Raw genomic sequence first — 72,089 nt, 5'->3', positions numbered from 1 at the left:
TGCTGTGTTAACCCTTTACATGCCACGGTCTATGCGACTGCAGCATGTAGAGGGCTGTCACTATTGGACCCCCGGAATGTGATCAGAGGGTCCTGATGGGTCTCTGTTGAGGGACAAATTTTTTTTTAAAAGTTAAAAAAAAATAAAATAAAAAAAAAAATAACAACAATTTTCTCTCTTTACTTTGTAAGAAATTAAAAACAAAGTTACATATGTGGTATCCCGACGTCGTAATGACCCAGAGAAGGAAGTTAGTACATTATTTATCCCCTTAATGACGCGCCCGCCCCCTTTTTTCCCTTTCTCTTTTTTCCCTATCCTGTTTAAAAAACTCATACCTCCTTTATTTACCCATTAACTTCGCTGCATGGGGCTTGGTTTTTGCGGAATGAGTTGTACTTTTTTAATGCTGCTATTTAAAGTACCATATAATGTACTGAAAAACCTTCTAAGTAAGGAAAATAAAAAAATAAAAAATGACATTCCACCATCTTTCAGCGCATTTTGTTTCTACGGCGCACAAGTTGCAACAAAAATGACATGATAGCATTTTTCTATGGGTCAGTACTAGAGATGAGCGAACGTACTCGTCCGAGCTTGATGCTCGGGCGAATATTAGGGTGTTCGGGATGCTCGTTACTCTTAACGAGCACCACGCGATGTTCGGGTTACTTTCACTTTCATCTCTGAGACGTTAGCGCGCTTTTCTGGCCAATAGAAAGACAGGGAAGGCATTACAACTTTCCCCTGTGACGTTCCAGCCCTATACCACCCCCCTGCTGTGAGTGGCTGGCGAGATCAGATGTCACCCAAGTATAAAAATCGGCCCCTCCCGCGGCTCGCCTCAGATGCGTTGTGACTTAGCTGAGGGAAAGTGCTATCGTGCTGGAGCTGCTGTAGGGAGAGTGTTAGGAGTGAGTGTAGGCTTCAAGAACCCCAACGGTCCTTCTTAGGGCCACATTATCCGTGTGCAGTACTGTGGAGGCTGCTGTTAGCAGTGTTGCACATTTTTTTTTTTTTCAAAATTGGCCGTGCAGAGCATTGCGCCCTGCAGTAATACTACAGGGACAGAAGTGGTGGTTAGGCAGGGAGAGTGTTAGGAGTGAGTGTAGGCTTCAAGAACCCCAACGTTCCTTCTTAGGGCCACATTTAACCGTGTGCAGTACTGTGCAGGCTGCTGTTAGCAGTGTTGCAGATTTTTTTTTTTTCCAAATCGGCCGTGCAGAGCATTGCGCCCTGCAGTAATACTACAGGGACAGAATTGTGTAGGCAGGGCCAGAAAACATATATTATTGATTGAATATAGTCAGTGGGCCTTTCCTTAAAAACAAAAGGGAAAAATTCTATTTGGCCTGCCTCTGACAGTCCTCAGCGTTCTGGGTACGTGTGTGGTGGGTGGAGAACGTAAAAAAATCATACGCAGACAGCTAAGTTTAACAGCAGGCTTGCGCCAATTTATTTCCTGGCTGGGAAATCACCGCTCTGCTGCAGTTAATATCACTGCACTTCTGTGACACACAGCAGAGCCACAACACATTTGTTATTGATTGAATATAGTCAGTGGGCCTTTCCTTAAAAACAAAAGGGAAAAATTCTATTTGGCCTGCCTCTGACAGTCCTCAGCGTTCTGGGTACGTGTGTGGTGGGTGGAGAACGTAAAAAAATCATACGCAGACAGCTAAGTTTAACAGCAGGCTTGCGCCAATTTATTTCCTGGCTGGGAAATCACCGCTCTGCTGCAGTTAATATCACTGCACTTCTGTGACACACAGCAGAGCCACAACACATTTGTTATTGATTGAATATAGTCAGTGGGCCTTTCCTTTAAAAAAAAAGGGAAAAATTCTATTTGGCCTGCCTCTGACAGTCCTCAGCGTTCTGGGTACGTGTGTGGTGGGTGGAGAACGTAAAAAAATCATACGCAGACAGCTAAGTTTAACAGCAGGCTTGCGCCAATTTATTTCCTGGCTGGGAAATCACTGCTCTGCTGCTGTTAATATAACACTGCACTTCTGTGACACACAGCAGGGCCACAACACATTTGTTATTGATTGAATATAGTCAGTGGGCCTTTCCTTTAAAAAAAAGGGAAAAATTCTATTTGGCCTGCAGGCTTGCGCCAATTTATTTCCTGGCTGGGAAATCACTGCTCTGCTGCAGTTAATAACACTGCACTTCTGTGACACACAGCAGGGCCACAGAACACATTTATTATTGATTGAATATAGTCAGTGTGCCTTTCCTTTAAAAAAAAGGGCAAAAATTCTATTTGGCCTGCAGGCTTGCGCCAATTTATTTCCTGGCTGGGAAATCACTGGTAATACAGCATGCTGAGGGGTAGGGGTAGGCCTAGAGGACGTGGACGCGGCCGAGGACGCTTAGGCCCAAGTGAGAGTGTGGGCACAGGCCGAGCTCCTGATCCAGGTGTATCGCAGCCGACTGCTGCGCGATTAGGAGAGAGGCACGTTTCTGGCGTCCCCACATTCATCGCACAATTAATGGGTCCACGCCGGAGACCTTTATTAGAAAATGAGCAGTGTGAGCAGGTCCTGTCGTGGATGGCAGAAAGTGCTTCGAGCAAGCTATCATCCACCCACAGTTCTGCAAATCCGAATCCTCTGGCTGCTGCTCCTCCTTCCTTCCAGCCTCCTCACTCCACTACAATGACACATGCTCAGGAGCGGGAAGACTCCCAGGAACTGTTCTCGGGCCCCTGCTCAGATTGGGCAGCAGTGGTTCCTCTCCCACCAGAGGAGTTTATCGTCACTGATGCCCAACCATTGGAAAGTTCCCGGGGTCCGGGGGATGAGGCTGGGGACTTCCGGCAACTGTCTCAAGACCTTTCAGTGGGTGAGGAGGACGATGACGATGAGACACAGTTCTCTATCGGTGAGGTAGTAGTAAGGGCAGTAAGTCCAAGGGAGGAGCGCACAGAGGATTCGGAGGAAGAGCAGCAGGACGATGAGGTGACTGACCCCACCTGGTGTGCAACGCCTACTCAGGACAGGTCTTCAGAGGGGGAGGCAAGGGCAGCAGCAGGGCAGGTTGCAAGAGGCAGTGCGGTGTCCAGGGGTAGAGGCAGGGCCAGACCGAATAATCCACCAACTGTTTCCCAAAGCGCACCCTCGCGCCATGCCACCCTGCAGAGGCCGAGGTGCTCTAAGGTCTGGCAGTTTTTCACAGAGACGCCTGACGACCGACGAACAGTGGTGTGCAACCTTTGTCGCGCAAAGATCAGCCGGGGAGCCACCACAAACAGCCTCACCACCACCAGCATGCGCAGACATATGATGGCCAAGCACCCCACAAGGTGGGACGAAGGCCGTTCACCGCCTCCGGTTTGCACCGCTGCCTCTCCCCCTGTGCCCCAACCTGCCACTGAGATCCAACCCCCCTCTCAGGACACTGGCACTACCGTCTCCTGGCCTGCACCCACACCCTCACCTCCGCTGTCCTCGGCCCCATCCACCAATGTCTCGCACCGCACCGTCCAGCCATCGCTAGCGCAAGTGTTGGGCCGCAAGTACGCCGCCACGCACCCGCACGCTCAAGCGTTAACCGTCCACATAGCCAAATTTATCAGCCTGGAGATGCTGCCGTATAGAGTTGTGGAAACAGAGTCCTTCAAAAGTATGATGGCGGCGGCCGCCCCGCGCTACTCAGTTCCCAGTCGCCACTACTTTTCCCGATGTGCCATCCCAGCCCTGCACGACCACGTCTCCCGCAACATTGTACGCGCCCTCACCAACGCGGTTACTCCCAAGGTCCACTTAACAACGGACACGTGGACAAGCACAGGCGGGCAGGGCCACCACATCTCCATGACGGCACATTGGGTGAATTTAGTGGAGACTGGCACAGAGTCAGAGCCTGGGACCGCTCACGTCCTACCCACCCCCAGAATTGCAGGCCCCAGCTCGGTGGTGTTATGTTCGGCGGTGTATGCTTCGTCCACTAAAGCACCCTCCTCCTCCTCCTCCTCCTCAACCTCTGCTTCGCAATCTAGATGTGTCAGCAGCAGCAGGACGTCGCCAGCAGTCGGTGTTGCGCGGCGTGGCAGCACAGCGGTGGGCAAGCGTCAGCAGGCCATGCTGAAACTACTCAGCTTAGGAGATAAGAGGCACATGGCCCACGAACTGCTGCGGGGTCTAACAGAGCAGACCGACCGCTGGCTTGCGCCGCTGAGCCTCCAACCGGGCATGGTGACAACGGGCGTAACCTGGTGGCGGCTCTGCAGCTCGGCAGCCTCACGCACGTGCCATGCCTGGCCCACGTCTTTAATTTGGTGGTTCAGCGCTTTCTGAAAAGCTACCCACGCTTGTCAGACCTGCTCGTAAAGGTGCGCCGGCTCTGCGCACATTTCCGCAAGTCCCACACGGACGCTGCCACCCTGCGCACCCTGCAACATCGGTTTAATCTGCCAGTGCACCGACTACTGTGCGACGTGCCCACACGGTGGAACTCTACGCTCCACATGTTGGCCAGGCTCTAGGAGCAGCGTAGAGCTATAGTGGAATACCAACTCCAACATGGGCGGCGCAGTGGGAGTCAGCCTCCTCAATTATTTTCAGAAGAGTGGGCCTGGTTGGCAGACATCTGCCAGGTCCTTGGAAAGTTTGAGGAGTCTACCCAGGTGGTGAGCGGCGATGCTGCAATCATTATTGTCACCATGCCTCTGCTATGCCTCTTGAGAAGTTCCCTGCAAAGCATAAAGGCAGATGCTTTGCGCTCGGAAACGGAGGCGGGGGAAGACAGTATGTCGCTGGATAGTCAGAGCACCCTCCTGTCTATATCTCAGCGCGTTCAGGAGGAGGAGCATGAGGAGGATGAGGTGGAGGGGGAAGAGACAGCTTGGCCCACTGCTGACGGTACCCATGCTGCTTGCCTGTCATCGTTTCAGCGTGTATGGCCTGAGGAGGAGGAGGCGGAGGAGGAGGAGGAGGAGGAGGAGGAGGAGGATCCTGAAAGTGATCTTCCTAGTAAAGACAGCCATGTGTTGCGTACAGGTACCCTGGCACACATGGCTGACTTCATGTTAGGATGCCTTTCTCGTGACCCTCGCGTTGCACGCATTCTGGCCACTACGGATTACTTGATGTACACACTGCTCGACCCACGGTATAAGGAGAACCTTTCCACTCTTATTCCCGAAGAGGAAAGGGGTTCGAGAGTGTTGCTATACCACAGGACCCTGGCGGACAAGCTGATGGTAAAATTCCCATCCGACAGCGCTAGTGGCAGAAGGCGCAGTTCTGAGGGCCAGGTAGCAGGGGAGGTGCGGAGATCGAGCAGCATGTTCAGCACAGGCAGTGCAACACTCTTTAACGCCCTGGACAGCTTTATGGCTCCCCACCAAGACTGTGTCACCGCTTCCCAGTCAAGGCTGAGTCGGCGGGAGCACTGTAAAAGGATGGTGAGGGAGTACGTAGCCGATCGCACGACCGTCCTCCGTGACGCCTCTGCCACCTACATCTACTGGGTGTCGAAGCTGGACACGTGGCCTGAACTCGCGCTGTATGCCCTGGAGGTGCTTGCTTGTCCTGCGGCTAGCGTCTTGTCAGAGAGGGTGTTTAGTGCGGCTGGGGGAATCATCACAGATAAGCGTACACGCCTGTCAACCGACAGTGCCGACAGGCTTACACTCATCAAGATAAACAAAGCCTGGATTTCGCCAGACTTCTTTTCTCCACCAGCGGACAGCAGCGATACCTAAGCAATACGTAGGCTGCACCCGCGGATGGAAGCATCGTTCTCTATCACCATCCAAAACGGGGACATTTTTGCTTCATCAATCTGTGTATAATCTTCCTCCTCCTCCTCCTGCTCCTCCTCCTGAAACCTCACGTAATCACGCCGAACGGGCAATTTTTCTTTGGGCCACAAGGCTCACTCATATAATTTTTCCAAACAATTTTTATGCGTTTCAATGCTCTTACAAGCGATGAAACTTTAACTTGAACCAATTTTTCGTTAAACTGGGCTGCCTCCAGGCCTAGTTACCACTTAAGCCACATTAACCAAAGCGATTAATGGGTTTCACCTGCCATCTTGGTTGGGCATGGCCAATTTTTACTGAGGTACATTAGTACTGTTGCTACACCAATTTTTTTAGGCCCTCACCTACAGTGTAATCATTGTAATTTCTATGTTCTTGGCCTGCACTCATGGTACAGAAAGGTGTGTGGGGTTGGCCTACACTTTTGCTACATAAATGTAACTGGGGCCTTGTCTATACTGCAGCTACTGAAATGTGAAAGAGACTGTTATCTCCCTAAACTGCTGCAATGGGAATTGTTACTGGGGCTTGTCTTGAGTGCTACTATTACTGAAATGGAACTAAGACTGCGCTCCTCCTATACTGCTGCTTCGGAATTGTTACTGGGGCCTGTCTTGAGTGCTACTATTACTGAAATGGAACTAAGACTGCGCTCCCCCTATACTGCTGCTAGTGATATGTTAGTGGGGCCTGTCCTAATGCTACTGCTGAAATGTTAATAATTCTGGGCTCTGCCTATACCGCAGCTAATGGTATGTCACTGGGGTGTGGAAACAGAGGCTTCACAAAGACATGATGGCAGCGAGGCCATTTCCCACCAACGCTGTTACTGTTAAGGTGCATATAACCACGGACACGTGGAGAGGACACATAGTGCCTCCAAAACATCCCCCTCCTCCTCCAACAATGAAAACATTCTTGGCAAATACCTTTGCATTGGTCCGTCTGGTGGCAGTCCAAGAATTTCACCTTTAACGACACAACAAGAGAGCACCACCACCATCCCCCCACCACGGCCCACTTAATCATGGCCACATTCCGAAAACCAACTACATAAAACCGCGCTACTAGGTCCGCAGTCACCACCACATTACCACCAACGAGGTTACTGTTAAGGTACATATTACCAGTCTGACTGGGGCATGCAGTGTGGGCCGAAGCCCACCTGTATTGTATCTGACGTTAGCTCTGCTGAGTAGGGCACTGCAATAGGATATATTTATGTACCGCCGGTGGCTTCCTGGCACCCACCCATGCTGTGGGTCCACAGGGAGTTGTTACTACATCTGTCCACTTGTAAAGAACCCCAGTCTGACTGGGGCATGCAGTGTGGGCCGTAGCCCACCTGCATTAACCACGACATTACCTCAGCTGTGTTGGGCAATGCAATGGGATATATTTATGTACCGCCGGAGGGTTCCAGGGAGCCACCCATGCTGTAGGTGCACACGGAGTTTAACCTACATCTGTCCACTTGTAAAGAACCCCAGTCAGACTGGGGCATGCAGTGTGGGCTGAAGCCCACCTGCATTAAGCACGACATTACCTCAGCTGTGTTGGGCAATGCAATGGGATATATTTATGTACCGCCGGTGGCTTCCTGGCACCCACCCATGCTGTGGGTCCACAGGGAGTTGTTACTACATCTGTCCACTTGTAAAGAACCCCAGTCTGACTGGGGCATGCAGTGTGGGCCGAAGCCCACCTGCATTAACCACGACATTACCTCAGCTGTGATGGGCAATGCAATGGGATATATTTATGTACCGCCGGTGGGTTCCAGGGAGCCACCCATGCTGTAGGTGCACACGGAGTTTAACCTACATCTGTCCACTTGTAAAGAACCCCGGTCTGACTGGGGCATGCAGTGTGGGCCGAAGCCCACCTGCATTAAGCACGACATTACCTCTGCTGAGTAGGGCACTGCAATGGGATATATTTATGTACCGCCGGTGGCTTCCTGGCACCCACCCATGCTGTGGGTCCACAGGGAGTTGTTACTACATCTGTCCACTTGTAAAGAACCCCAGTCTGACTGGGGCATGCAGTGTGGGCCGAAGCCCACCTGCATTAACCACGACATTACCTCAGCTGTGATGGTCAATGCAATGGGATTTATTTATGTACCACCGGTGGGTTCCAGGGAGCCACCCATGCTGTGGGTGCACACGGAATTCCCATTGCGGAGTTGTTCCTGCCTGTGACTATTTATAAAAAACCGCGGTCTGACTGGGGCATGCAGACACCTTGACAGAATGAATAGTGTGTGGCACATACGTTCCCCATTGCTATGCCCACGTGTGCAACTCCAGATGGAGGTGGCACAGGATTGCATTTCTCATTGCTTCTGTACAGCATTGTGGACTATCGCCCCGCCCCTTTTAAAGAGGGTCGCTGCCTAGCCGTGCCAACCCTCTGCAGTGTGTGCCTGCTTTTTCTGTGGCAGACGCACTTATAAATAGACATGAGGGTGGCGTGGCATGAGGGCAGCTGAAGGCTGGGCAGGGACAGTTTGGTGTGCGCTGTGGACACTGGGTCGTGCAGGGGGGAGGGGGGTTGGGCAGCATGTAACCCAGGAGAAGTGGCAGCGGAGTGTCATGCAGGCAGTGATTGTGCTTTGTTGGAGGTAGTGTGGTGCTTAGCTAAGGTGTGCCATGCTAATGAGGGCTTTTCAGAAGTAAACGTTGTTGGGAGGGGGGGGGGGGCCCACTCTTGCCGCTATTGTGGCTTAATAGTGGGACCTGTGAACTTAAGATGCAGCCCAACATGTAGCCCCTCGCCTGCCCTATCCGTTGCTGTGTCGTTCCTATCACTTTCTTGAATTGCCCAGATTTTCACACATGAAAACCTTAGCGAGCATCGGCGAAATACAAAAATGCTCGGGTCGCCCATTGACTTCAATGGGGTTCGTTACTCGAAATGAACCCTCGAGCATCGCGATAATTTCGTCCCGAGTAACGAGCACCCGAGCATTTTGGTGCTAGCTCATCTCTAGTCAGTACGATTACTAAGATACCAAACTTGTATAGCTTTTTGTACTTGTATTTTTTTCAAAGACATTTAATTTTTTTAAACTATTTTCTGCTGCAGAACTTTTTTATTTTTCCGTCGACGTAGTGGTGCGGGGGCTAATTTTTTGCAGGATGTCCTGTACTTTACATTAGTCCTAATTCGGAATACATACGACTTTTTGATCGCTTTTTTTTCCATTTTTTTCTGGGAGACAAGGTGACTGAAAAAGTTCATTACTGGTGTTCTTTATTTTTTTCCAGACTACATTCACCGTGCGGGGTAAATAATGCACTACTTTGATAGATTGGACTTTTACAGACGCGGTGATACCAAATATGTATTTTTCTTTTATAATTTAGATTTTGTTTATTATAGACATTGCAAAAGGAGGGGAATTTAAACTTTTATTACTTTTTTTAAACTATGAAAAGGTCGCGAAAAAGAAAAATAACTTTTACAATGTGGTATTGGCGTAATCGTACCGGCCTGGAGAATTACTGAAACATATTATTTATACTGCTCAGAGAATGCTGAGAAAAATAAAAAACAGCCAGAATTACAGATTTTGTTAATCTTGCCACTAGAAAAATGGAATAAAAAGCGAACAAAATTTAAATATTCCTAAAAATTAGATAAATGAAGACTGGAGTTCATCCTGCAATAAACACGGCCTTCTAGAGCGCTGGCAATGGAAAAAAATTAATACGGCTCTTGGAATGTGGAGGCACAAAAGCAAACCTTTAAGAAAAATAAATGTTTTAAATGTACAAAAATAGCAAAACATAAAAGAACTGCATAAACTTGGTATCACCGGAATCGTGTGACTCAGAGAATAACGTTATCACACTATTTATTCTGTACGCTGAATGCCGTAAAAATTTTTTTTACAAAAGTTATGCAATACATTATATCCACCCAAAAATGATGGCTTCAAAAAGTACAACTTGTCATGCAAAAAACAAGCCCTCCTATATCCGTGTCAATGGAAAAATGAAGAAGTTATGGCTCTTGGAATGCGACTGCAAAATTATTTGAAATTAAATGATTAGACCATTCAAAAAACCTGCCCTGGTGGATCTGACAGGGTGGTAAGCAACCCAGCATTCAAAGGGTTAATGGACCAGTGCATACATATTCATAGCCTTACCAGGATATAGGATATACCAGAGCACCCTGACATATTGGTGAGTCTGTTGCAACGGGCGAGTCCAGCCAATATTTTATATATATTTTTGTACTCCTAATTAGAGATGAGCGAGCACCAAAATGCTCGGGTGCTCGGTACTGCAGTCGAACTTTTCAGAATGCTCGAGAGCTCGCTTCAAGTATCGAACCCCATTGAAGTCAATAGGAGACTCGAGCATTTTTGTATGGGACTGATGCTCCACATAGGTGATGATTTGTGAAACACCTGAAAACATCAGAAAGTCATGGAAACACCATAGAAATGCACAGGGAAGGGTAAGGGCAGCATGCATGGCTGCATCTGATGCTCCCACGTCCCATTAATAAGCCAAAATGGGGGCAAGAGTCTGGCGTCACCCCCCTAACAATTTACTTCGGACAAACCCTAATAAGCAAGGCACACGCGCGGGCACATCTTAGCCAAGCACCACACTAGCTGCAACCAAGGACAATTACTGCCTGCGGGTAACACCGCTGCCTCTTCTCCTGGGTTACATGCTGGCATTGCTGTCCAACCCTTCTCACAACCTTGCATCCACAGCGCACACAAAATATTCCCTGCGCAGTGTTTAGCTGCCCTCATACCACACGCTCGCTTCATAGCCACACTACCCTCAGGTCTATCTATATGTGTTTAATGGATGAGGATGAACTAGAGGCACACACTACAGAGGATTGGCAGGGCCAGGCAGCAACCCTCTTTCAAAGTGGGGGCGATAGCCCTCAATGCTGTTGATAATTGATGATAAATTGACGTACGATCATAATTCCAATCCTGTGCCACCTCCGTCACAAAATTGTCATAAGCCGCAAACGTTACCCTAAAGGGGACTCAGGTGCGTGCACTTCTACACATCTCCGCAATGCAGCAGCGCATACTAACACCAAAGATTGGTTTGAAGCCAGAGGTGTCGTAAAAGTAGCCACCACAGGTATACAGTGACCCTGTGAAAGTCTAATGAAATCTGTTTTGCTTCCTGTGAATGCTTCAATCCAGTATTTTGGATAACTGTCGTAATTTGGGCGAAGGGTCAGGCTCGGTCCCAGCCTCCACCTTGTGTGACCCTAGGTGCCGTGAGTTACATAGCTATGGGAAATCCATGTGTAGGTGTCAGATAGCAGAACACCGCAATGGAGGAAGCCTTCTACACCCAACCCAAGTCATTCAGTGTATTTCTGCCAGACATTGGCGAGCCCATATAACTCAAAGACGGTATTACACAAAGAAATCAGAGTGCTTTAAACAAGGCAGAATTTCACCCCGCCAAGGACCTTGGCCCACACTTCTGCCCTAGTCATTCAGTGTATTTGTGCTATCTAGGTAAAACACCACAATGGGAAGTCTTTGTGCACCCACAGCATTGGCGAGCCCATGAAATTCAAAGACGGTATTACACATAAAGAAATCAGAGCGCCAAACATGGCAGAGTTTTACCCTGCCCAGGACCTCGGCCCACACTTCTGGCCTAGTCAGTCAGTGTATTTGTGCCAGAGAGGTGAAACACAGCAATGGGAAGTCTGTGTGCACCCATAGCATAGGTGACTCCATGGAACTCAAAAGCGGTATTACACATAAAAAAAAATCTGAGTGCCCAAACATGGCAGTGTTTCACCCTGCCAAGGATCTCGGCCTCGGCCCACACCCTCAGAAATCGTGGGCATAAAGCGGACTCGGATGCTAGTACAGCTGTGAACGTCTCATTAATTCAGTAACGCTCCTTTTGTTTGGCCCAAACCAGTGTCTCAGATAACTGTGGTAACACGAGAGCAAATACATATTGCCGAGCGCTGATCCCCAGACCCCAAGCAGGAGGAGAAGGTAGCATAATAAGGCCGAGAAACCACGACCGAGGTAGGAGCCGCAATACTCTGTGAGGGAAATACGTGAGCGGGCCCTGTGTCAGGCTCGGTTCCATCCTCCACCTTGTGTTGTGAGGGTATATGTGGGGAGGAGAGAGGGCTGGCACGTCACAGCAGGAAGTGGTAATGCCTTCCCTGCATGTCTATTGGCTAGAAAATGGTGCGGAACATGCAGGGAAGGAAATGCAATTAACGCGAGTACCGCGTGGTGTTCGTCTCGAATAACGAGCAACTCGAGTACCCTAATACTTGAACGAGTATCAAGCTCAGACGAGTGTGCTCGCTCATCTCTATCACCGAGTCATTCAGTCAGTGAGCCAGTCAGGTGTGTCAGTCAGGCAGTGAGTTAGTCAGTCAGCAAGTTAGTCAGTAAGTCACTTGGTCAGTTAGAGTTAGTCAGTCAGAGAGCCAGTCAGTCAGCAGTGAGTCAGTCAGTCAGTGAGTCAGTCAGCCAAGGAGTGAGACAGTGAGTCAGTCAGTGAGTCACTCAGGTAGTGAGTAAGACAGTGAGTCAGTCAGTGAGTCAGTCAGTCAAGGAGTGAGACAGTGAGTCAGTCAGTGAGTCACTCAGGTAGTGAGTGAGTCAGTCAGTCAAGGAGTGAGACAGTGAGTCAGTCAGTGAGTCACTCAGGTAGTGAGTGAGTGAGTGAGTGAGGGCTCCCACACACTTGCGTTTGCATTTTTTGTTAACGTGATTGTCAATGGGACTTTCTAATGTTAAAAATGCAACGCACCAAAAACGCAAGTTGCGCTGCGTTGCGTTTTTAACATTAGAAAGTCCCATTGACAATCGCCTTAACAAAAAACGCAAACGCAAGTGTGTGGGAGCCCTTAGTCAGTCAGTCAGCGAGTCAGTCAGTCAGTGAGGGAGTCAGTCAGCGAGTTAGTCAGTTAGTGAGTCAGTCAGTTATTAAGTTAGTCAGTCAGCGAGTGAGTCAGTCAGCAAGTCAGTTAGGCAGTAAGTAAGTTAGTCAGTGAGTGAGTCAGTTAGTCAGTGAGTCACTCAGCAAGCAGTCAGTCAGTGAGTCAGTCAGTGAGCCAGTCAGGCAGTGAGTCACTAGTGAGTCAGTCAGGCAGCAAATCATTCAGTCAGCGAGTTAGTTAGTCAGTCAGTCAGTTAGTGAGGGCTTTCACCTTCATATATATAGATATCTTCCGACATTGAGAAGCGATTCTTAAAGGGGTTGTCCCGCTGTGACAAATACATCTATACTTACCTGATCAAGTATCCCCCCCCCTATATTTACCTGTCCAATGTCCTTGGATACAGCAATTCCAGCAGTGTCTCATGCACGCGCATGCACAGTCCACTCACCCCATGGCTCTCACTGACGGTCCGGACCTTAAGATGAGGAAGATCAGCGGCTTCCCCCTGTGAACTATCCTCAGCTGTAGGGTAAATTTGGGATGGGGGGCTTATGTATGTTACTGTTTATGTGCTGGGGAGGGGGGCTGTCAGAGCAATTTGTCGGGCCGGGGGAAAGGGGCTGTCACAGTAATTTTTTTTGCGGGGCTGTCATAGTAATTTGTCAGGCAGGGAGACTGTCACAGTAATTTGTCGTGGGGGTGGGGGGAAGGGTTTCTTTCACAGTAATTTGTAGTGGGGGTAGTGGGGGGAGGGTTGCTGTCACAGTAATTTGTAGTGGAGGGAGGGTTGCTGTCACAGTAATTTGTCAGGGTGGGGGGCTATCACAGTAAATTGTAGTGTGAGGGAAGGGGTGCTGTCGCAGTAATTTGCTGCGGGGGTAGGGGGAAGGGTGCTGTCACAGCAATTTTTCATGGGGGTGGGGGCTGTCACAGTAATTTGTCATGGGGGAAGGGTGCTGTCACAGTAATTTGTTGTGGGGGGGTGGACTGATGCTGCTTGGGCTACTATTGTGGGGACACTATTACTGCTGTGACTATAATTGTGGGGGCACTGATGCTGTTAGGGCTACTATTGTGGGGGCACTGATGCTGCTGAGCTATGATTGGGGGTAACTAATGCTGTTGTTGCTACAATTGTGGGGGGTTGATGCTGCTGCGGCTACAATTGTGGGGGCACTATTACTGCTCTGGCTATAATTGTGGGGGCACTAATGCTGCTGTGGCTACAATTTTGGGGGCACTATTACTGGGGATACTATTGTGGGGGCACTGATGCTCCTGTGGCCACAATTGTGGGGGCACTATTACTGCTCTGGCTATAATTGTGGGGGCACTAATGCTGCTGTGGCTACAATTTTGGGGGCACTATTACTGGGGATACTATTGTGGGGGCACTGATGCTGCTGTGGCTATAATTGTGGGGAAACATATGCTGTTGTGGCTACAATTGTGGGGGGCTGATGCTGCTGTGGCTACAATTGTGGGGGCACTGATGCTCCCGTGGCCACTATTGTGGGGGCACTATTACTGTTGTGGCTATAATTGTGGGGGCACTAATGCTGCTGTGGCTACAATTTTGGGGGCACTATTACTGGGGATAGTATTGTAGGGGCACTGATGCTGCTGAGGCTATAATTGTGGGGAAACATATGCTGTCGTGGTTACAATTGTCGGGGGCTGATGCTGCTATGGCTACAATTGTGTGGGCACCGATGCTGCTGTGGGTATTTTTATTAGGCACTATTACTGCTGTGTCAATAATAATTTGGGCACTGATGCTGTTTGGGCTATATTGTGGGGCACTGATGCTGCTGAGGCTATAATTGTGGGGAAACCTATGCTGTCGTGGCTACAATTGTCGGGGGTCTGATGCTGCTGTGGCTACAATTGTGTGGGCACTGATGCTGCTGTGGGTATTTTTATGGGGCACTATTACTGCTGTGGTAATAATAATTTGGGCACTGATGCTGTGTGGGCTATATTGTGGGGGCACTGATGCTGCTGTGGCTACAATTGTGTGGGCACTATGTGGGAGTACCATGTGAGGGACTGTGGGAGCACCGTGTTATGTGGGAGCACTATGTTATGTGAGGTCGCTGGGGGGGGGGGGGCACCGTTAGGAGACACTGTGGGAGTACCATGTGGTGGCACTATGTGGGGGCAGTGTAGGAGCATCATGTTATGTGGGGGTGCACTGTGGGGGCACCATGTTATGCGGGGGCACTATGTGGGGGCAGTGTGTGGTGGTACTTTATTATGTGGGGGCACACTGTGGGGGAACTATGTAGGTAAAGCATGGGGGGGCACTGTGGGGGCACCATGTCATGTGGGGGCAATGTGTGGGGGGCACTATGTTATCTGGGGGCACACTGTGGGGGGGGGCAATGTCATGTGGGTGCACTATACTATGTGGGGGTGCACTGTGGGGACACAATGTCGTGTGGGGACACAATGATGTGACTGTGCTGTCCCAGTGGCCAGTGATGAGGGGACATGCCGGGGAGATGAAGGAACCTCCTGCTACATCTGTCACAGCTCTAGCAGGAGATGACGATGCTTTCTTTCAGCGTGCACCTCTCGTCGGTCTTCCAGTCATGTGACCACCATCATCGGGACCGCGCCCGCTAAGGAGGAGAGAGAGCAGTGCATCATGGGTACTACCCCAGCGGCGCCATCTTTGAAAGTTTGTATAGGTCAGCTGTACAAGGAGAAGATAATGAATAAAAGGTGAGCAGAATATGGTTTCTATGTGTAATGCTGGATTGTAGGATGCTTTCACTTCACAGGCAGTAATGCAGCCCCTTTTATTACTGGGTATATCTGAGCCTCTACAGCAGGGAGGCACAACATTCCATCGGCCATCAGATTCCAGCACTTCGATGTATAGAATGAACTTCTGGGACCAAGTACAGTAGGCTCCGATCTCCAGAGCTGTAGGCGCTCCATGTTCTGCCTCATAGCCTGAGCTCTATAGAGGGGTCATATGAGGACATAATGAGGCTTATTTCAGTTACATTATTTGTATTTGTGTTCAACTAATTTACATAAGATACAGTGAAGATAGCCAAAGGGGAACAACCTTATATTAACCCCTTAATGGCACGGACCCTTTTTATAATCCATTTTTGTTTTCACTGCCCCTCTTTTTAAAAATCCTAACTCATTTATTTATCCATTGACGTAGGAGGGCTTGTTTTTTGTGGGACGAGTTGTATTTGCTAATGGTACTAGAAAATGTACTGAAAAACTTTTAAAAAACTGTAAGTGGAGTAAAATGAAAAAAAAGAAGGCAAAACAACATTCCGCCATCTTTCAGTGCGTCTTGTTTCTACGGCGCACAAACTGCACCAAAATGACATCTTTATTCTATGGGTCACTATGATTACTACGATTCCAAAGTTATACAGTTTTTTTTGTAGTACTACTTTTTTTTCAGACATTTTGGAATACATACGACTTTTTGATCGCTTCTTATTGTATTTTTTTCTGGGAGACAGGGTGACTGAAAGTGCGTTTTTGAGGTTCTTTATTTTTTTCCGGACGATGTTCCCCATTTGGGGTAAATAAGCCACTACTTTGATAGATCGGACTTTTATGGACACATTAATTCCAAATACTTATTTTATGATTTAGATTCTTTTATTAAAAGTATTGGCATGCCACCTTTCTGCATGTACACTTTATTATAAGTGTCCTTATTTGAGAAGAATTATCTTGTAACCGATTCTGGTTCAGATAGAAGGATGACACTTCTGTCTCTACTAGGAACATTGTATGCTAGCATTTAAATATCAAATCGCTTTGGTGTAACTGACCATGTATTGGCCATATAGTAGGAGCATAATTATGATTCACAGTCCCTCAGAAATGTTTTCCTCCACAATTAATGTGTTCTGGTTGGCAAACATCTATTTTCTAAATCAACTGAGTTCATACCCTTTTTCAAGATGGCCGACAGGGATTCATCCATCTATCACGTCATCACACGGCCGGCCTGCCTCTGGCATATGCCAGGGTCTCCTATGACAACACGCTGGTCTTGTCATGTCATCAGTGGCGCTGAGCGTGGTGACATCATCACGTCACGCCGCCGATCATGTCACGTGGCCTCTCAGGATGCCCAGCACAGTGATGTCACCACAGCACACAGACGATCATATCACGTGACCCGTTAGGACGTCACGGCAATTCCCATTTTACAAATGGGTTGAACTGGGCCGGGCCTCCCACTGACGTCTGATAACCAGTCATCATGGCGATCATTATGCGTCGATTGACCGGACACTCAGGGACGTCTTATCTTCACCACAGTAATGGGTTTCTCTATACTGCAAACATTACTAATACCTATGAGAGGGGACATGGTGGTAGTGAGCAATGATCCTGGTATCGTTCATTGTTTACATCAGTAATGAGGGGGAGTGTCAATCATGTACCCCCTCCTATGGGTGGAGCACAAATGCCATATATTCCCTGCAACTCCTCTTTGGCGGTTGATACTCTAGTCCACCATCAGGGCTATGAGTACTTTTTTATTTTTTATCTCTGATAGAGGGGGTGATCTTTAAGAGGCGACTTTACTCGCAGCCCTAGTTAGCGTTAATCTGGGGCTTAGTAGCACCGAGGGTGGCATAGCACTATCTACTGGATTAGGGTGGATCACCAACTATTCCACCTTCTAACAAATTGGGTGCCACCATAGGAGCAGTTAATTGGAGACATAGAACATAGTAGCCTGCAATATTATGGCTCCTACAAGATCTTAATACTCCCTCTCAGACAGTGCATGCTATATTACGGGAGTTGTGATTTGGGTGCACCACTATTATCAGCCCCTAACACTCCCCCTCTCTTAGCACATTCTACACTACGGGAGCTGTGATTTGGGCGCCATATTATCAGCAGCCCATAACACTTAGGCCCGTGTGTGTATTAGTATCTTCCCCCTAGCACAAATGTGCTCTTCTGTGTGCCCCCATCGTGTTACAGCTCTCTGTAAATTACACTAGCTGGCAGATGGTCTGTCTTCATTAGTTTGGGCAGCTAATTGAGTTTTGGCTATGCCACTGACAATTACTTCCTGATGATCTATGAGATCCATGGGGAAACGCGTCGAAGTTTCGAGTCATAACACATATACATATACTTACACAGGGAGTAATGATCCTCTGAATTGCAATTTTGCAAAAAGACCCTGTGGGTTTTGAAAGGTGCAAAAATAATGATATGCGCAGAAAAAACATTGATGCAATAAATTCAAAATTATCCATGTTTGCCTTCCATATTTAGACCTGGATGCATTAGTAGAGGCGGGCAATCCATCATTAAGCCCCCCGCATGAGGCTGAATATACTATCCGAGCTGCATATTAGTTCCAAGTCGCAAGAAGCATTAATATATGCTATAGCTCCTTACATGGAGCAGTGATTCCATAAATTTGAATAATTAACACTGCCCTGGGTGCTCTTGGATTAGGCTGTATCAAGAGAGGTATTTCTTCTCACTTGAGCCTCCCACCTAGTATTATCTTGGAGAGAGTATCTCAGCAGCACACTTTAGGATAAGGAGTAGTGTTGGCATTAGTTTTTAAAACATATATTGTGAGTGCCAGCAGCTTCGGTTCATTGCCCAAATGGTTATTTGTTTTGTGTTCTTGTATGTTAGGTGTGCCCTATTGTGGTAAATGTTTTTAAGCAAATATCAATAAATTTATTTTTAGAATAAGGTATATACTGTGAAACACAGACACACAACATATGAAAGCAAAAAGGGAGAAAGTAATAGAAAATACCAGTCTATGAAGCTGTTTCACACAGTCTTGGGGCGCGGAGTGAGTAGAAAGGTGGACAGTTCTGCATTTAGATGCATCTCCTGAGTCTGTGAGTGTGGGAAGATCCCCCTTTTGTTTTAAAGTCTATGAGGGTCCCACCTCCACCATCCTCTTCATGACTTCACTGAGGGTTAGCTGAATATGTGCACAGATCTTCCAGATGGAAAACCAATGTAACATTTCTGCCATATTTCCCTAGCAGGCCCTCAAATAGGTGAGATATGGCCACCATGTTTTAACCTACAAGTGGATACTTTAGGGGGTCTTTCAAGGGAGACCACTGCGAATGTTGCCGGGTCCAAATCAATGCGTCTGATCAGCGAGTACTCGGAGAAGACATAAAATGACACCACATGCAGTGTGGTGAAATCAGAATGAATTATTCTTTATTGAAGCAAACACATCAGATTATATAGACCATAGACCATCGCACATGCAGGAGGCGGTTATCTTACAGCCAGCATATTATTGCATAAACATATTCTTTCTTAATGAGCTATTATTTCTAAAACTTAGAGACAGAACATCCTGTTAGTCTAGCACAGATGTCCGTGGTCCGCTGCGTCCAGTTACAGGAGATAAGCAAGACCTTGAGAAGCTCGGAGAAATCAGTTTTCAACCAGCTGGTTCCTATCTCCACTAACCAAAGCATACTTTGTTTTTCAACTATTTATTCTTATTTTGATAGCTTAGCAACATAATTAACCCCGTACATAATCCCCCATTTGGACATGGAGTCAAGGCAAGCACGACTCCTAGTCCATAAACACGTACTTCATATTGGTGCAGAGAAAGCTTTTTCAGTACATTTGGTGACACATGAGATTACAATTTTTATAGCTATATACATGCATAATAAAATCATCACAACTTGTAATATACTTTGTAGGATCCCCATAAACCAACCTCCTAACCCCGAGAACCAATTTGCAGGATTGAGGAAACTAAACCACCCCTGATCTTTATCTTGTTTTATGCTGGCGGCTATTTTCCCTAAGTTATTGATTCTTTGGTGTATGGATTCTGAGTGATCAGAAAGGTTAAAACAACACATCCCCTCAAATTCCTCACATCCGTGGTTTAGCGCAAGTAGCAAGTAATCTATGGTGGCCCTGTTCTGTAGGGCTGCTTTTCTAACTCCCTGTATATCTAATAGAAGAAGATCCAAAGCCTGAGATGTGGCATTCAGACCTTTTACCATATCACATGCTCGGCCATTAATTACTCTTGCCTTATATTGGGCCAGCCCGGGAACACCCACAATACTGACAGCAAGTGCCCTGTGTTCCGAAAAACTCAGTAAAGTGGGTGTTCCTTCACACTTGCTATCTAGCCCCTTCAACTCCCGTCTTTGTCTATTCATGGATCCCAGGCTGTTAGGTTTTTGGTACATTAGTATACTTAGCCTGGACAATGCACACAGTCCACCTGAAATATTACCAGGGATGTATGTATAGGTTTGATTACCACAGGATAAGACCCATCCCACCGGCAGTTTGACATGCCTAAAATGACTGGGGCTTCGGACCGTGTAGTTGCAGAGCATAGGGGTCTGTATTCTCTTGCATTGCTCCTTTGTACGGTTACAAAGTATCTGGGAATCATTAGTTACTGTGTGCCCTGGCGCACACCCTCCAATATACCTTTTATCACATGTGAAGTTATAACACACCTCAGCCGGAGCAACATTCCTTACCTGAAACCGAGTCATATTTGACCAAAGTGTGTGTTCGATGGCATCGCAATGGGGACAATATTCATATACATTTAGGAAGGTATTTTCTTGAACAACATTACCATCTCCCACATAGCTATCATTATGCACTATTGAATATATATCGCGAAATGTTTTTACAGGAGTGGGGACAGACAGTAGACAAGTCCGCAAAATATCTTCCCCACTCCGAAGGTTGGGCATACACATGTGGGAAATATTTAATACGTCTTTTGTGAGGTATTCCCACATATTGGGGTGTCCTTCTGCCCATCCAGTCCATCTTCTTTCAATATGGATCATTGGTGGGGGTGCATCCCGATAAAAGGACAGTCCAATAAGACAAACTGCAGATATCAGGGTCAAAATACCCAGTATTGTCCACCCTGGCATAAGTGCCGCATCCCACCCTGGTCTCCTGACCGCAACCCTCCCTTTCATTCTGTGACAGGCTCGGGCACTTTCTTGCAGTGGGAGGCGTGAATCCAAGTGGCTTTTCCTTCGAGTTTAACTGAAGTGGGAGTGGTCAGCAGCACTTGATATGGTCCGTCAAAGTGAGGTTCCAAAGCCTTTCTCATGTGTCTTTTTACGACCACCCAATCTCCAGGCTGCAAGGAGTGAGTTCCTTCTAGGTTATCAGGGTCTGGAATTGAAGAAAACACTAGATCGTGTGTTATTTTCAGCTTACGGCATAGTTCTTGTACATATTCAGTAACTTTATCACATCCTTGCTGAAGAGCCTGTGGATGGTACAGGCCTAATCTTGGCACTGAGCCAAACAGTACTTCATATGGAGAAAGTCCTGTCTTTCGATTGGGGGTGGTACGTACAGAGTAAAGGGCCATCGGGAGACACTCTGGCCATGGCTTCCCTGTCTCAGCCATGGCTTTTTGTAACTTCAATTTCAGGATACCATTTAGTCTCTCAACTTTCCCTGAACTTTGTGGGTGGTAGGGGGTGTGGAAAGCTTGCTCTACCCCCAAAGCAGCCATTACCTGCTGCATTATTTCACCAGTGAAGTGAGTTCCTCTGTCACTTTCAATTGTTTCTGGCACCCCAAATCTACACACCAATTCCATCACCAGTTTCTTGGGGGTGACTTGAGCGGTGGCACTCCCCATTGCGTAAGCCTCAGGCCACCCAGAGAAGAGGTCCATGCAGACGAGCACGTACTCATACCTTCCTGACCTGGGCAGTTGGATGTAGTCTATCTGTAGTCTCTGAAAGGGGTACAAGGGCCGAGGTGTACATTTCTTAGGAGTTTTGACAACCTGCCCTGGGTTGTGTAGTGCACACACTTCACATGCCCTGACATATGCCTTTGCCATCCTGTCAAACCCTGGAGCGTACCAAACCTTATCCACAAGAGCTACCATGGCATTGTGAGAGGCGTGGACCTTTCCATGGGCTAGTGACGCCAAACTAGGATAGGCAGCAGCCGGTAAACACGCTCTCTCTCTCATCATCCACACATCCTTCACTTTCCTCCCTCCTGCCATGGCCCATCTCTCCTCTTCCCTTCTGGTGGGCTTCAGTACCACCTCGGTAGAAGCGGCTACAGAAGAAATGCCGGCAGGTACCCCGGTGTCCTCAGGTGGGCAGGATCTTTGCCGGGTACTAACCCTGCGCACTCGGTCCTCTCTGTCCAGCAGGGCTGCAGCCTTGGCTGCTCTATCGGCCTTCTCGTTGCCCTTGCTCTCCATGGACTGACCCTGGGTGTGTGCTTTAACTTTTACTATAGCTACCTGTTCTGGCAACATGATAGCTTCCATCAGTAAACGTACAGCTTTTCCATTCTTGATCGGCTTGCCTTGAGCTGTGAGGAAGCTCCGTGCGCGCCAGATAGGCCCATAGTCGTGTGCCACACCAAACGCGTACCTGGAGTCAGTGTAGATGTTGGCAGTTACACCCTCGGCTAGTTTACAGGCTTCAGTCAAAGCGCACAGTTCCGCTTCTTGTGCTGACACATGTGGGGGCAGTGGTTGACTTACCAGTACCTCCTGCAGAGTTACTACAGCAAAACCTGTCACAAAACCGCCTTTCTCATTCAGGTATCTAGATCCATCCACAAACATTTCAAGGGGGGGGGGGGGGTTATGAGGGGTTTGTCAGTGACATGTGCGAACCCAGCTGTTTCCTGCTCCATGAGCGCTGCACAATCATGCTGGTGTTCTGTGTCAAAGGCCTCCTCCTCATCAGTCTGGGAATTTGCAAAAAGCTGGTCCCCTGTACTTACTTCCCCATTTGAATCAGTGTCACCTAATGGTAATAAGGTGGCCGGATTCAAGGTGGTGCAATGTTGAAATGAGACATTGGATGAAGAGTGTACCGCAAGTTCCATTTTAATCTGTCTAGCAAGAGACAGATGTCTACGGCTTACCTGGGTCAGAATTCCATGTACATCATGGGGTGTCAGAACCACCAGAGGGTAGTCTAGGACCATCTCAGAGGCTTTCTCAAGTAGTGTTTGTACTGCCAGAACTGCTCTTACACAGGAGGGTGAACACCTGGCTACTGTGTCAAGATTTGCACTGTAGTATGCTACAGGGCGCTTTTTATCACCATGCTCTTGTGTGAGGACGGCAGTAGCATGTCCCGCCATCTCAGTCACGAACATTTGAAAGGGTTTGTTATAGTCTGGCAGGCCCAGTGCCGGAGCACTGGTAATCTGTATTTTCAGCTGACGGAAAGCTGACTCGGTTTCCGGGGTCAAAGCAAATGGCTTGGAACCCAGGCAGTCATACAGAGGCTGCATGGTCATGGAGGCAGAGCGAATCCACGGCCGACAATATGAAACTAACTCCAGAAATGTCTGCAACTGAGCATGTGAGGTAGGGAGTGGCATGTCCTCCACCACCTTGGTACGTTCTGGCGTGAGGTGTTTTGTACCAGAACCTAGGCAGTGACCAAGAAACACAACATGAGATTTGCAAAACTGCAATTTGTCTTTACTGGCTTTACACCCGCTGTCTGCAAGGAAACAAAGAAGGCTTAGGGAAGCATCTATGCATATAGACCTGTCCGGTGCACAGAGCAGTAAGTCATCAACATACTGTAGGAGGACCACTCCAGGCGGGGCGGCCCAAGCATCAAGCACTAACATCATACATCTGATTGGGGCTATTTTGCGTCCCTTGCGGTAGGACGGTCCAACAATACTGTTTCCCTCGGAATGTAAATGCAAACAAATACTGACAGTCAGGGTGCAATAGAACTGAAAAGAAGGCGTTTACTAAATCCACCACTGTATACCAGCAAGTTCCAGAAGGTACGGTTGACAACAAAGTATGTGGGTTGGAAACCAACGGTGTTTCTAAAACAGTTACTTTGTTAATTTCTCTTAAATCGTGAACCATACAGTAGGTGTCGGGCTCGCCCTTCTTTCCTTTCTTTTTCACTGGGAAGAGTGGCGTGTTAGCGGAGGAGACACAAGATTTTAAAGCATTCAAGGCACATAACTCTGTGACGGTGGAGGCTATTGCGTCTTCTTGTGCCATGGCAAGAGGATACTGGCGAATCATGGGGGCTTTTTCCCCATCTTTGAGGTACACCATGACCGGGGGTACTTGGAGATGCCCCAAGTCCATCTTCCCCCTTGCCCATAGAGTCTCTGGAACTGCTGAAAGAACCTGTGCATCTTCTGGGGTTAACATATAGACAGCAAAAGAAGGAGGCGGAGTGACCAAGTCTGCTGCCATGAGACAGAATACCTGGTGGTCGGCCGTAGTGGTGCTGACATGAGCCTCACCCGAAGGGTGAAGCTGTATGCAGCACCCCAGGGGTCCCATCACATCGGTTCCTATGATGCAATCCCCAGCAGGTGACACCAGGAAGCGAGTGAGGACTCGTGACCCTTGAAAGCAGACTTCCACAGTCTCCGTCTCTCTCATCGGGGTGGGATCGCCAGAAATACCAAATGCCACATGTATAGTGTCAGATAATGGTAGCTGAAGGTCCTGAACTTTCTTTCTACTTATACAAGACTTAGTAGCCCCAGCGTCTATCAAAAAGAGCACCTCCTCCCCCGCTAAAGTTAGAGGTTGAAAAACCTGTATTCCACATTCAGCCGCTGCCATAAGGGCTATGGAGGCAGGATTGCCGGACCTTAATTGATAATTTACATAACCTCCTGGGGCTGGCGGAGGTGGTGGCATGTCTGGTGGCTGGCGTGTGGCGACGGGCGGCTGCTGATTTCGCGGGCGTTTAGGGACTCTACAGTTGCGTGCCAGGTGACCGGGTTTCCTGCAATTGAAGCATTTACGGGTCTCTCTCTGTTGGGGCTGGTCACTTATGCATACTCGGTCACCATCCATGGTATAATTTTTAACAGCCACACCACCGGATCGTTTATCATCCATGGCGAAGCCCACCGCTTTCTTGTAAAGCTTTGATTTTGTTGGCCAGGCTCTTTTTTATGCCTTGCATAAAAGCTTCCGTGAACAAGGTGTCATGTATGTTATCAGGACAATTTTGTAGATTCATGTCTCTGGTACACTGTTCTAGCCGCCCATAATAACAATCAATAGTCTCATTTTTCTCTTTCTTACAGGTGGTTAAGGCTACCTGTCTGTCTCTTGATTGTTTTTCTAGCCAGGGACTTAAGTGGTCTAAGAATACTCTGCCGCTGTCAAGGGTGCGTGTATCCCGTGGCGGCCCGTCCAGTTTACAATGGGTGGAAATGTTAGCATATAACCCATCGGGACATTTAGTCAGACAGTCCATGTCTGTCCATGCGGCATTGTAATTTTTCTGTATTACTTCTATTTTTCTACGGAAGGCTGCTGGTTCAGTCTCTGGGTCTGGTAACTGTTGGCATAAGGCCATTTGGTCCGTGACTGACCAGGGACGCCATGACGAGACAGTTTTAGTCTGTTCAGTCTGTGTAAAGGAAGGGGGGGCGCTCCCCCTGCAGCTCCTTCTTCGGCCGTAGTAACATCTACGTTAGCCGTGACCCCTTTTCCCGTGGTAGTGGTGGAGGTTACAGGGAACATTTGGTGGGTAACATTAGAAGGGGGCCTATTGCCGGGGACACATTGTCCATGGGGTCTGGGGCCCCCACAAGCAAGACAATCTTCCAGATAGCAGGGATTCTGCTGCCTGCATCTGGGACAATCCCAAGCTGGACCCCTGAAAGGATTATTGTCCGGTGCTGGGGGAGCCGTAGAAGATGCGGGAGTTGGGTAGGCAGGTGGAAGCTCTTCTGCAAGGTTTGGATAAAGACCCGTAGGAATTGACGGGGTTGGTGGAGGGGCCAGAGGACAATGAACAACTATGCCTTCCCTGGCCTCCGTGTCCCAGTGTTCGTCTTGGGCTTTCCTAGATAAGTCTATTATGGCCTCGATACCTTTTTCTAGCTTTAAGTCACGTAGCATTTTAATATTTTTATTTTTAAATTGGGACCAAAATTCATAATTGAAAGTTCCCGCCTTTTTAAGTCCTATTTGTCTGTATATTTTATAGGCTTGTGTACTGATATCCTCCCCCGCCCTCTCTCTTATTATCTCGATAGGGGTAAGATAAGTTTTAGACTGTTCTGCCCCCATCTTCATATGCTCACTATTCTTCACGAAGTATACAGGACACTATATCACACAGTACTTTATAGGAGGACACACAGTCTTCCTTGTCCTGGAACAGTTTTACAGCATCTTCCAGCAATCACACAGATTACTTCGGAGGGTTCAGGGGAGACCACACTTTGCCTCTCAGGGAACTTTTGGTGATGTTATAGCAAAGCCAACAAAAACAGATAATTGCCAACGTGATACAAACAATCAGTACAGAAACTTCAAGAATTCCCTCAGGCAACATGGCATAAAACAAAAGGGTATGAGTTCTTCCGTCTATTACAGTTTCATGAACATCATACGTTAAAACATGGCGGAGTATTCTTAAAAATACATGCAGCGACTAACCTTCTGCAACATTTCATCACACAGTGTATCTTTACACACCATAAAAACTACACAACCTTAGCCATCTGATTTCCTGAAAATCTAGAATCCATAGTTGTCATGAAGGTTTTTCCACAATAGAACATAAAAATATCAAAATGGTAAAAATATCAGTAGGGTTAATACTTACTGATCAGATGGTCGCCAACACGACCTCCATTCATCTCCTACCACTTTATCTCATCTCCATAGACCCGTGCCTCAGTACTACAGGTATCTTCTGACTTTCCGTTTCGCTATTGAGGAAATCAACCGAGATCAGACAATTCTACCCAACATCTCTCTGGGATATCATGTATATGACTCGTGCTCCGAAAGCAAGAAATCTGTGAGAAGTGTCCTACAGATTTTATCAGGACCCGGAAGGACCGTCCCCAATTATTGTTGTAGAGAGCAGAGGAATGTAGTCGGATTTATTGGAGACCTGGGTTCAGTATCTACGGTGTCCATGGCTCAAATACTGGCCATATACCGGTACTCACAGGTAGGTGGCATCCTCATGTCCTTAGCTCTGTCAGAAAAACATGTTTCTGGTTCTCATTGATCATTGAGACTCGGATCTTAGCTGCATAGGTCGGTATCACTGAAAGGATAATGATAAAATATGACTTTTAATACTTAGAATTAAAAATCAGGAACTGCTCATAGCTAACAGTGATGACATTAATATGAAGCAAAGCATAAACCCAAAAACACAAAACCAAAAACGACACAAAAGAAGGGAGGACGGGGGGAACGCACCATGAAATGGCTGGATCTCCTTTTGTAGTTGGTTATCCCCATAGGCGTATACAAAAATGGCCTCTAATGGGTTTCCAAGCACAAAATGTGATAATTTGTGTAATACACACCGCGATCCTTCATTTATTAAATCATGTGTGTTGCAGACACAGGCCCTTGGCATCATAATGATTGATCATGGAGGTGAAAGCACACTGTTTATTGGCAAATGCCACCATGCGAATGCGACCTCATCGGTGATGAACCATCAGATGCCGTATCAATAGTTTGTGTTAAATGTCCTAAAGTTTAAGCTTTGGTTGTATTGTTGTTCTTAGGCCACTATCAATAGACCTTACACGCATCCGTTGTGGTACCCATCTAGTGACGTGATGAGCGATAAACTCTTTTTATAACAACCGTTGTTTGACACTACGCACATTGCAACCACGTTAATGGTATCATCAGGGGTCCTATATGTGGACGTAACATTTATAACCATAAGCACAAAATGCAATGAAGGTCTAGGTCTAACCCCCGCATTCCTACACCCGATCTTAGCACTTTTTAGTATTCCTCATATATTTCGAGCTGCTGGGTGATTCCCTGTTCCATCATTTACATCAGATTTGAGTTCTACGTATGCATTTTATGCTAGTATTATAATTGTTACATCCACATTACTGTCACTGAACGGCCACTCCTAGTAGGATATGAGGTACCAAGGATCAATGAACCAAAAAAGAAACTGGTACTTTCCGATATAGGACCGCTGATAGTTTGGTTGAAACATGCGTAGGGTCAAATAATGGTTGTTACAAAAGACGAGTCAATTAATGGATGTTATAAAAAGAGTTTATCGCTCATCACGTCACTAGATGGGTACCACAACGGATGCTTGTAAGGTCTATTGATCTTGGCCTAATAACAACAATACAACCAAAGCTTAAACTATATGACATTTAACACAAACTATTGATACGACATCTGATGGTTTGTCACCTACTAGCTGATTACCCGGCGTTGCCCGTGTATTTATTTTTATACTCACTGACTTCTCCTGTAATTTTTGTTGCCAATGGCTATTTCTTATACCGCTGAGGTAAAATGAAAGCTGCACTGTGATTGGTGCCTATGGGTAACACAGACTTCCTTTCAGACAGCTTTCATAAGAGTGGGTGCTGGGCTCATTTCTGTGTGGTACTTAGTGGCTCAGTGCTAGTGGGAAGCTGTGTGGTAGTTGGAGCAGAGGAGGAGGTTGTCTGTGTAAGATATCGGAGGAGCAGGAGGTCTGTGTAATAGATTAGTATTTCAGGAGGAGGAGGTCGTCCATGTAATAGATTAGTGTATGATGAAGAGGAGGTTGTCTGTGTTAGATAAGACTGTGAAATAAAACCCATCTGCTCAAGTGCAATTCCTGCATTCCCACACCCCTACCCATATACATACTCACAGACAAGTGGTCGTTAGTAGTTTGATTATCCTTTCAGTGATACCTTGTTATTATAAGGATACCCATGACGTCTATACTGAGTATGCCATTTTCCAAATAAGGAATATGGAAAAATACCTCTGCAGCGCCACCTATAGGAGGGTGGCATTCCTTCAAATTAACGGGACTTTTTCACAAGTCTTAACAATAATTGGGAATAGAAAACCAAGGCAGGAAACCATCCACAGACAGCTGCTGTTTTTCTGGTTTGGTTTCCTATTCCCAATCATTATTAAGACTTGATAAAAAGTTACATCGATTTGGGAAGATGAAACAAAAGTGGACCTTTTTGTACAAATGCACAATGTTATATTTGAAGGAAAAGAGAGCACTCAACACCAACACCAAAACCTCATCCAACAGTGGAGCCTTGTGGAAGGCGGATCATGGTTTGGAGCAAATAGTGGAAGGAGCATCATGGTTTGGGGCTATGATAGAAGCAAAAGGTTTTTTCAGGCAGCACTCACTCAACATCCACAAAGGCAGGACCAAAATCCCATGCAATGCCACGGAATCGGCATCCCAGATCTCAGTTCCACATAAACAACATATAGTAGAAAATGAGGTCCACAGCAGCATAAGTTGATGCATAAAATCTTTGTATTTTAGTCCTCCATGTAGATTGCGGCGATCTACATGGAGGAATAAAATACGTTTTTATGCATCAACTTAAACTGCTGTGGACCTCACTTTCTACTATAGTTTGGGGCTACAGTGGAGAAAGTATCATGATTTAGGGCTATGATGGAGGGGTTTCATGGTTTTGGTGGCTTTGGCATGTGATCACAGAGGAAACAATGATCAAACTGAAGGGTGATGCAACAAGGCAAGGATCCAAAGTACACAAGTGATAACATAAACAATGGTGGTAAAAAAAAAAATGTTTTAGAATGGCAAAGTCAATCCTGGCCTTAATGTTATAGAGATGCTGGGACATCAACTGAAGAGGGATGCTCACACAAGGCATCCCAGAAATAATGATAACCTGTAAAACATTTTCAAGGATAAATGGCCCAGCATTTCTCAATATTGTGCAAATCTTATTTGCAGCTACAGCCCATCGCAGAATAGACATATTTAAAACTAAATTGTAGTCAAACTATTAAAAAATTCAGGCTGAAAACACATACAGAAGCTGAGTAGTACCCACACATGAAGTTTGGAAAGTGCAGGGCTGTAAACTTTGAGACATACACATTACATAAATCTACATAGACAAACCCCTGTTGGTATCCAAGATGAAGGAATCCCTATACAGTATACAGAACACAATGACCCATAAAGCAAATATTGGTAAAAGGAAAGAGATGTGGTTTAAGGCATGCCAACCAGTAAATGGGTTACAATGTAAGGTTAGTACACTGAGAATGACAGAGCCAGGATTGTCTTACTGCCTTCATTCATTCAACACAGATCTAAAATATGATCCTTGGATTAAACAGTAAGTTGATTTGTGATTTTCAAATGTAACCTAGAATGATTTTTACTTTACAGAGTGAATTCATTCATGGTTTAGTACTAGAGATGAGCGAGCATACTCGTCCGAGCTTGATGCTCGTTCGAGTATTAGGGTGCTCGAGATGCTCTGGAAAGCAATGGGCTGCGGGCGATCTCAGGATGAATTTTTGGGAAGGGCTTAAAAATATAAGCCCTTACCTGAAAATCATCCTAAAATGTGTAAAAAAAAAAAAAAAAATGTATACTCACCTTTCCACTGCAGCCGGAGTTCAGCCGCATCCGGCCGGCAGTTCTCCTGAACTGCTCTGTGTAGTATTCAGCAGCCGGGGATTTAAAATCCCTGCCTGCTGAATGAGCTGCCTCTGATTGGTCACAGCCTCACCAATCAGAGGCAGCTCTCACTCACACCCATTCATGAATTCATGAATGGGTGAGTGCTGCCTCTGATTGGCTCAGCGCAGGGACCAATCAGGGGCAGCTCTCAGCTGTCAATCAGAGGCAGCACTCACTCACCCATTCATGAATTCATGAATGGGTGTGAGTAAGAGCTGCCTCTGATTGGTGAGGCTGTGACCAATCAGAGGCAGCTCATTCAGCTGTGGCAGAGGAGAACGATCTTTATGCTGACAATGCGGGGGGGGGGGGGCGGGGGCACTCTTGTCGCTATTGTGGCTTAATAGTGGGACCTGGGAACTTGAGATGCAGCCCAACATGTAGCCCCTTGCCTGCCCTATCTGTTTCTGTGTCGTTCCCATCACTTTCGTGAATTTCCCAGATTTTCACAAATGAAAACCTTAGTGAGCATCGGCGATATACAAAAATGCTCGAGTCGCCCATTGACTTTAATGGGGTTCGTTACTCGAAACGAACCCTCGAGCATCGCGGGAAGTTCGACTCGAGTAATGAGCACTCGAGCATTTTGGTGCTCGCTCATCTCTATTTAGTACACGTTGGTTCATGGTTTGACGTGTTTCACCACAACAACAGCTCATCAGGAACCTACAGAACCTATTCTCTCAATAGAGAAAAAGGCAATGAAAACTTCCCAGATTTTGGGAGGAATCAACTATAGGATCTATATGTAACAGGACCCAACCTAAGGGGTTGTCTGAATACTCGGTCCTAATAGGCAGTTAAATAGTGAGAGTTTTCTCAACCTTCGGCTAATAATATAGTCATACAGAGACTCGGTTAGGAAGTAAAGAGGAAGAAATAACTGGGTTTTCAAATTAATCTCTGAGGGAGAGGTGGGATAATAAACTATCTATGTTAGACCCCCATTTCTCAATGTCTGCTCTATATCAACCTTCACCTTGTAGTTAGTATAACCACAAAAACTAAGTCCCTTTGAGGAGTACTCGCACCCTAAAATCATTTCTAGGCTAGCTTAGAACAACCAGGTTACGCAGCTAAGGCTGTTCCTGGACCTAGAGGGCTAGGACCACGTTAGCTAAGCTAAATAGTGGATGGAAGCATAACACCTGGCTGTATGAAGCTTAAGTTCTTGTGTAGTGGCACAGCATATGCTTTCCTGCCCCCTCCATGAATATCATATTTGCTATGTCTAATGTTGATGTACTGTGCAAAAACTGTCAAGTCATCGTGCTATGTGTATTGCACAGCTGCAGCACGTGATGGGTTAACTGTTTGCATGAGACTGGGATATGACTGTCCCTTAAAAGTAGCAATTTATGTCCTGTCACATGGTGTGTCTGAGATTATAAATGTGTGTGATTGAGAGCGGGAAAGTTAGTTCCATTCAGGGTTCATCTTCCTAGTCTAGGAGAGGAAAGCACAGAGCAACATGGGGGTACCTTTAACCCTAATGTGGTGAAGATGGAAGAGGAGGAGAGGTTTCCCATTGTGAAAGGACCATGAATGCTAGAGGAGTGATCCCCAAAGAGAGAGAAAGCATGAGCTGAACATGAGACTAATTGTCCAAGGCCCAGTGCAGAGGTACTCTAGTTATTTCTGAACTTCCTACATGAGCCTCCTAAAGTCTGGGATCACCACGTAGAGCTACTCTTCTTCAATTGTTCACACCTGAGCGTCCTGAAGTCTGGGACCACTGGGTGGAGGTACACATCTTCAATTGTTAACACACAGGTGTTCTGAAGTCTGGGATCGCTGTGTGGAGGTACTTCTACTCAAGTCTGTCTTAATGCTTGCACTTGGAATATTTTTTTTTGCCTTGTACTGATGGAAGTTCATTTCAAGTAAAGTTTCGCCAAGCCCTGACTGTTCCCATGGACCTGAGGTACATTATATCTGTCTGTGGCTCATTTATTCTCTGCCAAAGGTCATTCCAGTGTGTAACGGAAAAGTAGTGTCACCCATGACAACACCTCAATCACTGTTCGCTATGTTTATTGGGCATCCCTTTCCAAGGAGTGTCCGGAAGAAGCCCAGCAGTGCCCTGGCTGTGGCTACATGCAGTCCTCTGGAAGGGAGCGTGGTAAGTGCCGCCGTGACAAGCCAGCATCTTGTCGTCTCAACTCCTTAACGTATGCCCTGTGTCCAGGATCTAGATAAATAGGATTTAAAAATAATAAAAGATGAGACGTGACCTGTAGCCCTGATGGTGGACTATAGGCAGGGGCATAACTATAGGGGATGCAGTTGCACCTAGGCCAAGGAGCATTAGGGGGCCATAAGGCAATATAGAAAGCCCAATACTATAAATAAAGCATTATAGTTATGGGGCCCTGTTACAGTTTCTCGTGCGGACGGTGCGCTGAATACATGAAACACATGCTTCTTTAGGCACTCAGTGCATACTCCCATCCTCTGTGTGCCTCGACAGAAATGTATGCCTGTTCCCAACAGGCCCACATTTCTGGCATAACTTAGGCCAGTGTCTGGGATAAATTATTCATAAGTTTCTTGGTACACCCTCCAAACAAGCTGCACCCACTTTTCAAAGAAGGTTGCAGGGCTGACGCAGAAGGCTTAAAAGTCACGACATTTTTGTGCAAACGGCCCTTGCAGAAAATGTTCCCCATTGTGTCTGGCTATAATTGTAACTTAGATACAACCCGACCACATTTTATAATCAGTGCAGAAATGTATGGACTTCATTTACTGTTTCTTCCATCTGCAGTTAGAGTCCAAGAGCGGAGGTTCTGCCCTATGTGTGGGCTAGGCTGCTATTTCATACCAGCAATCATTTCTATTTCTTTTGGTTTTCCATTAGATTCTAGGCTGTTTATTTGGCATTAATACTTGTTTTATATCATTACTCTTTATAGATCAGTTATGGGGCAACAAGTTCTGTTTTAAATGATCGACATCGCTACCCAACTTTTTACAGGACCAGTCAAAGTGCCCAGATCAGTTGTTTGGTGTTATCCAAGATAATGAAGTTCTTTAGATGGACATGGGTTGGGATTGTATCTTCAGACGATGACAGCGGTAATGAGGAGATTCGGATTTTGACACAATATCTGACCATGAATGAAATCTGTGTGGCCTACACCATAAAAGTAAAGCGTGTGAGCTTAAATGCTATACATGAGATAGAAAGAAAAAACATGGAGATCATCAGCAAGTCATCAGCCCAGGTTATCATACTCTGTGGGACGTATTCTGTATACCTTGCAGATTGGTTACACGCATTACGAATTGTGTTGCGGGATAAGACTCTGGTCTTCGGTCCTCCATTTGCTTTAATGGCAGCTCTTATAGAACATCACAAAGAAGCATTAAATGGGAGTTTGGCTATTGAACCTTCTCGGCTGCCTCTTCCAGATATGAGCAGCTTCTATGAAAGTTTCCTGATTATAAATCATCCAGAAGACATGTTACTGGCTCATATTTGGCTGGTAAATGTCCACTGTCTATCAAGACATCCCCGAATGAATGAATTACATCAGTTTGCATACAATAAATCTCTTCATAACTGTACTGGGACAGAAAGGGTCACAGACTTTTATAACTTCCAAGACCCTGGTCTCTCCGACCGAGTCTATAAAGCTGTGTACATATTGGCTCAGGCTCTACATGATCTACGCCTCACCAGGAACTGTCAATCTGCAGAGATAAATTATAAGTACAGTCACCTGGTAAGTGCAAAATGCGAGTGCCCATAAACATCTTATGGTATAACTGATATGTATGCCCAACTGTACTGTGAATAGTTGATCGTTGGCACATACGCCGGCGTTGTGTACCTACTGCCATTATATTGCACTGCTAATGATGTTCTCCCTCTCCTAACATTCACTTTATTCACAAGCTGTTGGCAGAGATATATGTACGATGTACATACTCCGTGATAGTAGTAATTGTACACAGTAAAGGCTCTCATACACATTAGTGTTTAGTCATCCAATCCACCTATTACAGCTGGGCCAGACAAATCTCTAATTTCTATGCGGGCTCCTCAACTTCCTCTGACAGATGAGTTTGGAGAAAAAAAGTATCAGGGACCTTGATGTCTGAGCCTTGTGTGGTGCAGAGTGTAAGCTCTCACCTACAATTAGAAGGTTGCAAGTTCAATCCTTGTGTGGTTCAGGTGGCTGGCTCAAGGTTGACTCAGCCTTCCATCCTTCTGGGGTCTGTAAAATAAATAAATAATTACCTGAAAGTGCTGCAGAATACGTTGGTGCTATACAAATAGCAAGATTTTTTTATTTTAATGCTTGATCCTTTTGTTCTCTTGAAGAAAGTTTGTATGGCTGTGACCTATCCCCCCTAAAGATGTAAACACCCAGCCAAGCCCAACAGAGCTGAGGGACACAATGATCATTCAGCCAACAGCTGTTGAAGGTGTGTGGGCACCTTTAATTTAACCCCTTGGTAACCAAGCCTACTTGTACCTTAATAACCAGGCAAATTTTTGGAAACCTAACATGTGTAACTGTAACATAGAATAACTCCGTAAAGGTTTTGCATCTCCAAGTGATTCTGACATTACTTTTTCGCCACATATTGTGCTTCACTTTGGTCGTAAAAATAGACTGATATAACTTGTGTACATTTGTTAAAAGCAACACAATTGGGAAAATTGGGGAAAAATTGTCTTTTTTTTTTAATTGCAATATCTCAAATATGTGCAAACATACTGTCCAGATTTTTGATAAGATATATACTCCATGTGTTTAACTTTATTCTGGAAGCGCATTTACAAAACTTTAGTTTATTTTTTTTTTAGCATTTAAAGGTGAATATCCACTAGCGTTTTTCCACTCGCGAATTCGCTGCGTTGTTTTTTTTTCCAGATGTCAATGGGACTTTGTAATGTTAAAATCTCAATGCAGTTGACGTTTTTGCTGCGTTACCATTTTAACATTAGAAAGTCCCATTGATATTTGAAAAAAAACAAAAACGCAGTGAATTAACAGCGGGAAAAAAATGCTAGTGGGTAGTCACCCTTAGAGACATACAGATTTAACATTCATTATTAAAATTTTGAGGAATATTTTGTTTTCCTGCACGAAGCCAAGTTTGCAAACGCTCAGAGGTGTCAGAATGATAGATACCGACACAAATGACCCTATTTTGAAAAATACACCCCTTAACGACCGCCAATATGCCTTTTGACGGCCTCCCAAGCTGGCTCTCTCCTAAACCCCCTGCCCCTCCCCTGAACCCCCTGCCCCTCCCCTGAACCCCCTGCCCCTCCCCTGCACCCCAAAGCAAAAAGTTTTAGTGCACCTGGAAATATAGAAAGCTGCCAAATCCATATTTTGTAAATAGAAACTACCAGGGACCCTTGTGATTGGTCCATGGAGACATGGATGGCTGTGATAGTCATATCACAGCCATAGATGGCATGTGTTTTGAGAATTATGCACAAGATTAGTGCTGTATGATGCTCTGCCCTCTCAGAGCGTTTTCTGGGAGGAGAGAGAGAACACGTTCTTCTTGCGCTGTGACGTGCCGTGCTAAGCTAACCCACGAGAAAAGGTTAGCAGAGGCAGGCGAGGGCCCCCGCCTCTACCTTGCCCAGCTTCTCGGAGGGGGTGCCCAGGCTTGGGGCAGTCACCTCATTCTCACACCACTGCATGGGAGAGGGGATCACAGAGAGTCAGACGGTGGAGACGGGCAGGCCCCCGCCTCTACTTTGCCCAGCTTCTCGAAGGGGGTGTCTAGGCTTGGGGCGGCCGCCTCATCCTTGCACCGCAGTGTGGGAGAGGGGCTCGCAGGGGCTCACATGGCAGAGGTGGGCGAGGGCCACCGCCTCTACCTTGCCCGGCTTCTCAGAGCTTGTGTCTGGGCTTGCGGCGGTCACCTCATCGTCGCACCACTGCGTGCGAGAGGGGCTCACATGGGGGTCACACGGCGGAGACGGGCAGGCGCCCACATCCACCTTGCCCTGCTTCTCAGTGGGGATGCCCAGGCTTGGAGCGGTCGCCTCATCTTCGCACCGATTGCGTGGGAGAGGGGCTCACAAGGGGTCACATGGCAGATATGGGCAGGCGCCCACCTCAGCCTTGCCCGACTTCTCGGAGGGGGAGCCCAGGCTTGAAATGGCCACACATTGGCCCCACGGCCAGACAAGCAGAGTGGGGACTTGGCAGGGAAGAGGGGGACTCAGTCGCTCTGCCCCAAGGGAGGCAGCGGTGGGGGAAGGCTGTGGTGCATTGACTGAGTGCGTCCCCACTCCTCAGCACTTTGAGAAAATGTGTCAAAGACCACAGCTCTTTCCCATTGGCCCCGACAAGGTGCTCGTTGTGACGTTTTGCGAGTCCTTACTTTACCGACGTCGGCTCTATCAGGGGAAACTGGCCTGCTCCTTCCGCTTTCTGGGAAACGCTGCTCGGCCCGGAGCGCCCAGGATTTTCCTCATTCCACGTTACCATCATTAGCGTTACCATCCCACTGCTTTGCCTTCTGAGAAGTTTGCTGCTAAGCATAAAGGCCAACGCTTTGTGGTTGGAACAGGAGACGGGGATGACAGTATGTCGCTTAATAGCCAGACCACCCTCATGTCTATATTTCAGTGCGGTTTGGAGGAGGAGGGGGAGGAGGAGAAGGAGGAGGGGTAAGAGCCTGCTGGCCACACTGCAGAGGGTACCCATGCTGCTTGCCTCTCATCTGTTCAGCACGTATGGGCTAGTGAGGAGAGCGATGTGTTGCGTACTGGTACCCTGGCACACATGGCTGACTTCATGTTAGGCTGCCTTTCCCGTGACCCTCGCGTTAGACGCATTCTGGCCAAACATGGATTACTGGGTGTACACCCTTCTAGACCCACGTTATAAGGAGAACCTTTCCATTTTCATTCCCGAAGAGGAAAGGGGTACGAGAGTGATGCAATACCACAGGGCCCTGGTGGAAAAAGTGATGCTAAAGTTTCCATCTGACAGCGCTAGTGGCAGAAGACGCAGTTCCGAGGGCCAAGTGGCAGGGGAAGCGCGGGGATCAGGCAGCATGTCCAGCACAGGCAGGGGAACACTCTCCAAGGCCTTTGCCAGTTTTATGTCTCCCCAGCAAGACTGTGTCACCACTCCCCAGTCAAGGCTGAGTCGGAGGGAGCAATGTAAAAAGATGATGAGGGAGTACATAGCCGATCATACCACCATCCTCCATGATCCCTCTGCTCTATACAACTATTGGGTGTCAAAGCTGGACATGTGGCACAAACTTGCACTGTACACCTTGGAGGTGCTGGCCTGCCCTGCCGCTAGCGTCTTGTCAGAGAGGGTGTTTAGTGCAGCTGGGGTATCAACTGCCAGCGCCGACATGCTTACACTCATAAAGATGAACAAAGGCTGGATTTCTCCAGACTTCTCTTCTCCACCGGTGGAAAGCAGTGGAACCTAAAGATTCTTTTAGCTGCAACAGGAGAAATATGCATCCTCTCTCTAACCCCCAAAAAAGGAAGAAGTAACTTGGTCTATCCCTTTCGGAACTTCCTCCTCCTCCTAAAACAGCATGTCATTGTGCTGAAACGCCAATTTTACGGGGGTTAAAACAAATGTTGTCGGAGGGCTGTCTCCAGGCTCTGTTGCAAATAAAGCGACAGCTACATTAAAAAAAAAATGTTTATGGCTTTTACCTGCTTTCAGGGTTAAGCAATTTTTCAGGGGTACACTTGTACTCTTGGTACACCGATTTTTCAGGCCCTCGCCTATACTCTTACCCAACAAATTTTTCTTACCCTCGCCTATACTCTTGGCAAACAAATTTTTTCAGGTGTTCGCTGATACTCATGGTACACCAATGTTTGAGGGGTTCGCCTATGCTCATGGTACACCAATGTTTGAGGGGTTCGCCTGTACACTTGCAAAAGAAAAGTTTCAGGGGTCCGCCTATACACTTGCTACTAAGAGGTTTGGGGGGTCCGCCTATACACTTGCTACTAAGAGGTTTTGGGGGTCTGCCTATGCACTTGCTACTAAAAGGTTTGACGGGTTCGCCTATACTCTTGCAAGAGAAAATTTTCGGGGGTCCACCCATACACTTGCTGCTAAAAGGTTTGGGTGGTCCACCTATACACTTGCTACTAAAAGGTTTGAGGGGTTCTCCTATACTCTTGCAACAGAAAAGTTTCAGGGGTCCGCCTATTCACTTGCTACTAAGAAGTTTGGGGGGTCCACCTATACACTTGCTACAGAAAGGTTTGATGGTTTCGCCTATACACTTGCTACTAAAAGGTTAGAAGGGTCCGCCTATGCACTTGCTACAAAAAGGTTTGAGGGGTCCGGCTATACTCTTGCAACAGAAAAGCTTCAGGGGTCGGCCTATACACTTGCTACTAAGAGGTTTGGGGGGTCTGCCTGTACACTTGCTACAGAAAGGTTTAAGGGGTTCACCTGTACTCTTGCAACAGAAAATTTTCAGGACTTCACCTATACTTTTGCTACAGATATGTTTCTGGGGTTTACCTATACATTTGCAACAGAAAAGTTTCAGGGGTCCGTCTATACATTTGCTACTAAGAGGTTTGAGGGGTTCGCCTAAACACTTGCTACTAAAAGGTTTGGTGGGTTCTCCTATACACTTGCTACTAAAAGGTTGGAGGGGTCTGCCTATACACTTGCTACTAAGAGGTTTGGGGGGGTCCGCCTATACACTTGCTACTAAAAGGTTTAAGGAGTTCGGCTATACTCTTGCAACAGAAAGGTTTCAGGGGTCCATCCATACATTTGCTACTAAAAGGTTTGGGGGGTCCACCTATACACTTGCTACTAAAAGGTTGGAGGGGTCTGTCTATACACTTGCTACTAAAAGGTTTGAGGAAGTCGCCTATACACTTGCTACTAAAAGGTTGAAGGGGTTCGCCTATACAATTTCTGCTTAAAGGTTTGAGGGGTTCGGCTATACTCTTGCAACAGAAAAGTTTTTCAGGGGTCTGCATATACACTTGCTACTAAGAGGTTTTGGGGGTCCGCCTGTGCACTTGTTACTAAAAGGTCTGAGCGGTTCGCCTATACCAGTGATGGCAAACTTTTTAGAGATCGAGTGCCCAAACTGCAACCTAAAACCTACTTATTTATTGCAAAGTGGCAACACATCAGGGGGCGGGGCTTATGACGACATATGATTTTTACCTCCATCGTTCTTAAAAGAACAGGGCCGTTTGGAAATAGACCAGGTGCAGATTTTGACTTCTTTTGGATGCGGAAATGCTGTGGAATTTGCCATGGTAATTTCCGCTGAGGACATTCTGCAGCATTTTCACCTCGTGTAAACATATCCCAGCAGTGATAGTGACCCCCCAGAGCGGCCCCAGTGGTAATAGTGACCCACCCCAGTGCAGCCCCAGTAGTAATGGTGACACCCCACAGCGGCCCCCAGTAGTAATAGTGACACCCCACAGCGGCCCCCAGTAGTAATAGTGACACCCCACAGCAGCCCCCAGTAGTAATGGTGACACCCCACAGCGGCCCCCAGTAGTAATGTGAAACCCCACAGTGGCCCCCAGTAGTAATGGTGACACCCCACAGCGGCCCCCAATAGTAATGGTGACATCCCATAGCAGCCCCAGTAGTAATAGTGAGACCGAGACCTATATACTTACCCCCTCCTACTCTGCTCGGCGCTGCTGCTGGCGCCCATTCCGGGTGCACACTGTGATGACAGTGTGCTTCAGGACGCCTCAACCCCCTGCTCCCGTGGAACCTAAGAGAGACAGCAGGGGAGGGGTATCCCGGCTGCACATTGACGACACTGTGTGCGCCGGGATCAGCGCTGCTGAGTGAACGCTGGCAAGGGAGCTGCGGCCCCTGCCAGTAATCACTAACGTGGTGAGCGGCCGAAGGTGGCACGTGCCATCAGGGAGGGCTCTGCGTGCCGCCTCTGGCACACGTGCCATAGGTTCATCATCACTGGCCTATACTCTTGCAACAGAAAATTTTCAGGGGTCCATCTATACTCTTACAACAGAAAAGTTTCAGGGGTCTGGCTATACACTTGCTACTAAGAGGTTTAGGAGGTCCACCTATACACTTGCTATAGAATAGTTTGGGGGGTTCGCCTGTACACTTGCTGCTAAGAAGTTTGGGGGTCCGTGTATACACTTGCTACTAAAAGGTTTGAGGGATTCTCTTATACTCTTGCAACAGAAAAGTTTCAGGGGTCCGCTTATACACTTGCTACTAAGAGGTTTGCGGGGTCCACCTATACACTTGCTACTAAAAGGTTTGAGGGGTTCGCCTATACACTTGCTACTAAAAGTTTGGTGGGGTCCGCCTATACACTTGCTACAGAAATGTTTCAGGGGTCCGGCTATACACTTGCTAATAAAAGGTTTGAGGGATTCGCCTATACTCTTGCAACAGAAAAGTTTCAGGGGTCCGCCTATACACTTGCTACTAAGAGGTTTGAGGGGGTCTGCCTATACAATTGCTACAGAAAGGTTTGAGGGGTTTGCCCCAACTGTGGGTGCACAAAGGTTTCCCATAGCTGTGTTCAGCTGTCTGGCATGAATACACAGAATGACTAGGGCAAAGGTGTGGGCCGAGATTCTGGGTGGGGTGAAACTCTGCCATGTGTGGTCACTCTGATTTCTTCATGTGTAATACTGTTTTTGAGCTTCATGGGCTCGCCTATGCTGTGGGTGCACAAAGACTTCCCATTGCGGAGTTTTACCTATTTGGCAAAAATACACTGACTGACTAGGGTAGGGTGCAGAGTGCAGATGGCTTTCCCATTGCGGTGTTTAACTATCTAACACCTACACAGAATGAATTGTGTGAGGACACATGGATTTCCCATAGCTATGTAACTCACGGCACCTTGCGTCACACAAGGTGGATGCTGGAACTGAGCCTGACCCAGGGCCCGCTCACGTGCTTCCCACACAAAGTATTGTGGCTCCTACCTCGGTCATGGTTTCTCGGGCTTATTATGCCACCTCCCCCTGCTGCTTGGGGTCTGGGGATCTGCGTTGGTCGGCATGTATTATCTCTCGTGCTACAAATTACCACAGTTATCCGAGATACTGGATTGGAGCATCCACAGGAAGCGTTAGTGATTTCATGAGACTTTCACAGGGTCACTGTATACCTGTGGTGGCTACTTTTGCGACACCTCCTGCTGCAAACCAATCTTTGGTGTTAGTATGTGCTGCTGCATTGTGGAGATGTGTAGAAGTACTGGCACCTGAGTCCCCTTTATGCCCACGTTAGCGGTTCCGGACAATTTTGTGACGGAGGTGGCACGGGATTGGAATGATGATCGTACGCAATTTATCATCAATTCTCAACAGCATTGTGGGCTATCGCCCGCACTTTCGAAGAGGGTCGCTGCCTAGCCATGCCAACCCTCTGTAGTGTTAGTCTCCGGTTCCTCCTCATCCAGTACGCACTTATAAATAGACATGAGGGTGGTGTGGCTATGCAGCCAGCGTGTGGCATGAGGGCAGCTGAACGCTGCGCAGGGAAAATTTGTGTGTGCTGTGGACGCAGGGTTGTGCGGGGGGTTGGGCAGCATGTAACCCAGGAGAAGAGGCAGCGGTGTCACCCGCAGACAGTGATTGTCCTTGGTTGCAGGTAGTGTGGTGCTTAGCTGAGGTGTGCCTTGTTAATGAGGGTTTGTCCGATGTAAATTCTTAGGGGGGTGACCGCCAGACTCTTGCCCCTATTGTGGCTTAGTGTGGGACCTGGGAGACTCAGATGCAGCCATGCATGCTGCCCCTGCCCTTCCCTATCCGTTTCTGTGGTGTTTCCATGACTTTCTGAGGTTTTCTGGTGTTTCACAAATCATCCCCTATGCGGAGCATCGGTCCCATACAAAAATGCTCGAGGCCCCGTTTGACTTCAATAGGGTTCGTTACTCGAAACGAGCTCTCGAGCATTACGGAAAGTTCGACTCGAGTACTGAGCACCCGAGCATTTTAGTGCTCGCTCATCTCTAGTCTTAACTGATTCAAGCTGGCTCTCCGGTATACCACTGGAACATCGGGTTACTGATATATGCGTTCTTGGATGTTGGGTGGCGGTGGGTCCCCTTGGGCAGGGTGTGTCTCATCTGGCACCTGGTAAGTCAATCTACCACCTCCTTTCTTTTTTTTCTCTTATTGGATTTCTAAACTATGGAGCACTATTTCAAGTTTTGTTTTGCCTCAAAGTTTGGATTTTATGGCTGCGGTCAAGATCTAAAGAATTGAATGACACAAAAGTCCTAAGGTGAGGCAGACTGGTCAAAGTGCGGTGCAAGAAAAAGCATGTAGGCTTATTTATATTAGATATAGGGTGATTATGAGGGCATCTCAGTGGTCCTGGGATAATTTGCTTTGTTCTTAAAGGGGTTGTCCCGCGGCGAAATGCAATTTTTTTTTTCAACCTACCCCCGCATTCTGCACCGTTAAAATCAATACCGTTTGAAATTAAAAAAAAAAAAAATCACTTACCTCCTTCCCAGTTCGCGCAGAATCTTCTTTTCTTCTTTTAAAGATGGCCGCCGGTACTTTCCCAATGATGCACCGCGGTTTTCTCCCATGGTGCACCGCGGGTCTTCTCCCATGGTGCACCATGGATTGTCTTCTCCTTCCTTGCGTTCCACTGCCAATACAGCCACCTAATTGGCTGATCGGCACCACGTGATGGAGGCTGAGCTACGATGACGACGCGCAGACCAGCTCTATGGCGCGAGCGTGCCGGAGCGGCCCCATTCACCAGGCAGAAGACCGCACAGCGCAAGCGCGTCTAAAGAAGCCAGAAGACACAGAAATTAAACGGAGCCATGGAGACGGGGACGCCAGCACCGGAGGGGGTAAGTGTATAACTTCTGTATGGCCAATATTTAATGCACGATGTATATTACAAAGTGCATTAATATGGCCATACAGAAGTACTTAACCCCACTTGCTTTCGCAGGACAACCCCTTTAACAGGAGACAAACAGCAGATGGACTTTAGTGTGTAACACTGAACCACCATGTACCCAAACCTCATGTGGAATTTCAGCAGTTCTTGCTGCCTTGCCACTTTTCAGCTGTTTGCTAGCCTTGATGTCTCCTCCAAGGTGGGGATCTCATTAAGTTCTGTTTCCTCTGACTGTTTTGGGATGCAATGTATTGCTGAGTCCTGTACCATGTGTTGGTGCTGACCACTGATTTAGGATAGATGTCTTGTCTTCTAGAAGTGTTAGACCATCTACACCGTGCAAGGGACTTTGAATTCTGTGTAAAAAAACCTATATATCATCTTCAGAGCCTCATAAAACACCATGCATTCATCAATCTCTGTGAGGAGCTGATTTTTCTCTGCAAGATTGGTCCACAATTCTTTTTGGATAACTCACAGTCTATACTGAAGGTTACTACAAGTAATGGGAAGTGTTTGTGCACCCACAGCATATCCAAGCCCCTGGATCCCAAGAAAAGTATTACACATGAAGAAATCAGAGTGCCCAAACATGGCAGAGTTTCACCCCCGCCAAGGGCCTCGGCCCACATTTCTATCCTAGTCAGTCAGTGTATTTGTGTCAGACAGGAAAAACACCGCAATGGGAAGTCTTTGTGCACTCACAGCATAGGCAAGCCCAAGGAACTCAAGCATGGTATTACACTTGAGGAAATCAGCGTGCCCAAACATGGCAGAGTTTCACCCTGTTAAAAACCTCTGCCTACATTTCTACCCTAGTCAGTCAGTGTGTTTGTGCCAGACAGGTAATACAACGCAATGGGAAGTCTTTGTGCACCCACAGCATAGGTGAGCCCAAGGAAATTAAAGATGATATTACGCCTAAAGAAATCACAGCACCCAAATATGGCAGAGTTTCCCCCTGCTAAGGGCCTCGGCCCACATTTCTACCCTAGTCAGTCAGTGTATTTGTGCCAGACAGGTAAAACACAGCAATGGGAAGTCTTTGTGCACTCACAGCATAGGCAAGCTCAAGGAACTCAAGCATGGTATTACACTTGAGGAAATCAGCGTGCCCAAACATGGCAGAGTTTCACCCTGTTAAGAGCCTCTGCCTACATTTCTACCCTAGTCAGTCAGTGTGTTTGTGCCAGACAGGTAATACAACGCAATGGGAAGTCTTTGTGCACCCACAGCATAGGTGAGCCCAAGGAAATTAAAGATGATATTACGCCTAAAGAAATCACAGCACCCAAATATGGCAGAGTTTCACCCTGCTAAGAGCCTTGGCCTCGGCCCACATTTCTGCCATAGTCAGTCAGTGTGTTTCGGCCAGACAGGTAATACAACTCAATGGGAAGTCTATGTGCACCCACAGCATAGACGAGCCCCTGGAAACCAAGGAAAGTATTACACATAAAGAAATCAGAGCACCCAAACAAGGAAGTTTCACCCTGCCAAGGACCTCCACCACGGCTCACACCCTCAGTAATCGTGGTCATAAAGCGGACTCGGATGCTAGTGTAGCTGTGACCGTCTCATTAATGCAGTAACGTTCCTTTTGTTTGGCCCAAACCAGTTCCTCAGATAACTGTGGTAACACAAGGGAAAATGCATGTTGCCCAGTGCTGATCCCCTGACCCCAAGTAAGAGGAGGAGGTGGCCTTTCAAGGCCAAGACACCATGACCAAGCTAGGACCCGCAATAGTCTGTGTGGAAAGTACGTGAGTAGACCCTGGGGCAGGCTTGGTCCTAGCTTCCACCTTGTGTGACCCAAGGTGCCACGAGTTACATAGCAATAGGAAATCCATGTGTCCACACACTATTCATTCTGTGTAGGTGTCAGATAGCTCAACACCGCAAGGGGAAGTCTTTGAGTTACTTGGGCTCGCCTATGCTTTCAGTCCACAATGATAGTATTATATAGGATGAAATCAGAGTGCCCAAACATGGCACAGTTTCACCCCGCCAAGGACCTTGGACTCAGCCCACATTTCTGCCCTAGTCAGTCAGTGTATTTGTACCAAATAGGTAAAACACTGCAATGGGTAGTCTTTGGGCATCCACAGTATAGGCAGACCCCTGTAACATTTCTGTAGTAAAAGTGTAGGCGGACACCAGTAACATTACAGTAGCAGAAGTATAGTCAGACCCCTGTAACATTCCTGTAGCAGAAGTATAGGCAGACCCCAGTAAAATTCCTGTAGCAGAAGTATAGGCAGACCCCTGTAACATTCATCTAGCAGAAATATAGGCAGACCCCTGTAAGATTTCTGTAGTAAAAGTATAGGCAGACCCCAGTAACATTCCTGAAGCAGAAGTATAGGCAGACCCCTGTAAGATTTCTGTAGTAAAAGTATAGGCAGACCCCAGTAACATTCCTGTAGCAGAAGTATAGGCAGACCCCAGTAACATTCCTGTAGCAGAAGTATAGGCAGACCCCAGTAACATTCCTGTAGCAGAAGTATAGGCAGACCCCAGTAACATTCCTGTAGCAGAAGTATAGGCAGACCCCTGTAACATTCCTCTAGCAAAAGTATAGGCAGACCCCTGTAACATTTCTGTAATAAAAGTATAGGCAGACCCCAGTAACATACCTGTAGCAAAATTATAGGCAAACCCCTGTAACATTTCTGTAGCAAGAGTATGGGTGGACCCCAGTAACATTCCTGTAGCAGAAGTGTAGGTGGATCCGAGTAACATTCCTGTAGCAGAAGTGTAGGTCGACCCGAGTAACATTTCTGTAGTAAAAGTATAGGCGGACCCCAGTAACATTCCTGTAGCAGAAGTATAGGTAGACCCCTGTAACATTCCTGTGGCAGAAGTATAGGAGGACCCCTGAAACATTGGTGTACCAAAACTATAGGCAGACCCCAGTAACATTTTGGTAGCAAAAGTATAGGCAGACCCCTGTAACATTTCTGTAGCAAGATTATAGTTGGACCCCAGTAACATTTCTGTAGTAAGAGTATAGGCAGACCCCATTAACATTTCTGTAGCAAGAGTATAAGCGAAACATTGGTGTACCAAGAGTGTAGGCGAACACCTGAAAAAATGTTGTTACCAAGAGTGTAGGCGAAGGCCGTAAAAATTAGTTAGATAACAGTATAGGCAAGGGCCAGAAAAATTGGTGTACTAAGAGTACAAGTGCACCCCTGAAAAATCGCTCAACCGCGAGGGCAGGTGAAACCCATAACTCGCTGTTGCGTAATTTGTAACAGAGCCTGGAGGTAGCCCTGTGAAAAAAATAGGTTTCTGTTAAAGTATCAATACTTTTGAAACTTTTAAAAACTGTAAAAAAATTTATAAACAGAGCCTTTTGGGCCTCAGAAAAATTGGCAGTTCAGCGTGATGACATGCTGTTTTAGGAGGAGGAGTAGGAGGAGTAATAATATCCGAGAGTGATTGACAAAGCTTATACCCCCTTTTTTCTGGTGATAGAGAATGGTTTTTTCTCCTGTTGCAGTGAAAAGAATCATTAGGTTCCGCTGCTTTCCGCCAGTGAGAAGAGAAGTCTGGGGAAATCCAGCCTTTGTTCATCGTTTTGAGTGTAAGCATGTCGGCACTGGCAGTTGACAGGCGGGTACGCTTATCCGTGATGATTCCCCCAGCTGCAATAAACACGCTCTTTGACAAGAAACTAGCGGCAGGGCAGGCAAGCACCTCCAGGGCGTACAGCGCAATTTCATGCCACATGTCCAGCTTTGACACCCAATAGTTGTATGGAGCTGAGGCATCACGGAGGACGGTGGTACGATTGTCTACGTAGTCCCTCACCATCTTTTTACAGTGCTCCCTCCAACTCAGCCTTGACTAGGGAGTTGTGACACAGTCTTGCTGGGGAGCCATAAAGCTGGCAAAGGCCTTGGAGAGTGTTCTCCAGCCTGCGCTCGACATGATGCCTGATCTCCGCGCCCCCGCTGCTACTTGGCACTCGGAACTGCATCTTCTGCAACTAGTACTGTTAGATGGGAAGTTTAGCATCACTTTTTCCACCAGGGCCCTGTGGTATTGCATCATTCACGTAGCCCTTTTCTCTTCGGGAATGAAAGTGGAAAGGTTCTCCTTAAACTGTGGGTTGAGAAGGGTGTACACCCAGTAATCCGTGTTGGCCAGAATGGTGAGGGTCATGGGAAAGGCAGCCTAACATGAAGTCAGCCATGTGTTGCAGAGTATCAGTACGCAACACATCGTTGTCCTCACTAGGAAGATGACTTTCGGGATCCTCCTCCTCCTGTTCTACTCTACGGCCCATACACGCTGAACAGATGAGAGGCAAGCAGTATGGGTACCCTCTGCAGTGTGCCCAGCTGTCTCTTCCTCCTCCTCCTCCCTCTCCTCCAGAACATGCTGAGATATAGACTTGAGGGTGGTCTGGCTATGAAGTGACATACTGTCACCCCCTGTGTCCTGTTCCAACTGCAAAGCGTCGACGTTTATGTTTTGGAGCAAACTTCTCAGCAGGCAAAGCAGCGGGATGGTAACACTAATGATTACCGCACTGCCGGTCACATCTGGGTAGACTCCTCAAAGTTTCCAAGGACCAGGCAGATGTCTGCCATCCATGCCCACTCCTCAGTAAAGAATTGCAGAGGATGACTACCACTCCACCGCCCATGTTACGGCTGGTTTTCCCCTATTGCTCTACGCTGCTTGTACATTTTGGCCAACATGTGCAGCATAGAATTCCAGCAAGTGGGCACGTCACACAGCAGTCGGGGCTCTGACAGATGAAACCGATGTTGCAGGGTCCTCAGGGTTGCAGCGTCCCTGGTAGACTTGCGGAAATGTGCGCAGACGCGGCACACCTTGCTGAGCAGTTCAGACAAGTGGGGGTAGTTTTTCAGAAACCGCTGAACCACCAGATTGAAGACGTGGGCCAGGCATGGCACGTGTGTGAGGCTGCCGACCTGCAGAGCCGCCACCAGGTTACGGCCGTTGTCTCACACGACCATGCCCGGTTGGAGGCTCAGCAGCGAAGGCCAAAGGTTGGCCTGCTCTGTCTGAATCTGCAACTGCTTGGGGGCCGTGTGCCTCTTGTCACCTAAGTTGATTAGTTTCAGCATGGCTTGATGGCGCTTGCCCACTGCTGTGCTGCCGCGCGCTACCGACTGTTGGCGACGTGCTCACACTTCTTAATTGAGAGGTATAGGTGGCAGAGGAGGAAAAGGGGGAGGGTTTGGAGGAAGTGGCATAAAACGCAGCAGACACCAGCACCGAGGTAGGACCCGCTATTCTGGGTGTGGGTAGGAGGTGAGCAGTCCCAGGCTCTGATTCAGTCCCAGCCTCCACCAAATCCACCCAATGTGCCGTCAGGGAGATATAGTGGCCCTGCCCGCCAGTCTTTGTCCACGTGTCCATGGTTAAGTGGACCTTCCCAGTAACCGTGTTGGTGAGGGCACAATTTATGTTGTGGGAGACGTGCTGGTGTAGGGCTGGGACGGCACACCAGGAAAAATAGTGGCGACTGGGGACCGAGTAGCGGGGGACCACTGCCGCCATCATGTTTTTGAAAGCCTCCGTTTCCACAAGCCTGTACGACAGCATCTCCAGGCTAATTAATTTGGCTATGTGCACGTTTAAAGCTTGTGCGTGAGGGTGGGTGGCGCCGTGTTTGCGCTTTCGCTGCAATGCTTCTGTTAGCGACAGCTAAACGCTGCACTGAGAGACATTGCTGGATGGAGTGGAGGACAGTGGAGATAAGGGTATGGGTGCAGGCCCGGAGGCGCTCGTGCCTGTGTCCTGGGAGGGGGATTGGATCAGTGTGGCAAGCTGGGGCACAGGGGAAGAGGCAGTGATGTGACCCGTAGATGGTTAATGGCCTTCGTCCAAGTCCCAGGGGTGCTGGGGGGTGGTGAGGCTGGTACTGGTGGCTTCCTGGCTGATCTTCGTGCGACACAGGTTGACCACCCCTGTTCGTCAGTCGTCCGCACTCTCACTAAAAAACATCCACACCTTTGAACACCTAGCCCTCTGCATGGAGGCTTGGCGCGAGGGGGTGCTTTGGGAAACAGTTGGGGGATTCTTCATTCTGGCCGTGCCTCTACCCCTGGCCACTCCACTGCATCTTCCAACCTGTCCTGCTGCTGCACTTGCCTCCCCCTCTGAAGCCCTGTCCTTGGTATGCTTAACAAACCAGGTGGGGTCAGTCACCTCATCGTCCAGCTGCTCTTCCTCTGAATCCTATGTGTGCTCCTCCCTTGGACTTACTGCCCTTACTACTACCTCACTGATAGACAACTGTGTCATCATCCACAAAAAGCTCTTGAGACAGTTGCCGGAGATCCCCAGCCTCATCACCCGGACTCCGGGAACTTTTCAAAGGTTGGGCATCGGTCACGACAAAATCCTCAGGTGTGAGAGGAAACATTTTTTCCCACTCATGGCAGGGACCCAAGAACAGTTCCTGGGAGTCTGCCTGCTCATCAGAATATGTCATTTTCATGGAGTGAGGAGGCTGGAAGGAAGGAGGAGCAGCAGCCAGAGGATTCAGAGTTGCAGTCCCTAGGCCAGGAGTAGTAGACTGCGTAGAAGACTGGGTGGTCGATACATTGCTGGAAGCATTTCCTGCATTCCACGACAGGACCTGCTCACACTGCTCTGTTTGCAATAAAGGTCTGCCACGCGGACCCGCAAATTGTGATATGAAGCTGGACAGCCCAGAATCTTGCCTCTCTCCTAATCCCGCAGCAGCCGGCAGTGAATCACCACGACCATAAACTCGGCCTGTACCCACACCTTCACTTGGACGTCCACATCCGCATCCACGTCCACATCTTCGACCCTTACCCCTATTCCTCATCATGGCGGATTAAGAATATAGCAGGGGCCAAATAAATTACCCCACTGTACAGCACTAACAACTGTGGCTTAATTCACCGCACACAGAGACTTGTAGATAGCGGAGGCTCTATGCTATGACTAGGAAAAAGTAACCCGCTGTCTTGCGCTGATACCTAGGGGTAATTTACTGCTCGCAGGGACTTGTAGATTATAGAGGCTGTGTGGAGTGGGAGAAGACTCTAAAGCCAGTGGCTAGTGCTGGTAACTGCGGCTATTTCAACCCCACCAAGGAAAAGGTATTGTGGAACACTCTGCACAGCGGCAGAGCTGAAATATTTTGTAGTGGCCCAGGAAATATTACAGTACTGTTTAGCGGTGAGACCTCTGCCTAATGCACTGCAGACACAGAGTGGTATAAATGAAGTCACTTGCAGTAGGCTAGGAGATGTTAGAGTGCTGTTTCACGGTGAGAGCTGGTTGTATGGCACTGCAGCCTGAGAACGCTATTACTGAAAGGCTGGGAACTGGCCTAGATGCGTAATACACTCCCTACTACTCCCAGCAAGCCACAAGTATAATGCACACGGTCAGATGTAGCCCTAAGAAGGAGCTTTGGGGTATTTGGCACGGAGGATCAGGACTGTATAGTGTATAACTTTCCCTATAAAAGTGGCTGTGCCCCAACACTCTGTGTTGCTCTGTGTGCTCCCAGCCAGCCACAACAGTAATGCACACTATGAAGCATGAGTAGCCCAAAGAAGGACTGTTGGGGTTCTTGAAGACTGGATCCTAGTTTAACACTTTCCCTATGTCAGCAGCAGCACTTTCTCTAACCTCTGCCAGCATGCGTCTGAGGCGAGTCGCGGGCGGGACCGCTTTAAGTACTCGCGATCACTTGATCTCACCAGCCACTCACTACTGTGGGGTGGGATAGGGCGGGCAAGTCACAGCAGGAAGTGGTAATGGCTACCTCACATGTCTATTGGCTAGAAAATGGTGCTAAACATGCGGGGAAGGAAATGCAATTGGCTCAAGTACCGCGTGGTGCTCGTCTCGAGTAACGAGCATCTCGAGCACCCTAATGCTCGAACGAGCATCAAGCTCAGACCAGTGGGCTCGCTCATCTCTAATTATAAACTCTAATAATAAACTTGTCATCTCTATGGAATCTTTATATATGATATAGAGACACAAATTAGGAAGAGCGCCTTGCACATGGGTAAAATAATAGATAGTGAATCCACTCCACTTACCCGGTGTTGGGCGGAACAGCAAAAAAAATTTTTTTGTGTCCCGCCTACACCTGGAATCCAAGTAAGCCTTCAATAGGTATCTTTAGTCAGGATCCTCCGTATCATCCAAAAAATATATGTGTGTCTGATATCCTACACAATATAAACTTTTTTGGAGAGCAGCAGCTCTAAAGAAAACCCCAATTCTCTGGCAGAAAAAATTGGGATAGTACAGTATAGAAAAAAAGGAAAAAAACTTTATCCAGCTGTGCTCTGTCGCAGGACCTCAAGAGCATATAGGGAATAAGCTTCCACAATAGTAAGCCAAGTTAAATCCCATAAAAATAGAACAGAATAATAACAGGTTTATAGTACCTCTACTATCGGGTAAGCAACGCGTTTCTGCGTCATCTGACGCCTTTGTCAAGCATATAAACCTTATACCCAATCTTATATATATATATATATATATATATACACAAAACATACCCTAATCAAAGATCCATATGGGGGACATCTGATTCCATCCCTTAACCACGCCAAACGCCATCAAAGCGTGTATGGGTGAAGGGCGGAAGCTAAAGTGGTTCCGCTTTCATCAACGGATGCTGAAGCGCACCTGCGTTCCACATAGATAGCCTTCCATGCAATGTAAAAAAGATCCACGTAATGCGTCATCACGCTGTAGGGGAGGACGCATCGTGGATGAGGTTATCACGCTCCTGAAAGGAGCGCGCGGGGCTTGTCAATGCTCTGTGTAAATAACAACGTGCCGCGTCATCACGCTCTGCTCCGAGGTCCGCAGTGACTTAATTCCCCTATATATATATTTTATTAGAATAATCTATTGATCACCCTTTGCATGGGAACCAGGAGTTGCCATTTGGGAGATAGGGTTTGTAGGTATGGTATTAAGTTAATGTATCACCAGCTGTTGAAAGAGATAATTGACATATAATGTGGGCAATTCCCAAACATCTGTAACGTATGGTAATAGATCCAGGGTGTTTTACAGACTGACATGCATCGTGTGCTCCATCTATGATCAATTAACTAAATTGTCAGTCTATAGCGTGCATTGACACGCTCCGTGCGTTCCATCTGAAGCGTGACTAATTAAGTCACTGCGGACCTCGGAGCAGAGCGTGATGACGCGGCACGTTGTTATTTACACAGAGCATTGACAAGCCCCGCGCGCTCCTTTCAGGAGCGTGATAACCTCATCCACGATGCGTCCTCCTCTACAGCGTGATGACGCATTACTTGGATCTTTTTTACATTGCATGGAAGGCTATCTATGTGGAACGCAGGTGCGCTTCAGCATCCATTGGATGATGAAAGCGGAACCACTTTAGCTTCCGCCCTTCACCCATACACGCTTTGATGGCGTTTAGCGTGGTTAAGGGATGGAATCAGATGTCCCCCATATGGATCTTTGATTAGGGTATGTTTTGTATATATATATATGAGATTGGGTATAAGGATTATATGCTTGATAAAGGCGTCAGATGACGCAGAAACGCGTTGCTTACCCGATAGTAGAGGTACTATAAACCTGTTACTATTCTGTTTTATTTTTATGGGAGTAAACTTGGCTCATTATTACCGGCCGTTGTGGAAGCTTATTCCCTATATGCTCTTGAGGTCCTGCGACAGAGCGCAGCTGGATAAAGGTTTTTCCCTTTTTTTCTATACTATATATGATATAGACAGTTCACAGCTTCTTCACTGCTTGTCATGTCACACTATGTCTTAGGGTCCTCTCACACATGAATGTAACATCGACTCTTTGCGCTTCTTCAGAAGAAACATTATCCCCTCAGACCCACATCCAAGGCCTCTCACACAAGGAACCAATATCCTGCTCTGCACTGACAAGGCACAAACACTCCAAAACAGCCTGTCTGCAGAAAGGCATCTTTCCTATCTGGAGAAGTGTCTTCTTTGGCTTGTACCCTTATTAGAGATGAGCGAACGTACTCGTCCGAGCTTGATGCTCGGGCGAATATTAGGGTGTTCGGGATGTTCGTTATTCGTAATGAACACCACACGATGTTCGGATGTTCGGGTTACTTTAACTTTCTTCCCTGAGAAATCTTTTCTATATGCGCTCAATGGGGCCGGCGGCAGCAGCGCCAACCCCATTGAGAACATATAGAAGACAAATCCTTCTTCTCTGCCACAGCTGTAACAGCTGTGACAGAGAAGAACGATGTTTGCCCATTGAATTCAATGGAACCGGCAATACAGCCGACTCCACTGAATGCAATGGGCTGCCGGCGATCGCGGGATGAATTGTCGGAAAGGGGTTAAATATATAAGCCCTTTCCTGCAATTCATCCAGAAATGTGTAAAAATAAAAAATATATATATACTCACCTGGTGCCGACAGACGGAGTTCAGCGCGGCAGGCTGCAGTTCTCCTGAATTCATGAATGGGTGAGTGAGGGCTGCCTCTGATTGGTCAGGCTGTGACCATTCAGAGGCATCTTATTCAGCAGGCGGGGATTTTAAATCCCCGGCTGCTGAATACTACTCACAGCTGTTCAGAGCAGTTCAGGAGAACTGCAGCCTGCCGCGCTGAACTCCGTCTGTCGGCACCAGGTGAGTATATATATATTTTTTATTTTTACACATTTCTGGATGAATTGCAGGAAAGGGCTTATATATTTAACCCCTTTCCGACAATTCATCCCGCGATCGCCGGCAGCCCATTGCATTCAGTGGAGTCGGCTGTATTGACGGCTCCATTGAATTCAATGGGCTAACATCGTTCTTCTCTGCCACAGCTGTTACAGCTGTGGCAGAGGAGAACTTGCTGTGTCGTTCCCATCATTTTCTTGAATTGCCAAGATTTTCACACATGAAAACCTTAGCGAGCATCGGCGAAATACAAAAATGTTCCGGTCGCCCATTGACTTCAATGGGGTTCGTTATTCGAAACGAACACCCGAACATCGCGGGAAGTTCGTTTCGAATAACGTGAACCCGAACATTTTGGTGTTCGCTCATCTTTAATCCTTATATTCAACACAAATAGACATTACACATATGTGAAGGGATTCCTGGAAATAACCAGATACATTTCCCTCCTTCATTCTTCCAGCTTCACCGATACCTGGGAAGTCAGAAAGATAATACTGGAAATCTGCTATTCTACGACAATGGAGATTTCATCTCCCAATATTCCATCGTGAATTGGCTGAGTTCACAGAATGGATCGGTGCTCATAAAATATATTGGTTCTACAACAACAAAACAAAATGATGCTGCATTTAATATCAAAGCGGATCAGATCTTGTGGAAGAACAGGGTCAGCGAGGTGAGACTATGGTAATCTGGGCAAGAATTGTAGGATCGCTAGTGAAAAGAGAGAGGAGGGAAGTTGGACTGGAAGACTGAGCTAATAAATCCTGAAAAATCCTCTGGTCCTGGACTTGTGGTCGCAGTTATAGGTTACTTACTAGAATGATATAATCAGCCATCTTCCGGGTCAACCACAAAACATTTCTCTTGACTCACCATATGGTGCTATATGATGGAGGCGAAAATAAACCCATCGTGTCAGACAGCAGTATATGTTATATTAGAGTAGAGGTGCAAAGTATCTCTGACTAGTTAGTGAGGAGATCCAACACACCAGAACTGAGTATACGGTTCCTGAGAGCTAGTATATAGGAGAGCTACTGTGCTAAAGAGTAAAACTTGGAAACTGAAGTAAGAATGACCCTTACAGCTTATCTCCCCTTATCTACCCCTTTTCATTTCTCTTTGAAGGGTAGAAATTTTTGGAGTCACATCGGGATCACCAAGAAATGTTGTGGAATATCATCCACAAGTCTGAAGGAAGAAGTTTATTCACGATGGTCCCATAGCAATAACAATTTAAGCACATGTACAACTATATGTGTGTTTTTAGTTTAGTCCGATTTTGTCCATAATTGTGACTTAATTAACTATGAGATGACATTTTATTAGTAATCAATGTGGAGATCTAGGGGTGTACAAAGGGCTCACTTACTTTTTCCTGCAACCATAAATGTATGCAGCTGTGAGTGGTCAGCGTTAATGTTAGAATCAGATGGAGGCACAAGGACATCAACATAAAGTACAAGTGGCTGGTTAAAACCTGTGAATAATGCAAAAGCGGAGTGTGTTGTGGTAGGAAATAGTCTCTCTTACACGCATAGTGGCATAGAATGTTTAGGCAGGAATCATCAGCCAGGTTTGGCATACTTAATTGAGAGACTGTAAATTTAGTTTACGGTGCCCTTCTAGAGACTGTAATTATTATATTTGCAAAGAGAAAAAAGTCTGGAATTATGTTAGCAAAATATGACTGTTCCCAGCAAGAGAAACCAAGTAATCTTGTAGATGTGAGACCTTTTAATGGCTAACAAAAATACATGATGTTACAGCAAGCTTTAAAATTTACATAGGGTTCTTTCTCAGGCTTAATGGAACAGATCCGAAGAGGCATAAATATTTATAAACATACACATGAAAGTGCACAGACATGGTGTGATTAATTTGCACTTAAGTCAATACCAGAACAGGATGAGTAGATGAGTCCACTAATAAGGATGTGAAAGTTTTATGCTATCTGTCACATAGCAGACCAGAGGAGCCTCTGTCCTCGATCATTCTAACAGTATTGAAAGCTTGAAGTCATTAGAATACTGTCTAATTTATACCCAGCTTTCCCAGGCTTATGCACACATGCAAAGCGAAAGCTCAAATCATCCACCTATTCCATTCTAACGCACTCCACATCTCTACAATGCTCATACAAATACACGCTGCCACCACCAGTTTTGATATCTGTAAACTGAAACACGATCTATGAATTATGAACATAATCTATGAAGTTATGATTCATTTTTAAAATGCACAAGGCAGACTTCTAAATTGCAGATTTAATCTAGAAAAAGTCTATCAGGGCAAGATACCTGATATGTACAAAGATATACAAAAAAGGTTGTAACATGGGAGCATAAGGAAATGCAGTATGAATACACAACAAGGCAGATTTTTAAAATAAGCAGGGACAAAATAAAAGAAAGATATCAAATTTGAATATTGGTCCAATGTTCCAATATGTGCGGAGTCACTGAAGCAAATGGGACAGCCTTAGCCGAAGAGTATTTCTGTAGGATCTGACAATTTGGAGCCTGTGGGATCCCAAATTATAAAGAGTCTCAAGCTTTGACACCCAATAGTTGCATGGAGCTGAGGCATCACAGAGGACGGTGGTACGATCGGCTTAGTACTCCCTCACCATCTTTTTACAGTGCTCCCTCCGACTCAGCCTTGACTGGGGAGTGGTGACGGAGTCTTGCTGGGGAGCCATAGAGCTGGCAAAGGCCTTGAAGAGTGTTCCCCTGAACATGCTGCCTGATCTCCGCGCTTCCCCTGCTACTTGGCCCTCGGAACTGCGACTTCTGCCACTAGCGCTGTCAGATGGGAAGTTTACCATCAGTTTGTCCACCAGGGCCCTGTGGTATTACATCACTCTCGAACCCCTTTCCTCTTCGTTAATGAGAGTGGAAAGGTTCTCCCTATACCGGGGGTCGAGAAGGGTGTACACCCAGTAATCCGTAGTGGTCAGAATGCATCTAACGCGAGGGTCACGAGAAAGGCAGGCTAACATGAAATCAGCCATGTGTGCCAGGGTGCCAGTACGCAAGACATGGCTGTCCTCACTAGGAAGATCACTTTCAGGATCCTACTCCTCCTCCTCCTCCTCCTCCTCGTCCACAGGCCATACACGCTGAACAGATGGGAGGCAAGCAGCATGGGTTCCCTCAGCAGTGGGCCCAGCTGTCTCTTCCCCCTCCTCCTCCTCCTCCTCCAAAACGCGCTGAGATATAGACATGAGGGTGCTTTAACTATCAAGCGACATACTCTCTTCCCCCATCTTCTGTTCCGATCGCAAAGCGTCAGTCTTTATGCTTTGCAGCAAACTTCTCAGCAGGCATAGCAGAGGAATGGTGATGCTAATGATTGCAGCATTGCCACTCACAATCTGGGTAGACTCCTCAAAGTTTCTGAGGACCTGGCAGATGTCTGCTATCCAGGCCCACTCCTCGGTAAAGAATTGGGGAGGCTGACTCCCACTATGCCGCCCATGTTGGAGTTGGTATTACACAATTGCTCTACGCTGCTCATAGAGCCTGGCCAACTTGTGGAGCGTAGAATTCCACCATGTGGGCATGTCGTACAGCAGCCAGTGCTCTGGCAGATTAAACCGATGTTGCAGGGTCCGCAGGGTGGCAGCGTCCGTGTTGGACTTGCGGAAATGTGCGCTGACCCGGCGCACCTTGCCAAGGAGGTCTGACAAGTGTGGGTAGTTTTTCAGAAACCGCTGAACCACCAAATTAAAGATGTGGGCCAGGCATGGCACGTGCGTGAGGCTGCCGAGCTGCAGAGCTGCCACCAGGTTACGGCCGTTGTCACACACGACCATGCCCGGTTGGAGGCTCAGCGGCAAAAGCCAGATGTTGGTCTTCTCAGTCAGACCCTGCAACAGCTCGGGGGTCATGTGCCTCTTGTCACCTAGGCTGAGTAGTTTCAGCACGGCCTGCTGACGCTTGCCCACCATTGTGCTGCCGCGCTCTACCGACTGCTGGCGACGTGCTGTTAACATTTCTTAATTGAGAGGTAGAGGTTGCGTAGGAGGACGAGGAGAGGGTTTAGAGGAGGTGGCATAGACCACCGCAGATACCAGAACGGAGGAAGGACCCGCAATTCTGGGTGTGGGTAGTACGTGTGCGGTCCCAGGCTCTGACTCGGTCCCAGCCTCCACCAAATTCACCCAATGTGCCGTCAGGGAGATATATTGGCCCTGCTCACCAGTACTTGTCCACGTGTCCATGGTTAAGTGGACCTTCCAGTAATCGCGTTGGTGAGGGCACGATTGAAGTTGCGGGAGATTGCTGGTTTAGGGCTGGGACAGCACACCGGGAAAAATAGTGGCGACTGGGGACCGAGTAGCGTGGGACCGCCACCGCCATCATGTTTTTGAAAGCCTTCATTTCCACAAGCCTGTATGGCAGCATCTCCAGGCTGATCAATTTCACAATGTGCACGTTTAAAGCTTGAGCGTGCGGGTGCGTGGCGGTGCATTTGCGCTTGTGCTACAAGGCCTGCGCTAGCGTCAGCTGGATGCTGCGCTGAGAGACATTGCTGGATGGGGCCAAGGACAGTGGAGGTGAGGGTATGGGTGCAGGCCCGGAGGCACTCATGCCTGTGTCCTGAGAGAGGGGTTGGATCTGAGTGGCAGGTTGGGGCCCAGGGGAAGAAGCAGTGGTGTGACCCGGAGGCGGTGAACCGCCTTCGTCCCACCTCGTGGGGTGCTTGGCCATCATATGCCTGTGCATGCTGGTGGTGGTGAGGCTGGTACTGGTGGCTCCCCGGCTGATCTTGGCGCGACACAGGTTGCACACCACTGTTCATCGGTCGTCAGCGCTCTCACTGAAAACATCCACACCTTTTGATGACCTAGGCCTCTGCAGGGTGACTTGGCGCGAGGGGGTGCTTTGGGAAATAGTTGCGGGAGTCTTCGCTCTGGCCCTGCCTCTACTCCTGGCCACCCCACTGCCTCTTGCAACCTGTCCTGCTGCTGCACTTGACTCCCCCTCTGAAAACCTCTCCTCAGTTGGCTTAGCGAACCAGGTGGGGTCAGTCACCTCATCGTCCAGCGGCTCTTCCTCCGAATCCTCTGTGCGCTCCTCCCTCGGACTTACTGCTCTTACTACTACCTCACAGATAGACAACTGTGTCTCATCATCATCGACCTCCTCGCCCACTGAAAGCTCTTGAGACAGTTGCCAGAAGTCCCCAGCCCCATCACCCGGACCCCGGGAGCTTTCCAAAGGTTGGGTATCGGTCACGACAAACTCCTCAGGTGGGAGAGGAACCATTTTTTCCCAATCAAGGCAGGGGCCCGAGAACAGTTCCTGGGAGTCTGTCTGCTCATCAGAATGTGTCATTTTCATGGACTGAGGAGGCTGGGAGGAAGGAGGAGCAGCAGAGAGAGGATTCAGAGTTGCAGCAGTGGACTGCGTAGAAGACTGGGTGGTCGATACATTGCTGGATGCATTTTCTGCTATCCACGACAGGACCTGCTCACACTGCTCATTTTGTAATAAAGGTCCAACACGTGGACCCATAAATTGTGATATGAAGCTGGGGACCCCAGAAACTTTCCTCTCTCCTAATCCTGCAGCAGCCGGCTGTGATTCACCTGGACCAGGAACTCGGCCTGTGCCCACACCCTCACTTGAACCTCCGCGTCCTCGCCCGCGTCCACGGCCACATCCTCTGGGCCTACACAGAATACAGCAGACACAGAGCGGTGTAAAAAGTTAGGCAATTATTGGCCTGCACTTGGAGGCTGACAGCGGTTATGTTACGCACACTGTAGGCCAAACAAATTATACACTAGGCTGCAGAAAGGCCTAGCTGGCTAATAGTGAGCAAGTACAACTCCTAGCTGCCACGCAGTAAACTGCACACACGCACAGGTAGCCCTAAGGAGTGTTTTGTTCATTTTTTTTTTTTTTTTAAAACAGCCGCCTAGATAGCATGTATATGTCTTTCGCTCTATCAGCGGCTGTTGCTGCACGCTGTGCGTGAAGTTGATGGGACGCACACAGCGGTGTAAAAAAATTGGCAATTATTGGCCTGCACTTGGAGGGTCACAGCGGTTATGTAACGCACACTGTGGTCCGAAAAAATTATACGCTGGGCTACAGAAAGGCCTAGCTGGCTAATAGTGAGCCACTACAACAGTAATGCACACACTTACAGGTAGCCCTAAGGAGAAGTTTTTTTGGGGTACTTGTTGACAGAATTGTACACTACCACTATCCCTGCCTGACCAGCACTGCCCCTATACTCTGCATAATAGACTGCAGACTGAGAACGCTATAGCTGTAATGGCCTGCTCAGCCCGAGATGAAAAAAAAAAATTGTGCAAAACTGCTCCCAACCAGCCACAACAGTAATGCACACGGTCAGATGTGGCCCTAAGATGGACCGTTGGGGTTCTTGTAGACACTAACACTCTCCCTATAGCAGCAGCACTCTCCCTAATCTCTCCCAGTGTGTGTCTGAGGCGAGCAGCGGGCGGGACTGCTTTATATACTCCGCGGTCACTTGATCTCGCCAGCCACTCACTGCAGGGGGGTGGGATAGGGCTGGCACGTCACAGGAGGAAGTTGTAATGCCTTCCCTGCATGTCTATTGGCCAGAAAATGGTGCAAAACATACAGGGAAGGAAATGGAATTGACTCGAGTACCGTGTGGTGCTCGTCTCGAGTAACGAGCCTCTCGAGTACCCTAATACTCGAGCGAGCATCAAGCTCGGACGAGTACGTTCGCTCATCTCTAGTTATAAACCTGTACTACAAAATTCTTCTATGACATTGAGATTTGAAGATACCTTTTAATATACTAACTTTCATGGTATATCTATTTGCCAAAAGAGGAAATAATTGTGTTTGAGGATGAACAACACACAATCTTTTCTTATTTTGAAATAGAGATATTCCTGCAACTCACTGGAACTGTCATGGGCAGTAAAATGGCACCGCAATACGCCAACTTTTTCATGTCAAAACTGCTAAGTGACCTTCTGGCTTCCTGCTCCATCAAACCATTTGTCTACTTCTGCTACATTAATGACATCATAATCATCTGGACCAGCTCTGACCAAGAACTAATACAATTCCATGAGATGTAAGGCATTCCATCCCATGACAAACCTGACATTAAGCTACTCACCATAAAACACCACCATAAAAATTTTAAACAACTCAGTACAAACATCCCTGTGCCGAAAACCTATTGATTGGCACACATACCTCAGATGGGACAGTTTCCATCCTAAACACATCAAAAAGTCGATTGTCTACAGCCAGGCTATCAGATACAACCGGATCTACTTCAACCAAAAAGACAGAGAAGTACATCTATACCATCATAAAAAAAAAAAACATTTTTAAATCGGGGCTACCATCCCACATCAATTGATGACCAAATCACAAGAGCCACCAGGATACCCAGGAATCAATTGCTCTAATACAGAGAGAAGGAATGAAATGACTGTGTACCTCTAGTTGTGACCTACAATCCGTATCCGGAGGTGATAAGGAAAACCCCAAAGAAACTCCACCATACCTACACAAGAATGACCATCTGAACACCATATTCCTGGACTCTCCCCTCTGTGTTACAGGCAACCTGCAAATTTGAGTAGCTTTATAATCAGGAGTCCATTGTCATCCGACACACAAAAAGCAACTTATCACTGCAATGTAAGGAGCTGTAAGATCTGCTGACATGTACGGACCGTGGACAGGATACAAATCCCCAACACACAGCAGCACTACAAAATCCAAGGGACATTCACATGTTCCATGTCCAATGCTGTGTACCTGATCCTGTGCAGTGAATGCCCTCTTGGGGAGCCGTTGTGTTGGCAAGGATGAGATCTCATCACCACACAATTAGAGAGGGAAAGACTGAATTACCTGTGGCGGAGCACTTTACTAGCCACAGACACAACATAGAATATATGAAGGTTACTATATCAAAAGGCAACTTTAAATCTCAACCTCCCAGATGAATTTTGGAGTGCGAATTTATAGCCATCTTTGACACTCTGAAGACAGAAATCCACATTGTAAGTGGCTTCATGCATCATTGGAGAATATGAGAAATCTATAGCAGAGATAACACTCTGGCCTGGTGACCCCCTAACACCAATTTAGAGACCATAAAATTTTCACCCCTAATCACCAGACGAGTTAAATATTTACTCCGCTACTCATCCTGTTCTAGTATTGTTTTAATTAATTGTTTTTATTAATCACGCCATGTCTGTGCCTTTTCATATGTATGTGTATATATATATATATATATATATATATATATAATATATATATATATATATATATATATATATATATACATACGTTATATAATATATATATTGGATTGCAACGGGTTAAAAGATATATCTACAAGACTATGTGGTTTCTATTACATTTGTGTGCTTCCACGCGCAAATAATAAAAATTTTTGTTTACATCAACGAGTATTTGAGACATTCCAGCATGGTGTACAATCCCTTACACGCCCATCATAGAAAAGTATTGGATATGGTTATATGGACTGTGAAAAAATTATTGCACAGGAAACATAGATCATTCTAGAAGTTTACTCATGCAAAGTAAATTGTCTTTCTCCCAAGATCCCTGCATCTCAATGTTCAGAGAACTGTTTACCAGGAACTCGTAAAGTCTCCCACTCCAAAATCCATACCTGCTGCTACAATTGTGTCCAGTGCTTCTCAGGAGAAATCTCCAACATTACAGGTATGAAAACCTTACGCATAGGTGTGCTCCACTGATGATTATGGACTAACGATATATTGATGATTCTTCAGATACTGAATATTTATGGTTTTTATTTTTTGATTTTCCAGACAGTGAAACCTGCATGAAATGTACAAACCTTGATTGGCCCAACAAGAAGAAGGACCATTGTGTGCCAAAGCGGCTGGAATTTCTCTCCTACACAGATGACACAATGGTCCTGGTTATTTCCCTGGTCTCTACTATATTTTCTTTCCTTACATTCATGATTCTTGTTGCTTTTATTTTGCACCAAGACACGGCCATCGTGAAGGCCAATAACAGGAACCTGAGCTTCCTCCTTCTGGTCTCCATCATGCTGAGCTTCCTCTGTGTCTTCTCGTTCCTTGGACATCCCGTGGACCTCACTTGCATACTACGTCAGGTCTCATTTGGAATCCTCTTCACAGTAGCCGTTTCTTGTGTCTTGGCCAAGACCATCATGGTTTCCATTGCTTTCAGAGCCACCAAGCCTGACAGTTTCTGGAAACACTGGATTGGAAGCAAGTGGACTAATTTTTTGGTGGTGTTTTGCACATCCATCCAAGTAATAATCTGTATGGGTTGGTTGGCTCTAGCGCCCCCCTTCCTGGAGCTGGACACTCATTCCTATCAGAGAAAGATCATTGTGCAGTGTAATGAAGGTTGTGTTATTGGGTTCTACTCTGTCCTGGGTTATATGGGGGTCTTGGCGGCTGTTAGCTTTATTATGGCTTTTTTAGCTCGGACATTACCGGACAGTTTTAATGAGGCCAAGTACATCACCTTCAGCATGCTGGTGTTCTGTAGTGTCTGGATTGCCATGATCCCAGCTTATCTGAGCACCAGAGGGAAATACATGGTGGCTGTGGAGATATTTGCCATACTCACCTCATGTGCTGGACTTTTAGGGTGTATATTCTTCCCAAAGTGCTACATTATCCTATGGAGACAGGACCTCAACACAAGAACACGTTTACTGGAGGGAAGAAGCAGATGAGAGATTTACATAGTAACAAAGTATGTTAGGCTGAATGAAGACAATGTCTATCTAGTTCAGCCTGTTTCAACCCCCCACCCTCCTTTGTTGGTACAGAGGAAGGCAAAAAAAAAAACAGCAAGTCAATTAGTTCCTATGGAGGGAAAAAACATCCTTCCTGACTCCATAATGGCAGCCAGAGTAATCCCTGGATCAACATTTGTGATCAACAACCCTGCTGATTATTTAATGTCTATATCCTGTGATATCATAGTGTTCTAGAAAGACATCTAATCCCTCTTAAACTCTATGGATTTTTACATCACCACGTCCTCAGGCAGAAAGCTCCACAGTCTCACTGCACTTACAGTAAAGAACCCCCTCCTGTGTTGGTGATGAAACCTGCTTTCTTCTAGACGTAGAGGATGCCGTCTTGTTACCGTCGCAGTCCTGACGCAGTATTAGGGTGTGTATAATGGGCATCCTTCCAGGGGCAGACGGGCACCGTCTCATTCGTCCCAGCATACCAGTCACCTAAGTCTCATCCATGGCGCCCAGATTCGAGTGAATTTATCGTGGGAGTTTGTAGACCAACTGTGTAGCTCTTCTAAATTATAGAGGTTATCAACTTTTTCTTTCCATTGTCTGAGCTAGGGGTGTGTGTTTTGCATCCAAAGAGAAGGTATTAAGGACTTAGCTGCATCAAATAGAAGGGCTAATAGTTTGTCCTTCAGTGGGTGAAACTGGTGTGACGGTCTCCACAGGAGGACCATGTCTGGTGAGATGGATAAATTCGGGTACAGTTTCTGAATAATTTTCTCTACCTCTTTCCAAAAGGAGGTTATTAATAGGCACGTCCACCACAGGTGTAAGTATGATCCAATGTCCCTCCCGCATCTCCAACAAGAACCCTGGGTTGCGAGGTTGTGGTCATGTAGCCATTGGGGGGTCCGGTACCATCTGGCTAATAGTTTATAATGTGATTCCTGAGCGAGTATGCAAGGAGATCTCCCGAAGGAGGTTTTTAGGATCGCCTCTACCTCGCTTGCTGAGAGTACAATATTCAACTTCCTTTCCCACGAGGTAAGAAATGCTGGTTTACAAAATGAGAGGGGAGTTATACAGTTTTTCCGCAGAAAGGAGATTTTCCTGAGGGAGGCTTTATTTTCGGTCAGGGCCTTCTCAAAGGCGGTCCGTGGCCTAGTGGATCTAAATGTTAGGAGGAATTTCTTGAATATCCCCAGTACATGGGCTCTCTGTAGAAAGGAGAATTTTTCAGATGGTAATAGCCTGTTTAAAATGATTGCTGGCTGAAGATTGCTAGCTAGAGCTTGAAGGTCAGCTATCGTGGATGATTTGAATCTTTTCCAGACCGAGGCAGTACTCAGGTCCGGTGGGAGACCTAGCGTGTTGATAATATTGTATAATGGAAGGATGGGAAGAGGGGAGCGGCGCAAGGTCCACCCTCAGCTCGTCCCACACCCCGCAGGCACCTCTGAGTAACGGGTTGAAAGCTTTCGTTTTATAGCGGGACCCCGATGGGAGCCAAAGGTCCTCCGACAATGTGGCGCCACTGTAACCCTCCACCAGCGTGGACAAAAGAGTGTCTCTGCGGCCCTGTGACAAGTCTATCCAGTAACGTAGTTGAGACGCTCGGTAGAAGTCGTACGTATCCGGGAGATCAATACCTCCCTCGGCGCGCCTCTTAGTCAGCAGTTTATGTGCCAGTCTCGGTCTCCTCTGTCTCCACACAAAGCTCGAAAAAGCCGAGCGTTTTCTCTTGAAGAAGTTGGCTGGGAGGTGAATTGGGATCATTCTAATTTTATATAAAATGATAGGTAGTATATATGATTTGATAATATTTTTCCTGTCAAACCATGATATGAATGGCACATCATAGGATTTGAGGAGATGTTTAATTTGGCTCAGCAGGGGGTAAAGTTTTCTTTGTATAGGTCCTCTGCATGCTTGGACAGCTTAATGCCGAGGAAGTCCAACGAGGAGGACGACCATGTAAATGGGGAATTGGTTCTTAAAAGCCTACATTGGTTCTCGGGAATAGATACATTCAGCACTGTCGATTTTGCGAAGTTGATCTTAAAGTTGGATACGGCACTAAACTCCTCCAGTAAATCTATAAGACGCGTAAGGCTCTTATGTGGGTCAGTTACTAGAAAGACGATGTCGTCAGCAAATGCCGCTGTGTGAAGGGATTGGCTGTCAGGCGACAGTCCTCGGATTGTCTGGTCCTGTCTGACCTTCAATAGCATTGGTTCCAATGCCAGAATAAAAAGGGAGGGAGAGAGGGGGTAGCCCTGCCGAGTACCATTTCTTATATCAAAGGGGGGAGAGAGGATATCATTGATTTTGAGTCTAGCATAGGGGCACGCATAGAGAGAGAACACTGCTCGGATAAACTCCGACGGGAAGTTAAAATGATATAAGACGCTTTCCATATATCGCCAGTCTACTCGATCAAAAGCCTTTTCCGCGTCCGTGCCTACTAAGGCTAGTGGAATCTTATGGTGTTGTGCATAGCGGGTTGCATGGAGTAATCTAATGCAGTTGTCTCTCCCCTCCCTTCCCTTGACAAAGCCCACCTGCTCAGTATCAATCAAACCAGGCATGAGAGGCTCAAGTCCTCTGGCGAGTAGCTTGTCCCATAATTTCATATCTAAGTTGATCAGGGATATTGGGCGATAGCTTCCACATAACTCTGGGTCCTTATTTTCCTTATGAATCAGGCTTATATGGGCCTCTTGAGATTGTCTCGGCAGGGCTGCCCCATCTAATAGATTATTGAATAGGTCCGTCAGTCTTGGTTTTAAGACAGGCATGAAAGCTTTATAATATTGAATGGGAAGGCCATCCGGGCAGGGGCTTTTGTTTGGGGGGCATGAAGCTATCAATTTCTCTACTTCGGGTTGGGTGACCCGAGCAGTCAAGGCAGATGCATCTGCAAGATTTAGTTTGGGAATGTTAAGATGGCATAGGAACTTGTCTATCAGGGTGACTGGATCATCCGGAGCCCCGGATTGCGGGGGACCCTTCAAATTATACAGGTTGGAGTAGTAGCTCTGAAATTCTAATGCTATGTCCTTGGATGAGGTCATTGTTAAACCAGAGGTAGATTTGATGGAGCTAATCTGATTCCTCGCCCTGGTCTTTTTAATCAGCGCGGTCATCAGCTTGCTCCCTCGGTTGCCCTGCGCATACACCTTATGCTTAAACTGCATTTGTTTTTTATTAAATCTTGTTGTTATGACGAATCTCAATTCTGCCCTTAGAGCCGACAGATTATTCAAGTTCTGTTTTGTTTGGGAGAGTTTCGCTGTCAGTTCCATTTTTGCTATCTGCGTTAATTTTTAGTCGATTTCCTTTTGTAAGCGTTTTTTGATGCGTGTGCGCAGGGCAATCAGGAGGCCCCACATGTAGGCTTTGTGAGCCTCCCAAACCATTGGTGTCTCTATCTTGTCTGATGAATTCAAGAGGAAGTATTCCTCAAGTAATTTGGATAAATGCTCCCTCTCCTCGGGTGAGTCCAGTAAAGAGGCATTAAGAGACCATCTCCACTCCCGAGGGAGCGGGGTTGGCGCTCTGAGGGTCGCGTGTACTGGTGCGTGGTCAGAGATTGACATTGTATCGATGTCAACCTTAATCAGGGAAGTGAGGAGATCAGAGGAGACCAGAACGTAGTCCAATCTCTGGAACGTAGAGTGTACCGGGGAGAAAAATGAGTAGTCTCTCCTTGACGGATGTAATGTACGCCAGGCGTCAACTAGTCCCATTTCCTGCAGAGTCCTACCGAGTTTTCTTAGTCTAGACTGTGAAGTCTGGGAATGACCGGAAGATGAATCCAGCGGGTTGAGGGTCACATTAAAGTCGCCCGCCAAAATTGTCTGGCCTGTTCTAAAGTGTTTTAATATCTCCAGCTGTTTTAAAAGCCAGGGTACCTGGTCAGCGTTCGGGGCGTATATGTTAGCTAGTGTCAGTTTAACGTTATTTAGAGACCCTCCGATGAAAAGGACTCTACCCTCGTCATCTCTGAATTGAGCCTCCTCTACGAAATTAATCGATTTGTGAAAGAAAATGGAGACTCCCTTCGAGGCCGACGAGGGGTGAGTGCTATGGAAGGCCTTAGGGAATTGTTTTCCTGGTAAGTCCATGTGTTTGTGGCCCTTGAAATGCGTTTCCTGTGTGAAAAGAATTTTGGTGTCATACCTTTTCAGAAGAAGCGCCAGGTTATGCCTTTTGAGTGGTGCATTCAGGCCCCTGATATTAAAGGACGTGAGACGGAGTCCGTTCATACTGATGTTCTTGAGCTATAGATGAGGGAGTTGAAATGTCAGACATAGTTACAGTGAGTTGCGTACCAAGAGCGGTGTGGACAGCTGCCAATCACCCCACGCAGCACCCAAGGGTATCAGGAGGGGACGGGTTAGAAGGGGTAGAGGAAGGAGGGGGGTAGGGAAAAATTAAGACACAGAAGGGTACAAATAAAAGATAATTAGCAAAACAATAAGTAAACAACACTAAGTCAGCAGAAAAATACCACTGATCAATTTAAACAGGCGTGGGCCAGGGGGGGGGGGGTCAGAGAACCCAGTACCCCGGACCACTTGGGGGCAGATTACTAAGATCCTACAGAGTCGTAGACCCTGCAGAGATGTCAGAATAATTTTTCACTGCCTGGACAGACAGGCAGCACCCTCGACCCACAGGGGGGAGAGCGAAAGTGACTGGGTGGGCTCCCCAGTCGCATGCTGCTATGGCAGACAGGTTCAACAAGGAACAAATCGTGTAGAACATCAAATAGAACAATTTATGCACTACTAGAAGAGAAAGAAAAAGTTAACGGGCACAAAGCGAGAAAACAAAGGAGTGTAATTATTCGGGTGAATCCCCCGAGGGGGGGGGTGGGGAAACGTATAGTCTCCAGTTCGCTTCCGGAGGAGTGGTACGGCCTGGGTATTTAAGTGTCCTCGGGGCTTCCAGAGTCTCCTCTGTGGGGTAGTAAAACTGGATAGGGGAGCATGTCACTCCATCATTATGGGGCCCAAGGTAAATTGGACCACTCTGGGTGGGAGACGAACGGTGTCTAGTCTCGCCGGATAACAGATCTGTCGTCTCACATTCTCACCGATCTTCCTTTGCCTTTTGGGGATTTAGAGCTACCCGCAACCAGCCACCTCCCCGGGTTCTCCAGATGGGGTAGCTGAGGAGGTTCAGGGAGCGATTGCCGGCTCGGGAGCTCTATGGGATCAATGTCCAGCAATTTCCACAGGTTCTGAAGATCTTCGGGCATACGCACGCTCACTCTTTTGCCGCTGTGCATAATGCTAAGTCCGAAGGGGAAGAGCCACGCATACTTTATCTCCATGGATCTGAGGACATCCAGCAGTGGGCGTAGAACGCGGCGTTTTGCTAATGGGGAGGGTGCCAAGTCCTGGAAAATTTGTATCGGGGTCTCCGCATATTTTAAATCTTTGTGGGTTCCAGTAGCTCTCAATACAGCTGCTGTGTCAGGAAAGGCTAGCAGTTTGCAAATGACGTCTCTAGGTGGTTCAGACGCACTAGGTGGGGGCCTAAGAGCTCTGTGTATTCTTTCAATGCATATCGTGGAAGCTCTATCCGCGCCTAGTAACGTGTTGAAAATTTATTTCGCAATGTTAGGAAGGCACTCACCCGTGAAGGTGTCCGGAAGACCCTTGATGCGCACATTGTTGCGGCGATTTCTATTTTCCAGGTCTTCCTGCATCAATAGCACCCTATTCAGGTGTGCGTGAGTGCTGGTCCTTCACCACTTGCTCAAGCTTCATGGCATGGGTAGAGATAGCTGCAGAAGTAGATTCCAAATCTTTAACTCTGTGCCCCAGCTGCCTGAGCACCTCTTTGATTTCAGCCAAGTCAGAGCTGATGGGGCGCAGGGCTTGTGTTATTAGCTCCTTCATAAAGCCTCTGGACACCCCTTCGCTGTCCTCCTCCTTTGACAGGGTCTCTTCTTCATCTCATCTGCTAGGAGCGGGAACAAGCTCACGAGCCGGCGCCATCTTGGAGGGGGGGGGGGGGGGCGGGGGCCAAGCGCTCCGGTCTCTGAAGAAACGCTGCATATCCACTTGCCCCTTAGACGTCCGGCGGGTTCCCTGATGTTCTGCTGCCTTGTTTTTTTGTGATTTTGCCCATGTTGCTGTATGTCTGCCGCTGCTATGGGTCTCGGGAGAAGCCTACTATCGGGAGCGCTGCTCTCACACTACCATGCCGCTCGGCATCCAGGCTCCACCACCCCCGATCTTTTTCCATCTCACTTTTCCCTAGCAATACCCCATTTAGTGTATACTGGAGACATCCGTTTCTCCTGCCCATGTGCAGAACCTTACATTTATCCACATTGAACTTCATTTACCCTTTTTCTCCCCAAGCCCCCGGCTTATCTTGGTCCTTTTGTAGCCGTACATTCTCCTCTGTTGTATTAATTGTCTTATATAATTTTCTATCATCTGCAAATATTGATTTTTTACTGTGAAGCCCCGCTATCAGGTTGTTGATAAATATATTAAACAGAATGGGGCCTAATACTGAACCCTGTAGCCCCCTACTGATGATGGTGGCCCAATCAGAGTATGAACCATTTATTACTCCCCTCTGTTTTCTATCTCTGAGCCAGTAATTTACCCATTTTCACCCAGTCCGAGCTGTCTCATTTTATATATCAGCCTATATCAGATCTTTGTTTTCAATATATCAGCCTATTATGCGGCACTGTGTCAAATGCTTTAGAGAGGTCCAGAAATACAGGATCAACAGACTCTCCTAGGTCCAGCCTAGAACTTACTTCATTGTAGATGCTGATCAGATTGGTCTGACATGATCGACCCCTCATGAACCCATGCTGATAAGGAGTTATTCCGTTGTTCTCATTGAGGTATTCTAGGATGGCGTCTCTCAGAAACCCCTTGAATATTTTTTCTAATTATTGAAGTAAGACTTACCAGCCTGTAGTTACCAGGGTCCCTTCTTGACCCCTTTTGCTATATTGACAAATTTGATTACACACACATATATATATATATATATATATATATATATATATATATATATATATATATATAAAAAGTTCCCTAAACATGTAGAATGTATAGCTAATATACTATGTACCAAATATAACTAACTGCAAGAACTTGGATCCCTAGTGTTAACCCTATCATGTTGTGATCAACGTACAGTAAAACATTCGCAGAGTGCTACCTTTGTGACACCATTGACCCTTCGCTATGTAATCCCAGAGGTCCAATGGGTTACTACAGAAACTGTTTGCCAGTCAATGGCGTCCAGGAAGCATATACCTATGTTACACTAAAGTTCATCACCAACAAATAGAGATGAGCGAGCACCAAAATGCTCGGGTGCTCGTTGCTTTAGAGAGGTCCAGAAATACAGGATCAACAGACTCTCCTAGGTCCAGCCTAGAACTTACTTCATTGTAGATGCTGATCAGATTGGTCTGACATGATCGACCCCTCATGAACCCATGCTGGTAAGGAGTTATTCCGTTGTTCTCATTGAGGTATTCTAGGATGGCGTCTCTCAGAAACCCCTTGAATATTTTTTCTAATTATTGAAGTAAGACTTACCAGCCTGTAGTTACCAGGGTCCCTTCTTGACCCCTTTTGCTATATTGACAAATTTGATTACACACATATATATATATATATATATATATATATATATATATATATATATATATATAAAAAGTTCCCTAAACATGTAGAATGTATAGCTAATATACTATGTACCAAATATAACTAACTGCAAGAACATGGATCCCTAGTGTTAACCCTATCATGTTGTGATCAACGTACAGTAAAACATTCGCAGAGTGCTACCTTTGTGACACCATTGACCCTTCGCTATGTAATCCTAGAGGTCCAATGGGTTACTACAGAAACTGTTTGCCAGTCAATGGCGTCCAGGAAGCATATACCTATATTACACTAAAGTTCATCACTAACAAATAGAGATGAGCGAGCACCAAAATGCTCGGGTGCTCGTTGCTTAAGTCGAACATTTCGCAATGCTCGAGAGCTCGTTTCGAGTAACGAACCCCATTGAAGTCAACTGGCGACTCGAGCATTTTTGTATGGGACCGATGCTCAGCATAGGTCATGACTTGTGCAACACCAGAAAACATCAGAAAGTCATAGAAACACCACGGAAACGGATATGAAAGGGCAGGGGCAGCATACTGCATCTGAGGCTCCCACGTCATACTATTAATCCAAAATGGGGGCAAGAGTCTGGCGTCACCCCCCCTAACAATTTACTTTGGACAAACCCTCATTAGCAAGGCACATGTGCTCATACATCTTACTCAAGCACCACACTAACTGCAACCAAGGACAATCACTGCCTGCGGGTGACACCGCTACCTCTTCTCCTGGGTTACATGCTGGCATTGCTGTCCACGCATGCCCCTGCATCCACAGCGCACACAAAAGTTTCCCTGAGCAGCGTTCAGCTACCCTCATGCCACACACTCGCTTATAGCCACACCACCCTAATGTCTATTTATAAGTGC

General features: G+C 47.1%; 1 protein-coding gene across 1 annotated transcript; it reads left to right on the top strand.

Annotated features, from left to right (window-relative positions):
• The first annotated feature begins 25,411 nt into the window (after positions 1–25,411).
• On the top strand, positions 25,412–63,535 carry LOC136599313 (vomeronasal type-2 receptor 26-like). Its single transcript, XM_066588775.1, has 6 exons — positions 25,412–25,467; positions 26,391–26,682; positions 33,117–33,929; positions 54,243–54,458; positions 62,394–62,517; positions 62,628–63,535. The coding sequence occupies exons 1-6, from the start codon at positions 25,412–25,414 to the stop codon at positions 63,533–63,535; spliced, it is 2,409 nt and encodes an 802-aa protein (XP_066444872.1).
• Positions 63,536–72,089: the final 8,554 nt, after the last annotated feature.

This window comes from Eleutherodactylus coqui, unplaced genomic scaffold (assembly GCF_035609145.1).
Source record: "Eleutherodactylus coqui strain aEleCoq1 unplaced genomic scaffold, aEleCoq1.hap1 HAP1_SCAFFOLD_110, whole genome shotgun sequence".
Taxonomy (NCBI): domain Eukaryota; kingdom Metazoa; phylum Chordata; class Amphibia; order Anura; family Eleutherodactylidae; genus Eleutherodactylus; species Eleutherodactylus coqui.
Note: the sequence above shows the minus strand (reverse complement) of the source record. Positions and strands in the feature narration are given on the sequence as shown.

Coding starts and splice junctions, on each gene's coding strand:
- LOC136599313 (XM_066588775.1), top strand. CDS start 25,412: ATGCGGGAGTTGGGTAGGCAGGTGGAAGCTCTTCTGCAAGGTTTGGAT. Junction 33,930..54,242: donor ATTATAAGTACAGTCACCTG/GTAAGTGCAAAA, acceptor TCATTCTTCCAG/CTTCACCGATACCTGGGAAG. Junction 54,459..62,393: donor GGAAGAACAGGGTCAGCGAG/GTGAGACTATGG, acceptor CTTTCTCCCAAG/ATCCCTGCATCTCAATGTTC.